The sequence below is a fragment of the Juglans microcarpa x Juglans regia genome, chromosome 4S, assembly GCF_004785595.1.
Source record: "Juglans microcarpa x Juglans regia isolate MS1-56 chromosome 4S, Jm3101_v1.0, whole genome shotgun sequence".
Classification (NCBI taxonomy): domain Eukaryota; kingdom Viridiplantae; phylum Streptophyta; class Magnoliopsida; order Fagales; family Juglandaceae; genus Juglans; species Juglans microcarpa x Juglans regia.
In genome coordinates, this window is record NC_054601.1 from 27,417,836 (window position 1) to 27,489,924 (window position 72,089).

The 72,089-nt window shown below is 37.8% G+C and overlaps 4 protein-coding genes across 7 annotated transcripts; 1 reads left to right on the forward strand and 3 right to left on the reverse strand.

Moving 5' to 3' along the window:
- Positions 1-10,742: 10,742 nt before the first annotated feature.
- Positions 10,743-20,656, reverse strand: LOC121261973 (thioredoxin reductase 2-like). Its single transcript, XM_041164419.1, has 2 exons — positions 19,508-20,656; positions 10,743-11,091 (listed from the first exon to the last, which is right to left on the reverse strand). The coding sequence occupies exons 1-2, from the start codon at positions 20,619-20,621 to the stop codon at positions 11,021-11,023; spliced, it is 1,185 nt and encodes a 394-aa protein (XP_041020353.1). The 5' UTR covers positions 20,622-20,656; the 3' UTR covers positions 10,743-11,020.
- A 4,729-nt stretch (positions 20,657-25,385) lies between these two features.
- On the forward strand, positions 25,386-26,150 carry LOC121262226. The gene is made up of 2 exons (XM_041164620.1): positions 25,386-25,856; positions 26,007-26,150. The coding sequence occupies exons 1-2, from the start codon at positions 25,386-25,388 to the stop codon at positions 26,148-26,150; spliced, it is 615 nt and encodes a 204-aa protein (XP_041020554.1).
- An 11,885-nt stretch (positions 26,151-38,035) lies between these two features.
- On the reverse strand, positions 38,036-51,656 carry LOC121262615 (AT-rich interactive domain-containing protein 6-like). Of its 3 annotated transcripts, none has more exons than XR_005940144.1 (13): positions 51,382-51,652; positions 50,180-50,975; positions 50,028-50,067; positions 43,774-43,826; positions 43,447-43,492; positions 42,370-42,462; positions 40,140-40,247; positions 39,986-40,037; positions 39,823-39,898; positions 39,623-39,689; positions 39,479-39,529; positions 38,611-38,708; positions 38,036-38,429 (listed from the first exon to the last, which is right to left on the reverse strand). XR_005940144.1 is itself a non-coding variant. In XM_041165165.1 (13 exons), the coding sequence occupies exons 2-13, from the start codon at positions 50,965-50,967 to the stop codon at positions 38,328-38,330; spliced, it is 1,569 nt and encodes a 522-aa protein (XP_041021099.1). In that variant the 5' UTR covers positions 50,968-50,972; positions 51,382-51,656; the 3' UTR covers positions 38,036-38,327. The 3 variants fall into 3 exon arrangements, 2 of the variants coding, with proteins under 2 accessions (XP_041021099.1, XP_041021098.1); XM_041165165.1 differs by having other exon boundaries at positions 38,611-38,703; positions 50,180-50,972; positions 51,382-51,656; XM_041165164.1 differs by having other exon boundaries at positions 38,611-38,703; positions 51,382-51,656.
- Positions 51,657-66,069: 14,413 nt separating this feature from the next.
- On the reverse strand, positions 66,070-67,902 carry LOC121263537. Of its 2 annotated transcripts, XM_041166483.1 has the most exons (4): positions 67,657-67,902; positions 67,083-67,494; positions 66,878-66,994; positions 66,070-66,366 (listed from the first exon to the last, which is right to left on the reverse strand). In XM_041166483.1, the coding sequence occupies exons 2-4, from the start codon at positions 67,449-67,451 to the stop codon at positions 66,289-66,291; spliced, it is 564 nt and encodes a 187-aa protein (XP_041022417.1). In that variant the 5' UTR covers positions 67,452-67,494; positions 67,657-67,902; the 3' UTR covers positions 66,070-66,288. The 2 variants fall into 2 exon arrangements, with proteins under 2 accessions (XP_041022417.1, XP_041022416.1); XM_041166482.1 differs by lacking the exon at positions 67,657-67,902 and having other exon boundaries at positions 67,083-67,648.
- Between the last annotated feature and the right edge of the window lie 4,187 nt (positions 67,903-72,089).

A 72,089-nucleotide genomic window follows, 5' to 3' on the forward strand; every position in this document is an offset into this window, starting at 1 on the left:
TTTTTTAATCAAAATTAAGCAATCTCTTTAATATTTTATATATGGTTAATTAATATTAAATAATTTCATTATATATATGGTCAATAGTAATCTCTTAGATGAAAATTATATAATTAACTTATTCAACTATTATATCAAATAATATTATATATATAATATCAATAAGACTATCGGTCTGATCGGTTTTTTCGGTCTGGACCGATAGTCCTACACCCCTAGCGATAATCATCTCTTTATCATTTCCAGCCAACAGAATGTCATCAACATATAATTACAACAATATGAAACTTGATAATGGCTATTATCCACCAAAATTGGTCTCATACATCTTGGGTACCACCCTAGTTGCAGTTATCGATAATGGACTTCACTCCCGTAATGAAATCTCCTAGCTTTTGAAGGTACACGTACAGAAGGGTTCCAATCGTATGAAAAAGTATGCAGATCTAAAGAGTTCAAAGATTATTTTTCAGGTGGGAGATTGGGTATACTTGCGCCTGCAACCCTATCATCAAATGACTGTAGCAATTTGTTGTAACATGAAGCTCTCTCCAAGGTTTTATGGGCCTTTTCCTATCATTGAAAGGATTGGCTTAGTGGCTTATAGGTTGGGTTTTCCTCCCGGAGTCTTGGCTCACCCTGTATTTCATATCTCCCAGTTAAAACCCAAGCTAGGCTAGTATGTTATGGCTCTTCCTCATCTACCCCCCAGGGAACTCTCAAGGGGTTTGGCACCCAGAACTAGCTGCAATTTTAGATCTTCATATGCATAAGAAGGACAACCACCCAATTTCTGAGTTGTTAGTGCAGTTGACCGGACGACAACTTGAAAATGCTTCATGGGAGTCATACCACCAGTTGAAGCTTCATTAACCACACTTTGTTGGCAAGGTGTTTTAAGAGGGGAGGTATTGTAACATGAGCACGATGGGGAGTTGGGGGATTAAAGTAAGCAGGAGTAGTGTTTTGAGAATTACGAGATATTGTAACAGGTCCTTGATATTCTTTTTACTTGTTTGTATTTATGTTAGTTGGTTACGTGGAAGAGGGGAAAGGGGAGTAAGGAGAATATGTAAAAATAGCTAGTATTGTATTTCTTTTCTCCATACTTGGAGGTTGGCTTTCCCTCGAAGAAAACCCTTATTTTATTTCAATCAATTTCAGATCACTCTTTCGATCTTTGTTATTTTCCTTTAGTTGTACTTGGATTGGGTGAGTGTGACACTTTTTAGGGATCGGTAAATGAAAATAAGCATGGAATAGAAATGTTAACAAAATGTAGAAGATTGTGACATTGATTTATTTATAGGAGTAGTATCTTACATTGAATCTTTCAAGTCAGTCACTGATGTCCTTTCCCTTAGTTATATAGCAATTTGAATATCTAATATCGAGCAAATTACTTGCCTCGAGCTTCCAAACTATTTTGTCTCTGTCCAAGACTCCAAATTAGGTTACACTTTACATTAGCAACAAAAACAGCTTCATGCACCCGTATTGTCCTGTACTCCCTAAGGTAATTTTGCACACTAACTCTACGCTCAGTTCCAACCTTCTAAAAGTTAGTCTCATTCTCTCAAAGACATTTAATCAAACATCTTCGAGCACCTCCTAACATATAGACTCGATATGGAAAAAAGTTTGGAATATCTCATGTGAACAAAAAGCTTGAGCGATGTGGAAAGTTTGGAGAAATAAAGAGGTTAGAACTTAGAACCATACATCATTTCACAACATACAAATTTTATTAAATCTGTGATTTTTTTTATTTGAGAAATTAAGCTCCTCATTTGAAATTTAGGATTTTCATGAATATCTGGCGTTGACAAACTTTTGCCTGATGTAATTAACTCCTAATTTCAGAGGGTAAGAGCATTCACATTCGGATGAACACATTTTTCCTCAAATTTTAGCTAAAAATCATTTTTTCCTAAATTTTTTTTCTAAATTTTACTCATCTTTCTAAAATCTCCTATATCTCACTCCATATTCTTTCTTTATTATTTTTTCTACTAATTTATTTTTACATTTTTAACTATTTTATTTTCTTTCTGGAAAAGAGTGGAAGAAAAGTTTTTAACTTATTTTTTTCACATTTTCGTAATTATTTAATTATTTTTTGTATCCATATTTTCAATATTTTATCTCTAACAAATCTTTTAAAACTACTTATCTCTCTAAATGATAATACTTTTAAAAATAAGTACTTTTGTAACAATAATATTTTAGAAAAATCATTTTTTCACAAATGGTCAAAATTGGATCATCTCGATGGTGACATTTTTTTCAAATTTCCACTATAACAAATATGAGCATGAGAGAAATTATAGATGATTGGAAGAATAATTTGTTTTATGGGTTAGAATAAATTATTTGTAAAAAAGAATTTAGGGATGAATAGTAACTCCCTATATTTAGTGAGCCACTATTCAAATCCTAAACCCTTTCCCTAAAATAGGCAATCGGATGGAGAGAGATTTTTTTCAAAAAGTTAAATTCTTTGAATAAACTTTAGGGAATTTGATGGTATAGGTATTCAGATGCGGATGCGCTAATGGTCAGCTATTTACAAATCAATACATCTTATTTTGTTGGATCTTTTTCAACTAATAAAGCCATAAGAACTCCAACTTCGTCAGGTGTATACAAGGTTGCAGTCAATTTCAATGTTATTCTAATTGGCTATTTATGGTAGAAATTATTCTTATATGCCAAGTGTTGATCTAGTATTTGTGATGATGTGACGAACCATTGTAACTAGGGCTGTACAAGAAACCAGCAAATCGACCGAGACTGACTCAGGCTGGCCATTAGAGCTCAGAACCAGCTGAAACTAGCAAGGAACTGGTCGGCCGACGGTGGAAAGTTTATAAAACTGGCATTGACCGATTCGGTCTCTGTTTGAACCAGGAAAAAATCACTGAACCGTCCAACGTCAACTACCTATTATATATATATATATATATATATATTATACCGTTCTAAAACAACGTCATTTCACTTAAATAAGGGAAACGTCGTCATTTTGCTTCTAAAGTTTTAAAAAAAACATAAAGGGAATGGTGCTGTTTGGCATAAGCCAACGACACCGTTTCTATCTAGGGTTTAAACAACCCGAGAGGCCTCTTCAGCCTCTTCTTCTCATTCGAATTTCGACCCTCACTTTCAGCCCTCCACTCCAGTCTCCACACTCCAGCGGCAACTGTATCAATAGGCTGCAGCAGCAGCAGCCCAGCCTCCACCTCTCCACGTCCCTTCGGCAAACGGCTCATCCCACGCCCAACCTAGTCCACGTTGTTTTTTTTTTTAAGTATGATTTTCATGAGTCTGATCTTTTGTTTCAATTTTAGTGATGAGAATTTTATAGCTTCGAATTTCATCAATATATAACCTACAACACATCACTGTCAACAAGTTTATAACTTTATATATAGCTCCGAATGTCATCAATGATTCAATATATAACCTTAGAATTGGAAATATATAGCTTTGTAGTCCATACTTTACAAGTTTTTATTTAAAACAAAACCAAAGTTATTTTTTCAGAATTTTGATAAATTTGGATAATGAGGTTTTTAATTTATAAGACTCAACAGAGGGGATAAAATCAAATTAATAGAAATTGCAAATTATTAACATGTGTGGCATTTGCTGATTTAATATTGTGTTGACCGTTTTGTTATAAAATTATTTTGATTCTTAAAATAATTTGTGAGGTTGATGTGCGATCTAAAATATAGATTAGAATCTTAGATTTGTGAAGTTTGCCATGTTGCAAACTGGCTGCTGTGTAATTGACAATTGTGTTGATTTTTTTGTTCTTTATTTTTTTATATGTTAGATGGATTCTTCATCAAGTCTAATTGATCTTGATACGAACTCCCAAACAATTAATTTGGGAGAGATCCAAACACTAAAACCCTTAGCCCCAAGTGCCCCTAATAGTAGTAATTGTCAACTTCCTAAGAAACGAAAGGGGAAGGATCCGTCAATTATGCATTACAATGGTTAGAAATGCAATTAGATATATGCGCTCCTCCACTACAAGATTAGACAAGTTTAAGAGATGTGCAGAAAAAGAGAAAACTGATTGTAAAAAAATATTGTCCCTTGATGTGCAAACCTGATGGAATTCAACTTACATGATGTTGGAGGCGGCTGAGAAGTTTGAGAAGGCTTTCAGGTGGATGGAGAGTGAGGACTATAATTTTCTCTCTTACTTTAAGGATGGAAACATTGGGCCTCCTAAAGCTGACAAGTGAGAGACAACGCGAGTTTTTGTGAAAATTTTGAAGATGTTTTATGATGTCACTTGTCGATTTTCTAGGTCTTTATATATCATGGCAAATTCCAATTTTTTAGAAATTTCTATGCTCCAAAAAGAGTTGGTTAGGCTGAGTGAGAGTGAGAATAATTGTTTGATGAGCATGACCATAGGTATGAGAATGAAATTTGGTAAGTATTGGGGTTCGTTGGATAGGATGAACTTGTTGTTGTTTATTGCAGTTGTCTTTGATCCACGTAGTAAGTTAGGGCTTCTTACTTTCCACTTGAAAAAAATTCATGATGAGAGTCTAGCTGAAAAGTTGTTGTCGAGTGTGAGACATTTATTATCAAACGTGTATGCAGAGATAATACTACGTTCAGTTCTTCCTCGACTAGTAGAGAACATATTTCCCTTCCAGCATCTGCACTTCCAAATGATAGTGAAGACAATCATAAGTCACAACTTTTTTATGAGTGGCAACTAGCATCGATTGCCTCTAGATCTACAACTACCAAAACAGAGATTGACCAGTATTTATCATATGGTTGTGAGGCATTCAGCCAATCTTTTGACTTGTTGAATTGGTGGAAAGTTAATGAGCATAACTATCCTATACTTGCGAAGATTGCACAAGATGTGTTAGCCATGCCTGTTTCCACAGTTGCATCAGAGTTAGCATTTAGTACGAGAGGTTGTGCACTTGATCATTTTCGAGTTCGTTGGCTCCGAGAACTGTTGATGCACTTATTTGTACTCTGAATTGATTGCAACATCCGTCAACGCCAATTAATATTCAAGAGTCCATGAATAATGTTGAGAGTTTTGTGGTAGAATTTGATAATATTTTTCTCATTCAATTTCCATATTCATTTACTTTTATAATTTAATTTAATTTTTTTTCATTATCCTAATTTATTAATATTGATTATTTGATGTTTTCCTATATAGAGTTAGGAGCATCGTTCATCACAACTATTGATGACTGAAGAGTCGAAGACTGCATTGGAAATCAATTTGGAATCTTGAAGAATTTGTGAAATTTTATTCAAGAACAATTGTTATTTGTTGCTTACTTACTTAAGACAATTTAATTTTGTCTGTAATGTGTATTAAACATCTAGTGGATTTTTATTTATTTATTTTTACTTCTCTAGTAATTAGTATATAAGATAACAAGACTATAAACTATAAGTAGTATATATGTAGTAGTTATTAGTTACTAATAGTATACATGACATTAAAATTAAAATGAAATTGAATATTTAAAATTAATTTTAAAAATTGAGTAAAAAAAGCTCAAAATGTTGATGATCTTGAATAGTAAATTAAGCCCAGAAACAAGTTAAATTGGGTTTTAAAAAAGACCAAATTGGCCCAAATATTTAAACTGACCATGAACCGGCTAGTAATTGAAACAGCCGGTTTAACTCCCTTACACGGTCAGTTTCAACCAGTTTACTCCCCCAAATTCTTAATTTCGGTCGGTTTCGGGTTTTGCTAAAAACTGAACCGATAGGTCGGTTTTCACCCCTAATTGTAACCAAACTTATCTCTCATAGTTTCACTTACGTGAGAATTCCCAATCTAATTGGGTTTGTTTATTTTGATGAGAAACTCTACTTACAACCGCTCTTGCCAATCCCGTGCAACCAGCGCTACTTTTCATGAAACATTTTATTTTATTTTTATGTTTTTAAGTCCTTATCATTTCGGAACTTCCCTCCCTCTCTCTCTATCAATATTTTTTGACCTTCTTCTTCCTCCCAACGAATAAGAAAACAAGTCCTTATCATTTCGTTCCCTCCTCTCTCTCTCTCAGATTCCATGATGCTATCAAGTTCATCTTTTTTGGTTTCCCCGAAACTGAAATTGTGCTCAAAAGTATTGTGAGTTCGCCAAATTGGATGAGTGAGAGAGAGAGAGAGAGAGTTGTGAAACGTGCTTATCAATTTGCTCCTCGAGAAGACAGGGGATTTGTTTCGTAAAGAAAAGTGTAGAAGAAGGGTTGTCGTTTAAGGCGTTCGTTTATGTAATCCTACTCCGACGTTGTTTGAATTCATTCTGTCATTTTTTTTTTTTTTTTTTTTTTGTCATCCCCTATGTTTTGTGTGTGAGATCTATATATTCCTTTGTGGGTTTTGAGCAAGACATTAACTTTAGGAACTTGTTTTTATAAAATTGTGGATCAATGAAGTACTGCATCAGTTCTAGCTTCCTGGAGCTTCAGCAAAAATGGTTGTCCTGCAAACATATGTTAACATGCCTGACCTATGCAAAGTCCTAAAGTCCAACCTCTTTTATCTGTTGAAATGTTCACAGAATGGTAAATGGGACCTGTGATTATCAAAATGCGAAGCCTTCCAATAATCACCCCAAAATCCACTAATCGAAAACCATCATGTCCCAGTCCAAGAAAGAAGCCGATCCGCTAGGCCAGGTAATTTTCTTTTATTAATGACGATTTGGGAGATCATTCAAAGTTATGGAGTTGGAGAATCTACAATCCAATTTGCAGAGAAGAAATGCAGAAACAAGAGCATCAAAAAAGTAATGCAGTGAGCTTGAAGACAAAATGTATTCCAAAGCATCCAACAAAGAGTTATTGAGATCTTTGCAAACATAGTTATAGTTAACTATCTATGCACAGTAACATTAAATTGAAATAAAAAAAAAAAAAAGAATTCTTGAGATGACTACAGATCATGATATCCAATGCCTTCAGGTTCAAAATGGATTGAGGGCGTACAATCTACGCTGCAAGTGGGGAAACCTGTATAAATATGTTTTGAAAAGAATGTTATGGTATGGTACATGAAAGTCATAAACCGATACACAACAGATATAAGATGAAGTAGACACACTTCTTTATGATATGTTTCAGAACAAAAAAATGAGTTGAAACGCATCGTCTTGATGGAAGACTGAGTCTGCAGAAAAAGAAACAAATCACAAAGATGAGAGAGATTTGGTAGTAACTACAGGTAGAGCTGGAGTAACAGTAGCATTATCTGTCCAATTTTTTTTCACCCTAGTGCCATAACATACTCTCCCTAAAGCAGAAATCCTCAAAACATGTCTTCAAACGCTTGTCTTTTATCTTAATTTTCCAATGACCATCAATGTAATTTCCTTTCTCAGCTTGCCTCTGATCCCACTCCAGTGCTGCCTTTTGCTTAGACCTTAGCAAACAAAACTTCTGCAATTTTTCTGGCATGGCATCATGCACTTTCACCACCTTTTATGCGCAACATCACTGGCAAACTCCAAAGTGCATATAGAAGGGTTGAGGTACTCCTTGCGCTTCTCCAAGATCTCAGATGCAGATGGGCCATCGTAAGGGGGAGGAATGTAGTCGAAATGGGATATTTTGGGCACAAGAAAATCATCTTCTTCAAGTGTGTGTTTTGGGTATGGTTATGGGCTAGTTGGGAGAGGCAGCGAGGCCGCCGCAGCCAGAAATGTCTTTGAGATAGTGTTTTTTGGAAGATCCTCTGCATCTTCTTCTTCTTTAGTGCTACTACAAAAGAGGAGACAGAGCATCTGAGATGAACAAGTCGTGCATGAAACATAAACATGCGCAGAGGAGAGAAATGTAGAGGGAGGAAGAAAAAAGTCAAAAACAATTGATAGAGAAATAGAGAGGGAACGAAATGATAAGGAGTTAAAAAAAAAATTTCATGAAAAGTAGCGACGGCTGCACGGGATTCTGCAAGGGCGGTTGTAAGTAGAGTTTCTGTATTTTGATTATGTTATTAGAGTCATCGCAAGACTTACATCTCCTCTAGTGGCCAATGATATATGTAACTCTACCAGTTAAAATCATTTCATTGTTAAAAAATTGAAGTCCAAGTCATTTCCTCATGAGAAGTGCCACAACCACAAAGATATTCCACTAATGTAAATCTAAAAATCGACATGACTTCATATGATACATGAGGTCTACTTAACAATAAAAATAAATTTACAATCTAATCTACCATATCAAACCATGTCAGTTTGTTGATTTACTTTTGTGTATTCATTTTGTGGCTAAAACATTTCTCTTTTCTCCTATCTGTTTGAGTGTTGTTTAAAATGAATTGGTGAATCGTGCCAAAAAAACACTAAATAGAAAATCATTGGTGATGTATCATTAGAGGTGGTGCCTTTTTTTTTTTTTTTTGGATTTTTGTTATTTCTATTGTTTATGTTGATGTAATATTGGAACCTCCAAGTCCAAATTTTATAGGTTTGGATAAAGATTTTATAAGTTTGGACCACATGCCCAATTTTGTTAAGTCTAGACGGATGGTTATTTTATATTAACCCGTACATATTATTTGAGGATCTAATATTGAGCATAAAGATTTGGATATGAAATTATAGACCTAGATTCAAAATGGAGTAGGTTTGGCCCATTAGGCCCATATATAGATGGATAAGAACAAGTACTTTTAGTCAAAGCCCATTTGATTTTTGGCTTTTAAAGGCTATCCCATATAGGTTGTTTTAGTAGGTTATTATCCCGATAGAAGTTAGTCTATTAGGACTATTTTGAAATAGGATTTGAGGTGTTCTAGATCTGGAGAAATAGAAATCAGCTCCAATTATGATTCCTAAATGGATCCAAGAATTAGAAACATATTTTCCCTATAATTTCTAGCCATTATGATTAATAAAACCATTTTTTAAACAAATTATGAATTAAATTCGTACAATTAGGCTTTCCAGCTCTCATTAAAAGAACTCTATGGTCTGAAAACTAGACAATCAGAGGCTCATGTGAGTCTAGAAAGATTTTATAGTAATCTCATGTGATGTTATTTGAGAAAACCTCCCTAGACATAGATGATTGCTGCAAATAGTAAGGAAAATGTCGGCATTCTTCTCTTGAGCCTCTTGCTTGACCTTTTTAAAGAAAACCCTAGGAAAGTTGCTGCAATTTCAAGAGATTTAAAAAACCACTCTCAACCTATCAAGTCCGACCCCTTTTCAACAGCTTCAAGCTGGTGATTGTTGACACCTTTGTTATGGTTAGAAGCAAAGATGTAAGTAGTATAATCATATCCTTATGTATATGGTAAAATATGTTTTAAGTATTATATATGCATGACTCTTTATTGAAATCCCCTTTTTACATATCAAATTATGATGAAAGTGTATTTTGAATGTCATGTTATTGTGCGTTTTACACGTGTCATGGTAAGAAAAAAAGTACAAAGTATGAAAGAATCTTTGAGAATAGCCATAAGCGTGGTCCACCATGATATGTTATGATATGTTAAGTGCTTCCCTTTGTGGCCACAAATATTGAAACCAGTGCACAGTTGTACACATGGGGGTTAAGGTATGGTTGCCATTAAAGAAAGAGAAAGAAAAGTTTAATGAGTTATGCATGGTGCATCATGTTTACATTAGTATAACTATTAAGTACACACATTTTTTAAGAAATTTTTATGTTTATAATGTTGACTCTATGATGTACCACTTATTTAATATTCGACTCATTTAAATAATTTTTTTATTAATTTATTTGAAAATAAGAAAGAAAAAAAAAATAATTGAACTGGACCGACTGGACCGGTCCGATAACTACTAGTCTGGTCTGGGAAAAATGATGGACCGGTCCATCACCAAACCGATTTACACCCCCTAGATCTTTTTACATATAATTTTGTTACTTGTTCTCTACACTGTTTGTACTTGAGAGTTGTGGTGTACGATACCTTGGTGTGTTTTTTATAACCGAACCCTAATTTAAAGTATCTTTGACCCTTCTTCATCTATCACATTGATCGATTTGCATGCACCTTTAGTTGTGATTGAATTCCCTTCATTATTTTCTCTTAATCCTGATTTTTTATATGTTGTTGCATGCTTACGACACCAAGTTGGCTGAAAGCTTTGAATTGCATTTGCCACCGCTTCAGGGTGATAAGCAGAGGCCCCAAACTTTGAAAATCATTCATACTTATTCTTACCAAAATGGCCTCTATTTAAAACATAGTAGTAAAAAATATCATTTCTCTGTAATATATCACATTTGTCTTGCTATATTCCCATATGAATCTAACGCAAAATCACATGGTTAAAATCTAAACATAACAATTCAAACCGGTTGTTTTATCCTCTCTGTTGAGAAAATTGTATCAGAAAATTTACAAATTTACATGACTTAATATGATCCATCATATTATAAAGCTCTTTTTCTTATAAGATAAATCTAATGGATCACATTAGGCTACATCAATTTGTAAACTTTCCTACTTAGATTTCCCAGTAAACCTAGCAGGCTAGCACTCCTCTTTTCCGTTTTCTACCGCACAATGTCCAAAACATATGAGTCATATGACACTGAATTGCATAACAAAACTGGCGAAAAAAGGGTCTTGATGCCTTCCTTTCTAACGGCATGCCCTATTTGTGAAGAGAAGAATAATAACCCATAGGACATGCCGCTACACAACCAAAGTACAAGGATGCTCAATCTGATATAGCTAAATTGGCACTAAAGCAGAGTATTCAGTAAAGCAGAAGATTTAAAAAGCTATAATCAGCTTACTGCAAAAGTAAGCATTACCATTCTCAGATCATCAAGCCAATCATCAAGGAAAATAATGAGCACGTGCAGCATAAGGTAGTAATCTATGAATGCATCCACCAGATAAATGCTACGATATCATCGGTTCAACAAGTTAATTGTCCAACTCTTTTCCCTATTTAAATATTGCTTCTAATTGAGCCCCTTTTAAATTCCGGGCCCATTCTAGGTAGTCAATCGGTTTTACCTTCCTGGGATCCGATCTCTTGCAAATAATGTTCGGCTTCCAAGGCTGCCATGCAACCTGCATCATTTAAAAATAAAAACCCAACAACAAAAACAAGTTAGATACACAGCCAACATTTAATGCATGGCTGTTGTACTGTAAAAACAACAGAACTTAAAAAAAATAAGTCATTTGTTTACATGATAACTTTGGTTTTTTTTTTTTTTTTTTGATAAGTAAGAAGTAAGTTTCATTGATATGAATGAAAGATAGGCATAGCCCATGTACACAGGGAGTATACAAAAGAAAATGCCTAAATACATTCTAAAAGAACTACATTAAAGATAAGAAATCATGCACATTGTTTCCATTAAGGACAATAGCTGAAAACCATAGGAGTAAAGTGTGTATAAAAAAATTCTGAAGCTCCGCTATTGTTCTCTCTCTATCTTCAAAGCACCTCGCATTCCTCTCTATCCAAACACACCACATAATGCATAAAGGTATCATCTTCCAAACTGCGGCCACCTGGGGACAACCTTGAATACCCTTCCAGCAGGCAAGCATATCAACCACCTTTGACGGCATAACCCAAGCAACATTCACTCTTCCGAATATCCCATCCCATAGCTCTCTTGTCACCTTACAATGCAATAAAAGATGGTCTACTGATTCCCCTTATTTTTTACACATATAACACCAATCCATCACAATGAGGCCCCTTCTCCGTAAGTTGTCCATGGTTAGGATATTCCCCAGGGCTGCAGTCCACACAAAGAAAGCTACTTTGGAGGGTACGTGAGATCTCCAAATACTTTTTCTTCCATGGGAAAGGTACATTACCTTGTGAAGCCAGCCTTTGATAATATGCTTTCACTGTGAACTTCTTGCTACTACTGGTTCTCCATTGTATTCTATCATCTTGTGCCATAGAACTTCTTGCGAGATCTCCAGAGGAATGTAGTGAGCTGAAAAAATCTGCAAAGGTCGACAGCTCCCAATCATGATTATCCCGAGTGAATAGAATATTCCACTAATAAGTACCATGAGCAAACACTAACACATCTGCCATCGTAGCCTCTCTATTAGCTGTAATGCTATAGAGCGCTGGGAAGGCCCTCTCCAAAGAGCACTCACCACACCAAACATCCTGCCAAAACTTAATTCTAGTACCCTGGCCAACCACATAACGGATGTTGTTTTCGAAACACTGCCAACCCCCCTAATATATTTCCACAAACCCACGCCATACCGCCCCCTCACTAAATTAGTACACCAACCACCCCAAGCACCTCCATGTCTAGAGTTAACCACTATCTTCCACAAAGACTCATCCTCCAAATGATACCTCCATAACCATTTCCCCAATAGCGCTTTGTTAAAAGTTCCTAGATTACGCACACCCAAACCTCCAATCGCTATTGGGGAACAAACTTTATTCCAATTGACAAGATGAAATTTGTTTTCCTCCCCCAAACCACCCCACAAGAAAGCCCGAAACAACTGCTCGATCCTATTAGCCACCCCAGCAGGCAATGAAAATAAAGATAGGAAGTAGGTTGGAAGATTAGATAAAGTGCTTGTGATTAGAGTAATCCGCCCTCTCTTAGATAAATACAACATTTTCCATCCAGCCAACATTTTCTCCACCTTCTCAATAACCCCTTCCCAATAGCTCTTACTTTGAAAGGCGCCCCCAAAGGGAGGCTGTAACATACGGGTCTAAATTTAGGGTTTAAAACTAGTATTTTACTTATTCATTTATTGGTATTTTAATTTCTTTATATTTATTTATTTATTTTAGATTTTTTTTTGTGATAACAGATAGATCGATTTAGTGATTCCTTTCCTTTTTAAAACTTCGAATATTCTATCCACTTAGTCCCCATGCTAGTTTCGGTTTCCAGAGTTTGAGCAACTCCAAGTCAAACCTTTCAAACTCTCTCAGAAACGGTATCCACGTGAGAGTAGGTTCCTAAAGTTTAGGCAATTTCAAAATTCAACCAATCTCTCCACGTCGCTTCCTCCCATCGCCTATAAAAAGACCCTCAAGCCTCTGTGATTCACACAGTGTTATATCAAGAGAAACAACATTCCCGCTTAAACCTTACCTCTGCCCAACCATCGTCGTCCACCCCGGGACGTCGGAGCCCTACCCACGGCGCCAGAAAACGCTGGCCAACTCAACCCCGTCGAACCCACCCCCTCAGGTAAGCCCTTGCCGCCGCACGCCACCTCCCTCCCTTTCGATTGTTTGAGTTTCAAACCCATATCTCTCTAAACTCTCGCTGTTTCTCTCTCTCTCCCTCTCTCGGTGTCGCACCACCATAGGGACCCCCCAGTCTCGTCGCCGGTCGCTTCTAGCCACCTAGAGCCGCCGACGCAATCTGCTCTCCCTCGTGAGCATCGCGCAGCCCTCTCTCTCCCGTAAGCCTCTGTTTTTACGTCTGCTCCTTTTGTTTTATTTTCTTTTCTTTCTCGTTTCTTTTTCTTTTTCTTTCTTTTCTTTCTTTTCCTTCTTTCTTCTTGTTTTATCCCGTGTGCGTCAGTTCCCAAAAAGCCTTTTTAATTCGGTAATTCCATGCATGCCTTGTGACCGTGAGGATGTAATTCCCTGAGCCTCGACTTCTTGGGGCCTTAAGTCAGTCAGATAGTATATTTTTCAGAAATACATTACCTTTACATGGGCTTTATCTAATTGAACAATTATCAGCATTTAGACACAAGTTTTATAAAAGATTTTTAAAAGATTTCAAAGCATTTGTTGGAGTCTATTAGTAGTTAAATTCCTTATACGTATTTAATTACGTAGAGTATTACGACACGTTTTGCTAGGAAGTTATTAACGTCTAGAATCTCGTTTAGGTAACGCGCTACAAGTTGGAAATCAGGAAGCAGCGCTAAGAGGTAAATAGTATGATCATATTAATAAATGCGTATTGTGAATATTATTATTATGTATAAAAAGAAAAAAAAATGTGATGTGCTTATGATTGCTAACTATGCTACACTAAGAGGCAAGTCAAGGTTAGTTTACTTTTCAATCTTGATGAAATATGAGATTATACTTGAGTGAATGAATTTATTGTTGATTGATTTAATGTTACTAAATTCACATGAAAGACATGAAATGTTGAAGTAGTAGTTCAAAGTCAAGTATGCCATGTAATAGTCAGATTATGCAAGCCATGTCCATGAAATGCTTAGATTGTATATATGCCATGTTTGTGTAATACTTAAACCATGTATGCCATGTTCAAGTAATACCTGGATCATGTATGCCTTGGATCGTCTTAGAACCTTCATAGCATGTTATGTAATATCACGTTATACTATGCCATGCTAAATCATACAAGAGTATGCCATGCTAAATCATACGAGAATATGCCATGTACAAAGATATGCCATGCTAAATCATACAAGAATATGTCATGTACAAGAATATGCCATGCCATGTCATGTTACGCTATACCATGTACAAGATTATGCCATGTTAGAGATGTTCATGAAGCAAATCCCATGCATTAAGAAAGATAAGAAATGTAACGGTACCACGGACTCAAGCGTGGTTAACCACAAGTTTAGTGAAACACGGACTCAAGCGTGTTTCACTCCATGATATGCAAGTTTAGTGAAACACGGACTCAAGCGTGTTTCACTCCATGATATGCAAGTTTAGTGAAACACGGACTCAAGCGTGTTTCACTCCATGTTATGCAAGTTAAGTGAAACATGGACTCAAGCGTGTTTCACTCCATGTTATGCAAGTTAAGTGAAACACGGACTCAAGCGTGTTTCACTCCATGTTATGCAAGTTAAGTGAAACACGGACTCAAGCGTGTTTCACTCCATGTTAATACAAGATAACTAGGACGTTATGCATTCACAATGACATGTTTTGATTATATATGCTCCCGCTTATGTTAATAATGAAAATGTGTGCCATGTAAATCTGTGATGATATATGTATGTAAAGTCTTCCAGAAGATCATGTTACGTATTTGATTGAAATCCATGAAGTTGTATGCACGTTCGTAAGGGTATCCTAGAGATGAATTGTATGTTAGGCAAGGACTATATTTTACGATACGACGTACTACTTATTGAGTATTCAACTCATTATTTTTGTGTGTTTCTTGTTCTTCCATGTCTGATTCTCGCAGATGATATCTATGATGATGAAGAGCGGAATGGCCAGGAGTAGATCTAGTACCAAGACTTAAGAATGAATAAGTGATTTTATCACCAGAATTAGATTTCTTTTATGTCATGCATAGGATTAGTTATGTTTCGTTATATTTCGTTCAGTTTCCAAAACAATCATGTTCAGTTCAGTTTTAATGTTTTGATGAATTTCAATAAATGAGGTAATTCAGGATATGAATCTCTCTACCGGGCATTATGTTTTAAATGTTGGTAATATCTCTATCCTACGGGAATGGGGTGTTACAGAGGCCCATATATTTCATGGGCAAAGAAGACACTTTGCACCCCAAGAGAGCTGTTAGGTTGCTCATTTGAGGCACTCCACCCACCGCGACAATTTCAGATTTGCCAAGGTTGACCTTGAGCCCCGACACGGCTTCAAAGCATAACAAAAGTGCTCGTAGAGCTTGAATTTGACCCAACTCAGCATCACAAAAAAAGAGTGTATCATCTGCAAATACAAGATGTGAGATCATAATAGAGCCATTTGTATCATTACCCACCGAAAATCCAGTAAAGAAACCACCCTCAACAGCGGCCTTCACCATCCGGCCAAGTGCCTCCATAACAATAACGAAAAAGAATGGAGACAAAGGGTCCCCTTGCCTCAATCCACGCGAACTAATAAAGAAGCCAGCAGGGGTAACATTAACTAGCACTGAGAATCGAGCAGTAGTAATATAATGACGAATCCAAAAAATCCACCTGTCACCAAAACCGCATCTCCCAAGAGAGTATAGGAGAAAATCCCAATTTACATGGGCATATGCTTTCTCCATATCAAGCTTACATAGGATACCTGGAGTGCCCTCCTTCAACCTGTGATCCAAGCACTCATTGGCAATAAGAACTGAATCAAGGATCTGCTGCTCCCGTACAAAGGCATTTTGAGGTTTGAAATAATTTGCTCCATCACAACGCTTAACTGATTAGCAAGGACCTTTGAAATAATTTTGTAAACCCCACTCACCAAGCTTATAGGATGGAAATCCTCCACTTCCATCGCCCCATGTTTCTTCGGTATGAGAGCTAGGAACGTCGCATTAAGGCATTTCTCAAATTTTTTGAAAGCATGGAATTCAAGAAAAACCTGCATTAGATCGCCTTCCACAATCTCCCAGCAATGTTGGAAAAAGCCCATCGAAAAACCATCCGGTCCAGGTACTTTGTCTTTAGCCATACTGCTAATGACCTTATACACCTCATCCTCTTCAAAAGATATTTCCAGCCAATTCGCACTCTGAGTGTCAATTGACTCAAAAGGCAAATCGAGCTTCGGCCTCCAACTAAACGTTTTCGTCAATGAAAGCCAAATATTTGTTGACGGGATTGTATTAACACAGCATAGATGGCATGATCTCTACAGGATGGTGATGGAAAAGAGAAAAAGAAGAGGAAGGAAGCAGTAGCCTCTCTCTCCGTCTTCCCCCCCGCCGCACCAGGCCTGGTGGTCATTTTACACCCCACCCTGAGCTGTTGTCTGTCCACCGCCGTCTAATGGACGGGTAGATTTTTCAACCCACTGCCTGCCTATTCTTTGCACAGCCAAACTCCAGATATACAAACCCACATATTACAAAGATCCAACCCCAAATCTTTTGATCCAACCAAAAATTTAAAACACAAATCTGTGGGTTTCTGCAACCAATTTTTGTGCGTAGATCTTGAAATATGTAGATCCATATCAAGCCATGGTAGTAGATCTTAAAAAATGTGTAGATCCATAGCATCTCTGTGCAGACCCATGACCAAGCCATGGTCGTGGGTATCTACAGCCCATGGCCACGGCTTGGCTGTGGGACTCTAAAGACCCATAACGCCATCCACGGCCAAGCCATGGCTGTGGGTTATAGTCTGTAGAGATCGACGGCCATGGCCGTGGATCTCCCGACCACAACCAGTTCAAGTGATCCATGGCCATGGGTCTATGAGAAGAAATCTGGAAGATGGTGAGGAGGAGAAGGAGAATGAGAAGGAGATGATGAAGAATGGGAGACTTGGCTGCTGGAGGAGATAAAGAGAAAAAGAAGAGGAAGTGAGTGGCTGGAGACTTGGGCGAGAGAAGAAATGAGCATAAAATTAGGATTTGTTTTGCTTATATAGTAAGCAGTGGCCGGGTAGAGGTGGGTACCCATTCCCGCCCCCAGCCAGCTTTTTTTTTGTTATATGTAAAAATTTATTAATACCAATAGGAGTAGCCAAGTATATTGGATGTATACTAGAGAAAATACCTAGTTGGGGGGCAGAGAAAACAAGGAAAATGATCCTAACAAAGCCCTAGCCCAAAGACAAAGACGCACCTGCCCCAAACCACCACTAGTGCACCCATGTCTATACTACCAAACCAGGTTTTGCCCATACACCAAGCCACAGTAAAATCCCCAACACAATCCTCTATACTTGTACACATAAAAAGCCACCAGCCCGCTTTTTATGTTTTAAGTTTTGATCTGCCCACCCGCTTGGAAATACCGGGCAAGTAGTCTGCCAGGTAGCTTGCGAGTGCAGGCGAATGGGTCAGGTGGGCCGGTTACAAGGGCCCCACCAGCCTACTTTAAACTAAATGAACAATTTTACTTATAAGTTAAACTTTATAATGATCACATAAGGTGTTGCCAATAGCAGATGGCCTATGCATAAGTAGCACCAATCAAGAAAACAAGAAAAGAATAAAGAAGTCCTGAAAACTAGGAATAAAAGAAATAAAATGAGCACACATCCAACAATTAAAGGGTCTTGAAGAAGTCTTCAAGGCCTGCCACTGTTTTTCCTTTTTCTTAAAGCTCCAGTCTTTTCTCTCTCCAAATTCATCACAACAAACCAAATGGGATCATCTTCCACAATGCTTCACTCTAAGAACAATTAAGGCCTTGCTTGGATTGGGAGAGCATCTCAACTAATCTCATCTAATTATTACAACTTTCCTAAATTCTCACACAAAATAAAATAAACAATTCAATTTTTTCAAATTTCAAAACAAAAATAATATTAAAAAATAATATTTTAATAATATTTTATTCAACTTTAATCTCATTTCATCTCAACTTATTATCCAAACCTCCCCTAAACCTTCCCTTCCAACATGCCGAAAACTCCACCACACTATGAGGCATAATTCAATCAAAGCCAAGCAATTAAATGAACAATGAAAACTATGTATTCCCAACAGCACAATCATAAAGCTTGGAGTAAAACAGATAGTTTGCCTGTACCTCATATTGACATACTACTATAAAAATCTGTGTAATCTCTATTTTCGGGGTCAATTGAAAAAGATACCATCCATGATGCATGCCAATGTTTTTACTCAAAATACTTTCCCACATCAATCTAACTAAACTTTTTTTTACTGTTTATTAAACATTTAAGAAGACAAACACTCCAAGCCTAGTCAATTGTCTAGAAGTACATTCAAGCTTAGTTTAAACCTAAGCAGAAATCAGAGATACAAGCCTTATCACTTTCAGGTCACCAAGTACAAAAAGAAGCCACTGCCTTATTCAGTCTCATGAATACTCTGTTTTCCAAAACCCTAACTTATACAAACTTGAGTTTGCTCACGTTTGGGCTCAGTGTCTCTGAACTTGCATCAGGACCAAACATTCACTCATTTGCATTTGAGATATGGATATCAAGTGAAGCCCAAAAGGGTTATGGTTAGATTAGGTTCTTGGCAACCCTAGAGCACAGGCTTGCTCATTATTGAAAAAAAAAAACCTACAAAAAAGTACATTATCACTCAAGGAGGTACAAACTTCACATGTAAATCCACCGAAGGTAAGCAGAAAGTTTCACAACTGAACCCCACCCCTAAGAGTAGCATTGCAAAAAATATAATTCTTTTCTATTTATTGTCAAATTCAACAACAAAAAGCAATATGACTGGTACCATAATGCACCTAGGAAAAACTTGCTGAACTCCACAGCATTTGAAGGCATACCAGAAAAGTTCAGTTTTAGATTCACAGATTTTTGATTCACAGCTTTCCCGCCCAACTACACAAAGTTTTCATAACATTCATTATACTAGCTCATTTTATAACCGCAAAAAACCACTCTTGATTTGGCAGAAATTATTCATGCAAAAATGTTGTTTCAATCCTGCAGTGACAAGAAACGAAAAACAAATGACACGTGATCCCAGGTACGGAGCTTCGGTTGTAGAATATGACAGCCATCACATTGTAATAACTAGATTCCTAGTCAATTAAACCGTCTAATTATTTTCATACTCTAATGTTGGGATATGATCTGCTACCATTTTCAATATAACAAGAGAGAGACAAACCAGTGCCGGCAGCAGTTACAGCCTGCCTGAACTTCTTGTCCTGGACATCTCCGGCAGCAAATACTCCGGGCACGCTGGTCTGGGTGGTCCCTGGCTGTGTTACAACGTAACCATCAGAGTCGAGCTCCAGCTGACCATCCAAAAACTTGGTGGCTGGCTCGTGCCCTATTGCGAAGAATAACCCCGATACCTTGAGATCTGAAACCTCCCCGCTGACCACATTCTTCACCTTCAACCCTCCCAAGAGCTTATTTTGATGATCTTTGTCACCGTAGGCCTCCAACACCACCGAGTTCCACAGCACCTGGATCTTAGGGTTCGTCAAGGCCCTCTGCTGCATAATCTTGGACGCCCTAAACGTATCCCTCCTGTGGATAATGTAAACTATGGACCCGTACTTGGTCAGGAAAGTGGCCTCTTCCATGGCCGAATCCCCGCCTCCAATAACTGCCAGAGGCTTGTTCCTGAAAATGGGGGCCGCACCGTCGCACACGGCACATGCCGAAATCCCGCGGTTCCAGAAGCCTCCCGATCCCTCTGCAGATCCTAGGAAGTCCAAACGCTTGGCGACGGCACCGGTCGCAACGATGACGGATTCGGCAATGACGGTCTTAGAATCGGCGAAGATCTTGAAAGGGGTGGTGGAGAAATCGACCTTGTTGACGGTCTCGGTCAGAATCTGGGTGCCGAAACGGTGGGACTGGCTGCGGAACCGGTCCATAAGGTCGATGCCGTTGATTCCATCGGGGAATCCCGGGAAGTTCTCGACGTCAGAAGTGGTGGTGAGTTGGCCGCCGGGGGCGATGCCGTTGGCCATCCAACCCTCGAAGAGGATGGGCTTCAGCTCTGCCCGTGACGCGTATATGGCGGCGGTGTGGGCCGCTGGGCCGCTTCCGATGATGCAAACCTTCGTTTTCAGAGTCTGTAGATCATCCATGGCGGAGACCGTAGTTGAGGCCGAAGTCGAAGAAGATGAGGCGGCTGCTGATGAGGCTACTTTGGGAGCGGCTGTGGCGGCGGCGGAGGCAACGGCTGCGGTGGATGCCAATCGAAAGAAGCTGCGACCTTTCCTGATCAGACTAAACAAGAACCTGTGTCGGGGGCTATAACTCATATCTCTCCGCTTATGCCGCACCGCGCTTGTATCATTTTAACCTACTTTATGAAACGTATTTCAATATAGATATTTTTTTTTTGAAATAATATAGATTTTTTAAGCATAATGTACACCGCATTATTTTAAAAATAAATTTTAATATTATAAAATTATTATCTATTTTATATAGAGTTATAAAATAATTATATAATAGTAAAAATATTACATTTTTCATTAATTATTATAAAAAGAATCGGAGGTTGATTTCAATCAAGTGCCGCCATTCAGTCCCTCAAATATGCTCCCAGAGCATTTAATTTTTGTTTTCATATTTTTTTAAAAAAATACACAAATATACTAATAGAAACTTTTTAAAACATTTTATATATAAAAGAATGCATTAATAATAATAAAAATATATCCATCATCTTCCCACCAAACACTATACATAATTCTTTTAATTTTTAATTTTTTTTACTAAATATATAATGTATTGATGATGAATAAAAAAATTTAATTAGTATAAAAAGAATAAAATCAAAATAAATTTCGAAAATTAATAAATAAATAAAAAATGAATATAATATATAAGAATGAATAACAAAAACTCATAAACAATTCATAAAGAAAATCTAGATTGTAAAGGGAAAATAATTAATTTGTTTCAACAGAAGAGAGCTATGGACCTATGGTTCGGTAGAAGTTCACCAGGATAAGGCCTGCCTACCCAAAGTGCCTGGCCCGTTGAGCCCGCTTGTCACCACCGGGTGGTTTGGTGAAATGTAGGTAGAACAACCACTTGCCCAGTAAAACTGTAAAAGCATTGTAAAAGCATTGAACTGGTAAGTTTGGGAGTGAGATAAGAATTTTATATTTTGTTTAAGAGTTTAAAATATTATGTTTTAATATTATTATTATTTTAAGATTTGAAAAATATGAATTGAGATTTGAAAAAGTAAAATTATTTATTATATTTTGTATGAGTATTTGAAAAAAGTATAATAATGAGATGAGATGAGATGAGAATTTTGTATCTCATCCCAGCCCCCAGAATTTTGTGTCTCTTAGGTAAATGTCTCGTTCCTACCTCATTTGACCTACTTGATTCTATTTTTTTAATATTCAAAGCTGTCCTGTATCTTGGTTTATCGAAATTAATCGTAACAAATCCGTCAAGGTATTATTGAATAAAATCTAAATTAGAGAATTCGTTTTGGATTTTTTGTGAGTGGCCTTTGTTTTCTAAAAACCATTCCTTAGGCACATTAATGTCTTTCCAAATGATTGATCTTAATACTTTGATATTTGCATCATTTGTGTTTGTTTGGATTATGTTGGGTTTGGATAGACAGTTCGGATGAAATATTTTGAATAGTAGTTGAATAAAATATTATTTGATATAATTTTTTAGTATTATTTTTATTTTAAAATTTAAAAAAGTTGAATTATTTATTATATTTTTATATGTGAATTTGAAAAAATTGTAATGATGAAATGACATAAGATTTGTGTATCCAAATTCAAAGCTGTCTTTTGGACTTTTTACTAAAGTATGAACATTTAAATTTGTTTTTATGCACTTGCAGTATATTTTATATATTAATACTAAAGGCTGACTTTATTCTAGCATTTCATATCATGATGTTTTGATATTTAAAGTTAGTGCTTTTAAGATATTGGGATCTTGTAGAGTTAGAGTGAAGTCCGAAAAACAATCAAAGTGAATTGGTCCATTGTTAAGACTTGATTCTACTATACCTAGAATACTAGTGCTATAATCCGTGAATCTAGCATCTCTTAGACATAACAAGACTGAGGCATTTATTCCTCTTCTTGTGATTGGCTTGATTGCTACTTGTATAATTCCTACGTATATAAAATTGTACTTCTTTTCTTTATGTTTTTAATGGCTTCTTTTCTTCAAAGCACTCTCAAATTAAGTAAAAAAGAAAATAATTTGACAAAAGAAAAAGAAAGACCACAGCTGGAGGAATCCTAAGAGCTTTCACAGCTCTCAGTCCTAAAAAGGAAGAAATAGTAAATGAACAAGGCAGATGAAAAATATCAATAACCAAGAGCGAATTCTAAAGAGAGAAAATCAGAGACACCCCCTCCCTTAATTTCCTCGTGTATCCTAGTTCATTTGAACCCAAGTTGAAACATCTAGTGATGTATTCAAGTAAAACTTAAGGTTGTAAATAATCTTGCTATTTTCAATAAAAGTTATATTTCAAAGTATATTTATTGTTTACCTGCTTTATATATTATGTTTATTGTTTATCTGTTTTACGTATTATGTTTATTCTTTACCTTATTAATCAAGTTATTAAATTACTAAGAGCATCCATGTTTTGCCTTTATCATAAATTAAAGTTTACTCCCACCAATTTTAAAGTATCTTCCTTGACCTCCAAATTACTCAATCTTATATGCGGCCAAGTATACTCTGATACCATACTTGGCTACAAGGTAATTAAAATGGAATTGCTGGAGTTCATCTTGGGTCATAGGGGAAGTTCCTAATATATATAAGTTTAGTCCCACCTCTTACAAGGTGTTTTTCTTGACCTCCAAGTTACTCAATCTTATAAGTGGCTAAGTATCTTCATATATATATATATATATATATATATATATATATATTATATATATATATATATTATCGCCTTGTGTGCATTTATATTTGAATCATTTGTTTATGGAAGGGCAAATACTATCTCCCTCTGTCCAGACCTAATTCACCTTATAGAGGCACACGAGCGTGAAACTGCAAGCCCAACAAATAAGAAATAGAGAGACACATTGAACAACCATGTAGAAAGCCCACCTAGGAATCCAGAATCTATCAACAATGGCATAATGGCATAACTGTATGAGTAATCACAGATCTTCCTAAAATGTATAGCCATCTGAGATACTCGCCCAAGATGTTAGCTCCTTCCACGATTACAATCTATCCAAAACAGATATTCAGCACCCCTAAAATCATCGGAGAGGATCATGCTATTATATGATCTCTATCAATTAAATAATTGCCTATATAAATGATAAGAACAGACGATTCGAAGTAACTTCTAATCACCCTACAGATTTTACATTCTTCCTATCCTAAGCATTGAGTTAGGCATCAGAGATGTCCCTGACACACCAAGCCTCCATGCTTATTTTGATACAGGTTAATCAAGACTGTCAGTGGTGGTGCGAAATACATCTTTAACAATTAGTGACGTCTATGGTATATTCTTTTCCTTCATAAAACCAGCATGTTTTTTGTATGCTTGCTACGATGGGTTCTCAGGTGACTCGTGACTAAGATGCTACCTTGTGACTAAAAGGCTACCTCGACAAACATGGAGGGAAGGTTTGCGGAGATGGACTAGTGAATGAAGAAGATGGTGCTGGAGATGCAGAATCTCCAACGTGAAAACAAAACCCTGAAACAAAGGAGCACCAGACCCAGGGAAGCTGCCACATCAAGCCAGAACGAGAGAACCAAAGCGAAATTGCAAAGTGCTAGTAGAATGACCATCGGCGAGGAAGAGAAAAATAAGATTCACCATGAATTGTGTAGCCTCATAGAAAAATACGAGGAGATGGCCAAGAAGATAGGAGCATCTTCCTCGTTCGACCAACTGCTCAATAGTAAGGATCTGCCTTACAACATTGAGGTAATGGCAATGAGCTCCCACTGAAATTCAAGGTTCCATGGGTCTAAGGACCCGGTTGAACATCTAGAGATGTTTAAGGCTCACATGACGCTCCACTGTTTTCTAGGGGAGATTTCATGTTAGGCTTTCTTGTTGACACTCAAGGGGTTAGCGAGAGGATGGTTCGGGGCCTTACAACCAGGCTCCATCAATAGTTTCGAAGAATTAGGCCAATAATCTCTCACCCAGTTCATGGCCAGCAGAAGGAGTCGACCTGCTGCATACCTCCTCACCGTCAAACAAAGAGAGGACGAGAGCTTGAAACCTACCTCTCCCGGTTCAATAAAGAGCGCTTGACACCGGATGATCAGGAAAAAATCACAGTGGTAGCAATCTTGGGGGGCGTATGGCCCAGGAATCCTTTTATGTAGTACTGGTGAGGAGAATCCCAACTATGTTACGGGAGTTCATGGATAGAGTGGATGACTTTTTTAATGCTAAAGACACTCTATGGGCCCTGACCACCCCGAGGAAATACAAAATGGAACGGGCAGAAAGCCGCTCAAAAGTAGCCACCAGTGCCAAGGCTCCCAAAAGAGATCCGAAGATAAGGAAAGGACAATATGACAAAAGGAGAAATAATGAGGGAGCTTCCTCTAAAGGCCAGGACATTTGAGCGAAGTACTTGAACATAAACATGCAAGAAAGGAACGAGGAAAGAATTAAAGGCCATAATAATCAGGCTAGAGGGTCCAACAAAAGCTGAACGTACCACATCATGGAAGGGCACCGTATAGAAGATTGCCACTTCCTGAAGTGTAGGATAGAAGAGATGGGAGGTAGTGGCGCACTCGAACAAATAATCGCCCAACATTCCTTGCCCACGAGGTGGGAAGATAGAAAAGAGTAGGAATGGGAACGAAGACCTCTCCGAAGTGAGAGCCCAAATAGAAGAAGGATAGCGCACAGGAATCCAAAAAGGACACCCCGCCATAGCCCAAGCAGGAAAAATGCACCCCTTGGTGAGATACAAATAATCGCAGGGGGATTCGTAAGAGGTGGCCAGATGACCTCTAATCGGATAGCATGTGCTTAAAAAGTGAGGTATGAGGAGGTTTTTAATGTGGGAAGACTGATGAAGCAAGCACGAGTTGGAAAGACTGCAACCATTTCTTTCAACAAAGATGATTGTGAAGGCGTGATCTACCCACATGACGATGCCTTAGTAGTGAAGATGCTTGTTGACAACTTTAACACTCGAAGGATACTAATAAATAATGGGAGTTCGGCCGACATACTCTTTTGGGACGCATTTGTAAGGATGGGCACTGACCAAAACAGACTGCGGCCCTCACCAACACCATTGAATGAATCCTTGGGAGAAACAGTGCAACCAGTGGGCTCAATAACCCTCCATGTGGAGACTAGAATGAGCCCCTGCACCGCCACCACCATGACAGACTTCTTAGTGGTAAAGACTCTCTCCTTCTACAAAGCCATAGCCGGGCGACCAACCTTGGACATCTTGAAGACTGTCACGTCCAAGTATCATTTGGAGATGAAATTTTTGAGGAAAATGGGCATAAAGGAGGTCCACGACGAGCAAGTACTGGTGAAACAATGCTATGTACAAGAGTTGAAAAAAGGAGGAAGAGATGACTGAGTAGCGAAATCGTCCAAGGAGCGACCGCCAGCCCAAACACCAAAACTCATTGAGCGGAAAGTGGAAACTCAGGATGAACAGAGCTTGAAATAGGGCGAAGTCAATGAACCCCTCGAGCTAGTTGCACTAGACGAGGCCAATAAGAAGGCAAATGCAAGGATAAAAACCAGAATGAAACCTAAGGTGAGATCACGGTTGAAGCGGCTACTTGCTGAACACAAAGATGTCTTCGCCTAGAGTCACTATGACATGTTTGAGATTGATACATAAGTGATTGAACACTATTTTAAGTGTGGATCCAGATCCCAAAAAGGTCAGACAAAAATAGAAGAGATTTAGTACAAAGAAGTATGCGGTGATAGCAAATGAGGTCAGTCGCTTGGTTGCTGCGGGGTTCATTAGGGGAACCCACTATCCAGAGTGGCTTTCGAACGTGGTCCTGATCAAGAAGTTGAATGGCAAGTGGAGGATGTGTCAAATTCACTAACTTGAACAAAGCTTTCCCTAAAGATAGTTTTCCCCTACCACGCATTGACTTGATTGTAAATTTGACAACTATGTACAAAATTTTGAGTTTTATGGATTCTTACTCCGGACCTGCAGAGACATCACCTTTAAGAAAAGATGCCACGGCACATGCTACATACAAAAATCACATCTAGAGTAAGCCTAGAGGTAGACAGACTACGAACTTACAGGCCATATCGTCTAGTCTCAAACGTATGGCGTACTACCATGTGGGAGACCCTTGTCTCATCAGTCATTCGGTCTCTACGATTCTTCAAGTGCACAGGACAAATAGACAATTGAGATCGAAAGCCTCTCATCCAATCATATAAGGAGTCAGAAGAACGTCAGGACTGTGACTAACAGTCGTGCGGTATAAAAGGCATTAGATAAGAGTCAACATCTCAATTTTGAGATCTTAAAGTGTTTCACTTTCTTCTATTCGAAAATCTCCAAGGAAGAAAGGAGCTTGAGAGCATCATCACTGAGGAATCAGCACCAGCGCAACTTTCGTATTAATAATATTGTTCAGATTGGTTAGCTCCTATAACTATACCGGGAATCTGGGGTAAATACTTGTGAGTATATTTAGGGTTTGCATATTTTGTATCTCACGTCTTTCTTACATAAAAAGTTCAATTTTTCTTCATAAAATCTATTAGCTATCTTTAAGTTGTGACTTTGATATGTGATTTGAGATGATGTAATTCAAAGGCCTTGTTTGGATAGTGAGTTGAGATGAGATGAGTTGAGATGATTTGTGAATAGTAGTGAGATATTTGAGTTAAGATAAGATGAGTTAGAAATGATTTGAGTTAAAATGTTTTATGGGGTTTTGAAAAAAGAGAGATAAAAAGTTGAATAAAAATATTATAAAATTAAAATATTGTTAGAATACAATTTTTTAATATAATTTTTATTTTAGTATTTAAAAAAGTTGAATTATTTTTTGTGTTTTGTTTGAAAGTTTAGAAAAGTTGTAATGACTAGGTAATGATTATATGAAAAAGTTAAAAATTTGAAATCGAAAAGTATTTATGTTTGTAGTGTTTGGATATTGAGATGAGATGAGATGAGATAGAAGCATCTCTTTATCCAAACCAGGCCAAGTGTTGTGTCTTCCGAGCATTCTAAAAATCATGGAACGAGTTAAGGATTCCCCACATCATTCCAACAGTACGTTACCACAAGTTTTATATGGATAGAGGAATTTCTCGTGATGATCGAGATGGAAGGATTTCATAGTGGTCTCACTTGATATTACGGGTTTATAGAGTCCCCGTGTTGATCATGTGTGATGTCCTTTGTCATATGTTGATTAAGTAGAGTGATTCCACGTGTTGGATGGGTTGAGAGATTTCCTGTCAGTTTTGGTGAATGAGTTCACACATTGACTGGGTATAGAGATTTACCATGTCAAATGGGTGGAGTGAATCTCCCTTGGTACCTATATGATGAGATCCTGTGATTTTACACATTTTAATATGAGGGTGATTCCTTGCCATATTTATATACTTATGATTTGCTTAGAGAGTGATTCATCGCTATGACTAAGAATACATGTGTTTTGCTTTGAGAGTGATTCATTGCCATGCAAAAGTATGTGTGTTCTCAACTTTATTTATGTGAACTAGTGCATGCAAATTCATCGTTATTGTCTCTCATTGTTAGTACTATCATGGGTTTTAACTTGAATTTCTTAAAAATCTCACTATGGTGGTCTCTCCTGTGGATTCATTAATTGGAGCCATAGATCTTGATGTAGATTTAGCCTAGGAGAATTATCTCGAGGAAGAAAGACTAGCTCAGCCCAAGGACTAGCTAAGGAGGCCTGTCTCTAGCTATTAAATATTTGTATTATAAGATGTTTATTTTAGTTAGATGAAAATGCTTTATGGTTTATTATATTTTGATGTAAGCGATAAACTGATAATTGTGTATAATATTTTTTGGGATGAAGTGATAGTGACTTATGGATTTTACTATTAATGAAGGTCTTTATTTGTATACATCATTGGTACATTTAGCATTAGTCTTCAACTAATCCCCTTACAGATCTTGATGTGATTTATTACTCCTAGCATGTGCTTACCGTATAAACACACGCTTTCCCTAGGAATGGTTGGGGGTGTCGCCAACAGGCTAGCGTCCTGAGCACCACAACCTCTCACAGGGTAAGTTATTGAGGGTCGAGAGCACCACATGTTTAGCTCGGCTTGATCATTTAGTACATGTCTTTAGGGTGTACAAAGCATGATGTTAGATGTGTTTGGAGTATGTGCTATGCTTTTGTCTATGTAGATTTTGTTTAGATTATTTATTGGTTGCAATGTACACTTAGTGTAATTATAAAATCCTTGATGGACATGCACACAATAGTAACTTATTGAGTGGCCAACCTAAACCTAGACAGCACTCGATAAAACTAATGGTGTGGTTCTATTAAACTCTCTAATTTGGTGAAACTATTAAAATCAATAACATGTGTTTGTTTTAAGTAGGAACCTCTCTAGCAACGAAGTCATCGAGCTCATTCTTGATTAATTCAAACCGTTTCGAGGCAATTGTGCTTCGAGCTTGGTAATTTCTTTACATTGATTGCCTCAAATGTAATACTTAAAATGAACTGTCATGCCAACACAAAACAAATATAAACATGCATGTTATGAAAGGCGGATGAGAATAGGGAAGCTATCATTGAAGTTCTAGCAAATAGGGTAAGTGTTGGGTCATCTTTTCAAGCAAGAGTACTTGATGGTGCAGACTTAACAACCATCTCTGTAGTGAAGGCATCGCTAAAGATGGTTGAAGGCATTGCTAAAGATGGTAAGGAATCCTTGCAACACCTATATTAAAGGTAGATTTTATCATTTTTGTTGTAGTCCTATCAATGTAGTATGTTGGTTGGTTTCATTTCTCTTGGTACGAATGCAAGTTGAAAACCTTCTAGATTAAGGTATCCATCATTGTGAGCACTGCCAACAAAAATTTTGTTACATAGCTTGCAACAATGATGCAAGGGAAACTAGTTACGAGTTTCACAATAACTTTGCATACTCAATTGCAAGCACTACAACAGATTTGGATTTTTGTGTCGGTTTAGCCTTTGTGACAGTCCAAAAATCATCACGGAATATGCCTTTTAGAGACGTTTTCTTTAAACCGTCAATAAAATTGGAAGATAAATAGACTAATATTTGAGCATTAAAGTTTATACATTCTAATGTCAACAAGGCGCTGTCATTTGCGTCTATCAATATACGTTTGAACGTATATAGTATGTTTGAACATATGTTTATACGTACTAACAATTTTGTAGTTAATTCAAAAGTTATGTGATCTATGTGTGAATGTAATCATATAAAATTAAATTTGTATTATATAGACGAATTACGTCCGAATGGTAAAAGGTACATGCAGACCTTATGGTTATATGGTTCGAACGTAATATCTTCTCGTGCAAATGATATGCACTAATGTTCGAGTATGTGCTTCGTTCGAACGATTGTATATTGGAATTTAAATTTGAAAATTTAAATAACAAGACCAAAAGAAAGAATATAATATTAGATAGAAAATTGTAAATTAAAAGATTGTTGAGAATTGAACATACATAAACATGAAATACATTAACTCATATTGTTCTTTACAGAAAGATAACAAAACATTATATGAAATGATAAACACAAAAGTAAAAAATGGATCAACAGAGCTATGGGGACGCGTTGTTTAAATATGTATGAAATTTGTATGACAATATGTTGACCTTTTTATTTAGGATATCTAAACGATGACCTATTAAGGATATAGTGTCCTCTTCTCATGCCTGAAGAGACCCAATCTGTCAGTCGACGTGTGTAGTAAAATTCGACACAATCGCATCGACCTAAGCAGGGCGCGCATCCCCTGCAGCTACCACCCATCAAATCCCTACTAATACTTCTGTTGTGGGGTGCAACACAAGTCCCAAACTAGGTTGGTGGCATAAGATCTGGTGGAGGCCCAGCCTTACACCGAGCATGCCCTTTCGTCTATCCAATGCTCTGCTGGTGTGAGGTCATATCAAATAAGCTCATCTGCTCGGCCAACCACTCCTTAACTTAGGGTGCCACTCCTCACTGCAGTAGCAATTGAGTAATAATCACTCTATATAGAAGGTTGTCGGTGGAGATGACACTAGCATCATAGTGGATCCTTGCAAATATCTGCAATGGCAAGCAAATAAGGTCTCCACTTGCTAAGCATAGAAGAAACTGTGCACGAGTCCGACTTAAGATGGCCTTATGTGCCACATGATTTATGTTTGTTGCAACTATGAGTTGCAACATCTGGAAAAATGGTAGCAATGTGCTCTGATGGAAGGAGTTATTCGTCTCAAACGGGGTGCGATATTTCCTCGTGATAATGAAAAAGTCCTCGTCACGGTTATTAGGTTCAGAAATTAATAATGTTACTAAAAATTTGGACGTCATGGGCCAAGAAATTGAGTAAATGAAGTTGAGACAATAGGAGTCAGAGGATCTCCTATCTCGATAGTCAAATTTAGAGACTAAAAGGAGATGTTGGCCCGGATGGAACGTGTCATGTCACTGCAACAGGATCGCGGTAGGTTGGTAAAGAAGAAGACATGAACTTTAATCTTTGGTTGAAACATTTATCATCCAATAAATTTAATTTTATTTTGTACCCTCTCAAACATTTCAGAGATTGTCTCTTTGTTGTGTATCATACAATTTGAATTATATTTAATTTTATCTAATTATTAGATATGATTAGTCATACGTTTGAATGTAAACTTCACAAGCTCGAACGTGCGATCACATTCGAAAAAACTTTCAAACATAAATACGGAATGTGTGATAACAACGTTCAATCATACACTAGCACTTCGAACATGTATTGTTTTCGAATGATAACCCTACATTCAAACTTTATATATAGTATCATTTGAACATTGCATTTTAAACGTTTAAATGTATTTACAAACCATCCGAACATCTATTTGTTCATGTTCGAACTATTGGCGATGGACCTTTGCATTTAAAATTCAAATGTCACGTTTCAAACGTTAGAACGAATTGTAAATATGAACTTATATATTAACCGTGCGAACTAACAGAATCAAATGTTAGAAAAATAACATTCGAATGATACATAGTTGGGTAAACGTTTGAACAGAAAAACATACATTCCAACATTTTTTTAGTGATAGAAATTGACTGTCACAAATTGTCATCACGTTTGCACAAAGGAACTAACGACAGACTATCAACTATCACAACAAATATTTTTTGTGATGGTTGCACAATAAACCATCACAACAAATATTTAGTGACGCCTTTGGCATGTCAATATGTTAATGGTTTCTAACATTCGCAAAATGTTTTTTGTATGGGTAAAAAAATTTTCCATGATGGTTTCATCCATCACAAAATATAGAACATATTGTAGTGAAGGAGTCCAATGCAATCACTCAGTCCCAGTAAGTCATATCAACATGTGTGATTCCTTATTTCTATTGTCGAAGCATGTAGCCTGATTAACCAAAACTTCATCCTCTTAATTTACTCGTTTGTTTTTATTTGTTATAACTACCGCAAAGAGGTTAAGCTTGGTGACGAAACTAGCAAGCTATGAATTGCACTGGAAAAGATTATGATGAAAACAACCGATGTATATTACTCATTTGGATTGCACAAAGTTTACCAAATCTAAGTGTTTGTTCACTTTCGTTAGAAAAAAAAACTTCAATATTATATTTCCTCAACCGATTTGTGCTTATAGTACTCATCTGATTTTACTTTGCAACATAGGATGGCATTGAAAATCTAGATCAGATTATATGCCTTTCTCCTCCCAACCATTCGTTGTGCACCTCTGAGCCTCCCTATTTCAAAACCAAGCTCAAGGTGTTCAATACAATGTTTCATCTCTCTAAAATTCTGTTATCAGAGCTTAAATCTTTTAGCCACTACTATTGTTGTCATAATTAATGTGTCTTTTAAGTAGATATTATAAACTTATCTATTATGTCGTGCTGGATTATTGTAATCCTACTTCAAATGCTCATTGTGGCATGTTTATATTTAGATCAAATTCATCATTTTTCAATGTTGTACTATTAATTTATAGGTTTGGATTGAAATTTGCCATTTTCATTTGAAATGATCAATATGTGCAATAATGGGGGATCAAGGCACATCACGTACACACTCAATTAGATGATAATAATATTGATTATCCCATAAAAATGGTTTTGATGGTCCTTTAAAAACTCCCAATCCTTTTTTTGCTTCCTCTTTGTTTGGTGTTAAATTGATTTAGCACAAAAGATGGTGCTGGAATGTTTATTGCAAGTTAACTTTCAATATTCAACTTGGTTTTATATTACTCAACTATTTTGATTTTTTTTTTAAAAGAATATCAGTGTACCCACTAAAATGCAAAGTGCTTGCCACAAAGGTGTGCATACGAGAGGAAAAGATGATGATGAAATGTTTATTGCGAGTATCATAAGAGCAAAAGTGCTCACTCCCAGGCAAGCACCGCTAAAAGACAAAGTACTCGCCCCTAAACAAGTATCATGATAAAGTAAAGTGCTCAACATCTAGGTGAGTGCCACATAGAATAAAAGTGCTCTCCACCCAAGCGAGCACAGACACAACAAAATTGTTTGTCACCTTGGTGACCACTGCGACAGTAAAAGTGTTTGCCATTCATGCAAACAATGTGAAGGAGAATGGAACTTGCCACCTCAGCGAGCATTGTGGAAAGGTAAAGTTCTTGCCCCTGAAGCGAGCATCATAGAGAGTAAAAGTGTTTGCCCCCAAGCGAGCATCGATTATAGCAAAAACACTTCCACCTCGGCGAGCATTGTGGAAAACTAAAGTGTTTGTCCCTGGGTGAGCAATAGGGAGAGCAAAAATGCTCATACCCATGTGAGCAATATGGTAAAACAAAGTGCTTGCTCCAAGGCAAGCACCACGTAGGGTAAAGGTTCTTGCCATCTCAACTACCACCACAGAAGCAAAAGTGCTCGTCATCACACAAGCAACATAGAGGAGCATGAAATTCGCCACCTCAGCGACCATCGTGGAAAAATAAAGTGATCACCCTGAGGTGAGCATTTTGGAGAGTAAAAGTGCTCGCCACATCTACGAACATCGTGGAAAGTGTTTGCCCTTACGATCACTGTGGTACAGTAAAGTGCTCGTACCCTTGAGAGTATTGTGTTAAAGCAAAATGCTGGCCCCAGACGAGCCCCAAGAGAGCAAAAGTGCTCTTTCCAGTTGAACACATTGGAGAGAAAGAGTGTTCGCCCCCTTGTGAGCATCAGGAGAACAAAATTTCTTGTGGATTAAGTGTGGATTTTGAATGCTAATAAAAGCATGAGCATAAACTTAGTTTGCTTAACATTGTTACTTATGGATTAGGCATATTTAGATAAAACTCTTCATTTTTCAATTTGGTATTATTAACTTGTAGGTTTGGATTGAAGTTCTCATTTGAAATTCTTAATCTATATGATAATGGAGAATCAAGTAATGTGCCTTGTCGTGCACACTTAACTGTGCACTTAACTAATATACTAACAAGTCTTACTACTATTTCTCTTGAGAGAGAGCTTACGTAGAGAGTTGGGTAAAGGTTGAATTGAGAGAGAGGGAGTCAAGGGAGTTGGTCTATCCAAGTTGATAGTGGTATTCAACGGTTTACGGTGAGTAGGAACAAAGAGAAAATGAGAGAGCTTGAGCTAGTTTCATTTGCTATTGTCTGGTGATGCAACAAGGAAGACAAGGAGTTGGTTTCCAGAGTTACATAGAGCATGAAGAAGAGAAACAAAGTAGAGAGACGAAGCTAGAGAGAGAGCTTTTGGTTGGCGTTGGAACGTGAAAGCAGCTTCATGTTTTGGTGACAGAGAGGAAACCACAAGGCTCAAGGAGAAAATAGAGCAAAGGAAAGAGGTTGGATGTTGGATGTTGGTTGCCAGTCCTCTGTCGGTGGTTGAGATGCAGACCAGAGGGATGGTTTTGGAGTTGCTCCGTGAAATTGGTTGAGATAGAAGGGGAGGATTGAGCTTAAGGGAATGGCGGTTCACGACTGAAGAAGACCCGTGATGATGCTTAACAGTTTCTAGGTGTTGGGTTGTTGTTATCTCGTGCAATCGCAAGGCCGTGAGGTAGTGGCTGGCTAGAGACTGAGTTTTGGTGGCTGGCTGGCTAGACGCTGGGAGATTAAGGTTGTGCATTCAGACCCAGATCCAAATATCTAGGAACATCCAGATCCGCATCTAGATTTTTAAAAGCAAGCAGATACCAGCCGGATGGAACTAGTCAAAATTCGGGCAGGTATCCGATTTTTATCTAATAAATAAAATCAGATAGCCGGATTGTAACCGGATTCGACTGTGAATGCTAAATATCAAAAGGCCATCACCAAGATAAAACTAATGGACCTCATCATCGAGAAGAATTGTGCTCCCCTTCATCTCGCGTACGATCTATTTCTCCAACTATCGACTAAGAGTAGAATGACTCTTGATGTGCAGATGACACTCTGTTGGGACCTTTTTAAAGGAAGGTTGCTTCGGTACCATGAAGCAAGGGTCAAGCTGGAATACGCCACCAACAATGGCCTCGACATCACTGTCAGGCTCTTGGAACCCATCAAGGAACAATTCCCCATCCTCTCTTATGCTGATTTCTATCAGGTACACAAAAAATAAAACCTTTTGCCCATTCCAAACCCAGAGCCTCTCTCTATCATTTTGCCATTGGCTCTTCTTTTCGTAGGAGTAATACTCCAACAACCAACACTTTGAACAATAGTGTAAAGCTTGTAAGTAAATTAAGTATTGCATAATAGTCCAAAAAAGCTCAGAAGACGAAAAAAATAATACAAAAGATTTGAAATCAAAATTTGATTAACACCACTGCAGCTTATAGTCTTCAACACGTAATAATCAAATCAACAAAAAATGCCCTCAAACTATGGAACAAAAATCACTTTAGGAGAATTCAAAATAACATTCAAGACCTGGAAAGAGAGTTATTTGAAGTACAAAGCTGCCCCATGACTTCCCATAACCAAGAAAAGAAAGGTTCCTACAACACAGACTCCACAAGCAGAGAGAAAATGAAGAAATATTTTGATGTCAAAAATCAAGAATTATCTAACTCACTTTCATGGATCTCAACACAAAATCCTACCATCTCTCAACAACAATCTGGAAAAGAAGAAATGCTATAGACTTCATCAAATTGGGACTAGGTAACTGGTCAATGGACCTACTTGTTATTGAATCTTCATTTATTAATTACTTTAGATCAATATATATTTCATCCAATCCGCAAATCCCGGAGCAACTAGAAAATCTTTTTGAGAAGCAAGTTTAGGACTAATACGATGAATTACTCAATGCGGTGCCAAATGAAGAAGAATATTTGGAGCTTTAAAACAAGATCGAAATCGCAAAGCGCCAAGTCCAAACAGTATGACGGCCCTCTTTTATAGACATTATTCGAGCATCATAAAAAAAAAAAGGTCATCCAAGCAGTGCATAATTTTTTCAGAAGTGGGAAACTCTTGAAGCAAATGAACCACACCAATATAACTCTCATCCCAAAATCTCAAAGTCCAAGTTCCTCGAGCCAATACCGCCTAATTACTCTCACAATATCAGCTATAAAATCATTACCAAAATATTGGCCAATTGCTTTAAAGCTACACTAACCAATATTATCTCTCTCCTTCAGACAACTTTTGTTCTAGGCCGCAACATAAAAGAAAATACCATAATCGCCCACGAGTTATTCCACCACCTTAAAAGGAAAACTGGAAAAAGGGTTTAATGGCCATAAAGCTCGACATGGAGAAGGCTTTCGACCTTGTTGAATGGGAGTTTCTCTTTACGGTAATGAAAGTATTAAGATACAATCAAGGATGGATAAATCTGATAAAAAAGTGTGTAACAACTGCAACATTCTCCATCATTATAAACGACTTACCAAGGGGTTTCTTTAAAGCACAAAGAGGATTAAGACAAAAAGACTTGATTTCGCCCTCTCTCTTCATACTAGTCACAGAGGCATTATCAAGAATTCTATTAAAAGCTGAAGTGCAAGGTACCCTTGAAGGAATAAAAATCAGTAGAAATAGTCCACCCATCTCGCACCTACTCTTTGCGGATGACACAATCATGTTGTGAAAGCCATGAAAAGAAATGCTCATGTTATCTCTGAAAGTTTAGCAAAGTATCAGTAGTGGTCGGGGCAAAAAATAAACTTGAGCAAATCAACCATCACTCAATGGCTCAATCACAAAGCATCTTCGGCGAGAATGAAAAATTTGGACTTGCCAACTTCCTTTAGTAAAAACAAAAAAGAAAACTACAAAGAAATGCTGAGTAAAGTGGGGAAAAACTAGAAGGTTAGAAATCAAAGTTTTTATCACAAGCAAGAAAAACAATGCTGATCAGGTCAGTATCAAGCACCATCCCATCCTACCATATGACCTCTTTTAAACTCCTAAAATGGGTATGCAAGGCTCTCGACACCAGCTTCAAAAATTTTTTGTGGGGATTCCCAAAAGACAAAACCCACAACTTGACTCTAAAATCATGGAAATCAATTTGCCAACAAAAAAAATCAAGAGGGCTCAGACTGGTGGAAAAAATGAATCAAGCTTTATTGGCAAAGATAGGATGGGAAATAAGTAAAAGATAAAATGGTCTATGGCACTCAATTCTCTCAGCAAAATATGTCAAAAACTCAAATTTCTGGAATGTAGCACCAAAATCATTAGACTCCTACCTATGGAAAGGTTTTCTCTAGACAAGAGACCTACTCAAAAAATAAAGATGCTACCAAATCAATAATGGACTTTCAGTTAATATCTGGTCAAATCCGATCTAAGGAATGGATCAAATCCACCCTTCCTTAAAGGTTTTAGATATAATCATAAAAAACTCACGGTCTTGGGATATGCCAAAAATGCAGAATCTATTCAACCAAGAAAGCATCACATAAATTAAAAAAATTCAACTGCCGACAGTCTCTCAGTGACAAGACAAGATAATTTGGACCTCGAACCATAATGGAAAATTCTCGATTAAAACAACTTACCACATAATGGTCAATATCCAAGACTCAGCTCAACAAATTCCCACACTGGCCCTCTTCAAACCCCTATGGAGTCTAAGAATCGACAACTGTCACAGGCTGCTATTTTGGAAATTGCTCTAGAACATCCTTCCCACCAAATCAAGATTGAGCGCAATCGTTTCCCAACTTGGCTCCGAAGAATGTCTACTGTGCAATCAGATGGAAGAAACCTTGCTATATCTTTTAATAGTGTCCAATAAATCGGATACTATGGCAACAAAGTCCTTGGCCATTAAGAAGACAGAGAGGGATGACCTATTGCAAAACATTGGAGTTTAATTTTTTTTTTTTTTTTAAAATAAAAAGACAGGTATGCGGGTATCCGGTTAATATCTGGTATTCGTAACCAGCTATCCGCGTTTCGAACCAGATCGAGAAAAATCTAGTCCTGATGCACAGCTGTAGGTACAACATGTGGGTGGGTTTGTCATATGTTATGAGATAAATGAGGGATGAAGCAAGTAGAGCTTGACATAGGGTTCAGATTGAAAACTGATCTCGATCACCATTACAAGGGGGCGATACAACTTGATCAACCACTATCAAACTGCACTGATACAGCAATACTCATATACAGTAAAACTGCGCTAATATCCTAACTCACATACACGAGTTTATAAATCGTAGTAAGAGGATATACCCAATATAAACTAGGGTAGAGACTTCAGATCCCACTAAACGGTTTCATTCCCGTCCTTCCAATAAGTTAACTATTGGGCATGGGTGTAGGCAGCCTTGAACAGCACTACTCTGACTGCCCAAATGGGACACGAACAAACAACTGTCCGTGCAGGGTAACCACAGCTGATGTCTGATGTGGGTCAATTCTTGAAGGTAAGCTGACAACCTGATAGAAGAAAAGCAAATCCCAGTCAGTAGACTAGCTAATTTTAAAATATGGGAATAAGCAGTCTTCGTAACAATACACAAGCAAACAACCTGGGGAAAACTGATGCAGGGCAAAATCCAAACCAACCAGACAATTATTTTCTCAGTTCTCAAATAAAGAGGAAAAACATAAGGCGCACCTTTTTGAAGGGTGTGACACCCCAAGGGTTGTCAGTATGTTCAGGTTCACCGCTTATAACAAGGCGTCCTGATGGATCTGATTGAACTCGCACCTAATCTTGCCAGAGAACAAGGTAATAAATACTACTAGTGGAATATAGACCTTGTCATTTAATATATCTTCTCAATGATACATCTAGAGTTGAAACTGATGCCACACTTTTTGTATGCTTCAACCTAAAAAATTGACTTTGTTTTTTGACTTGGCTAGTTGAGAACAACACCACAACTAGCTTTTGGGAAAATTTCATGTTTTTTGCTGATCCCGCCAAGGATCCCAAAAAAAAAAAGATTCTACTCAATGTATTAGTACATAACTGGTACAGCAGAACATGTATCCAATAGCGATTTTCAAAAAAGGTGGTACTATGAAACAAGTATCTAATATACAAATTTCTATCCAGTCAAGCCATCGAGGAATGCAAAAAGGCTTTTGTGGACTCCTGGAGCTAAGCTTTGTGCCTTAGTTAAATTCAAATAAAATATCTCTAATTGAAGTTTGTTTCTGTTTTTTTAATTTTTGTGCAAAGTAATCTGATTATAAGTCTCGTTTTCTTCATTTGTTGCTGATTCTAAATTGTTTCGACTTCTTCCATTTATTTTAAAAAGGCTAAAAAAATGGTACTCCAATATGTAACTCCGACTCCATTCCAACACTGAGTGTGTAGGATGGAAGTGGAGTTATCTCCGACTCAGAGTTGAGGTCCACTAGTTACGGATTCCAACCCCATCAGAGTCAGAGCCTACACCTCTCAGGAAACCAAATGGACAATGAAGTAGCAACTGAGAATAATGACAGAATGTATTTACAGGTGTTAGTATACTTACCTCCTCACGAAGAAGGCCCGGAACTAAAGCATAGACCTCAAAACAATCTTTCTATACACAGAATTCCACACTAATTAGTGTTATAGAATCTAGGAATGCATCTTGACCTTGAATAATTATTCGAACCAGTCATATAAAACTTACAGTTTTCTGCACATTGATCTTTACCCAATCAGCTGCGGGCCCGATATCAACGATTGATGAATCCAATCTAGTCAAATACGCAAAATCCAACCAAAAAATATTAACCGAATGCCGATTGGATAGTTTTAATCATGGCATCACTTGGTCACATCAATAAACTGTCCACAGATTAAAAATTTTCCTGCAACAAGAATCTTAACTGTGGTTTAGATGCCCTAGTACGTGCAGCTTTGACCGTATGTTCCATGTAAGATGGTTTCTTGCGTTTAAGCAAACCTGAAGGTAATAGACAAAAATCAAAACTAAGAAGCTGTCTGCCATCTGTCACACTGTTAAAAATGAGAGAGCACAAGAGGGCTATACCAATGTTCTTCAGCTGCTTTTCCCGCTTTTGCATTGAAATAGAATTCTTATCCTGTCAGATAAAATTCTATAATATCACTAAACCAAAATAAAATCTATGATCATTAATAAAGTCATGAGAAATTTGAATGCAAAAATTTAATATTCAGCGGACCTTGATAATCGGGTCACTAACTTCACCATTACCAAGAAGACGTTGTGAGTGCCAACCCTGCATAGCACGTGCTGCAGCATCTCTACGTGCTCTACCCGATCCAGAAGCCTGTTTACCACCATCACATGTGAAAGAATGTCAAGAATGGTAATAATTGAGAAACCACTGGTAGCATACCGACTGTAAAAGAAAATTTGACTAAATTTTTAGTAAGTAAATGATTAAAAAAAAAAAAAAATCTTTGACAATCGACTTGATCAGAGACTATGTTTAGCTTTAAAGAAATTCCTGCTTGAAAACTTATTTTTAGTAAACAAGTAAAAGAAAGGACTGTGGTAATCTTCACATAATATAATTATGCTTTCAATTTGAATTATCCAGGACACACCTGAGGCTGATGCAATCTGGACTTCACATAATTAAAACTTTTAGGAGATGCGCAAGTAAATATTGCTAACATTGGTAAGTAACACATCCACCCAATTAGTTTTGAACCCCCAACTTCATCCCCTAAACCATTCTAATGGGAGGAGGTGCCATTTAAGCTACATCTTAATAGCAAAACCATGACACAAGATCAAAGAATTTCAAGTAAAATAAACGAAGCCCTCAAACTATCACCAAATTTACAATCATCCCACAAACTACAAAAAAACAGCAATGCACCCCCTTGTTCCTTTAAAAAGAAAAATTACCCCTAAAAATAACAAAAAATGCAATATAAAACTATCATTAAAAATTTAGTTTTAAATAAATTTTCTAAAAAATTAAAATAAAAAATATTGTTTAAAAATAAAATTATTTCCATTTTGCTTTTCCTTATAAAAAAATATTTTCCAAGAAAATCATAAATTAATTTGGATATTAAATTTTTAAAAAATGACTAGTTTTTCATGTTTTTACTTAAAAAAAATTTTTTTTTATGTTTTATGTTTTTTTATAAATATATTATTTTTACTTTTTACTTTTTTACATTTTTGTACTTTTTTATTCTTTTTGTACTTAATTTTTTATCGATTTTAAAATTTTTGGAATTTTTTGGGTTTTTACATTTTTTTAACTTTTTATCAAGGTTATTTATGTCAAGGGGTACATTGCAATTTCGGCAATCCGCGTCTAAACTTTAACTTTTTTTTTTTTTTGAAAGGGTGATTACCAAAATTGATAGTTTGTGAGGGTGATTGTAAACTAGTTGGTAGTTGAGGTCGGCTTGTATGTTGTCCCCAAAATTTATAGCAATTTTTAAAAAATCATTTCAATTGCTGACCTGTCAAGTTTAACAATTAGAATTGGACACGATTTACCAAAGTTGAACCCAAAGTTGTAACATACTAAATCCATTACATGTAAGGCTGTAAATAGACAAACCTCAAGAACGGCCTGGTCAAACTCGTTTTCAGCTCGATTTGTTTATTAAATGAGCTGTTTTTATAAACACAAAAGAATAATTGATGCTTGAATCCTTACGAATATAATCATTGATATATGTATATATAAACTATGTAAAACTTGTTTGTTAAAATGTGTATTAGATACAATATAAATAATTTATTTTGTTAAAATGAAACAAGTTCGACTGCGCTTGAATAATAAATGAGTTGTATGTGAACAATAAATACACTTCGTGATAAGCAGAAGCCTGACTTGCGTTCGAATAAAAATTAAATGAACAAGATTTTACCACCCATTACTCACTCAAATTCAACTCGTTTACACCCCTTATTACAATTATTAACATACAAGAAGTTGTGTAAATGCTGAATAAGCATAATCATTGAAACCCGCTAGGACCACTTTCTTTCTTTAAAAGCTATAACCCTTTAACAACTCTATTACATTTTATTACAGTTTTTAAGTCTTGTGCACGATAGGTGGCAATCGTTCGGTAAGCAAAATTTCATAAGACAAGATGCATGATCTTTCTTTCCTAAAATTATAACCAGTTCAATTTTGAAAGTGGCAAAAATAAGACCTATCTGAAAAAGAGTTATTATATTTGCAAGCAGGTGTGTAGAACACACCATCCCATCACTTACATAGCAAGATTTGATTTGTAAGATTAAAATTTTAAAATTTTTCTTCCAAATCAAATCATGCCATGTAAGCACTTTGCAAGGTGTATTATCCACACCGGCTTGTAAATAGAATTTACCTTCGGAAAAAAAGACTATCACTAAGTTTTAATTACAAAACATCTACCACAAGTCCAAAATTAAAGTTTTTCACCTACCTGATTTTCGATATTCATAGGCTCTGGGTGGGAAGCAATAGGTACATTAAGCTCACCACCATGTACTTTATGCCTTTCGTAACTAAGGAGGGCCTGGAGTAACACGAATTACTAAAAATAAGTATTTAATGATTAAATGAACAAAGCATGAGAGATTATGAGGTATTACAAAAGTACAAGAATCAAACAAACTGACACAAACATACACAGGTGCAGTTGAAAGAGGAGGGCCTATAAAATCAACTAATGGTAGACAGAGCAACGGAAAATAAAAACAGAAAACAGACAAAGCTCCAGTAGAAACTATTTTTCCACACAGACAAGTAAATTCTTATTAGCCATGACTTTTGAGAAAAACGGCAAGATTCGAAGGCATATCATGTAAGTAAGCCTAGTTATGAAATCAGCAAAATTCTGTTTCTAACAACTGCAGTAATGAAAAGAGAACAAACAAGAGTAACAGATAAATCCATGCCTAACAATAATAACGGTCTATGAAAATCACATCAAGGGCTGGTATGATAAAAGCAATCAATTCGTAGCAACATCTGAGTGAGGTACAATAAGCCTACTCAGAAATTAACACAAGGCCCGGTACCTAATTCAAATAAGAAATCTTTCAATAAAATGTTTTTGTCCCTATGATAAAAAATAGATGATGACTTCATATACAAAGTACGTAACTTAAGCAGAAGAATTAAAACAGCACGATTTCCATGTTTCTTAAGCCCAGTGAACAATCCACCTGCAACCATCATCACAGGTGGCAGTGTAAAGGATACAGGAACAGGATATCATCGGTCAAAGGAGATACCTACTTTACAATGAACAGCTTGAACCTGAGATAACTTCATTGCTCTATTCATTAAAGGGGATAAACAAGATCATGCATGCACACACACTCACGCATATGTAATGAAATGATGAGCACTAGGAATGATTATCCTCTCTTTGGATTGATAAAGATTTTATGACCTTAGATTTGAACAGGCTTGCAGATATGCACACAAGTACACATTACAACCCGCATAAAATAGACATAAATTTCCAAAAGTAGAAAAAAATAATCTGAATTACCTTCTCATAAAAACCTCGGAATGTCCATGAAACTGTAGTGCATGTTCTGTAAAAAAAATGGAATGGAAGAAAAATAAATTGGTTAATCTCCTAGGCCATGCCCACTCCCAGCACTAGAAAAAGAGAAAAAAAAAAAACACATTCGCACTTAGGAATAGGGTAAGTTTGCTTTTCCAAATTAATTAAAATCTAGAAAAACTGTGTCTCTCTCATTCATTATTTATTTATTTTGCTTATACAATCTTTTGAAAAGCTCTAATCCCATTAATGCAAGTGATGGAGTTCACATACAAAAGATAATAGGAATACACATGTTCTGTTCCTTACTTTGGGGGTTTGAAAGACTCTCCCACTTGCCGCCACAACTTACAAGAAGTCACCTATCAAAAAACAAAAGCCAATTATGAGCTATTGTCAGCAACAACAAAAAGGATGGTTCTGACATATTTATTCCAGGCACATTTCAATAGTTGTATGTCTAATTAATTGGTATCAGATAATTCAGTACGGCAAAACAGCCTTTCTAATTCTTCTTTCCATCATACCAACATTTCGAAAGACACGACAACTTGCCTTGAATGTCAATGAAAACTGTAGACAACCTTTTGAGCAGCCTATCCTCAGGTTTTATGTAAAGTCAGGTTCCCATATACCCACAATAGAGGAGACGCCCCCACCAGGCATGCGGCCACAAGTCATAATACACTCTTCACAAAACTTACCTTGATTTCCAATTACCAACATAATGAAATCAAAGACCAAATATAAATGGACAAGTTAACCACCCCTCTCCATATATTTTATTGAACTTCATTGTTCATTTGCAGTTTTTCTTCACTCTGTTTCCTTCTTTAGGATGCCTGTTTGCATTCTCCCAGTGTGTTTGGGTTTAGAACTAAGACAAAAGTCATATATATGAAAATCAAAAGGAAAGAACTAAGACATAAATGTGCAAGTTCCAATTATTCACTGTTACTCTAAAAAATTGGTGCAATTAGGATTGATCAAACCAAGGTAATTTCCAAATCATGAGAGCTTAACTCTTCTGCTAGATATCTGTTTTTCCTTCCTAATTAGGTATTCCTCTTCTATACTTTCTATGAACTTAGGCTATGCCTACTCTTTTATCAATAAAACTTTTATTAAAAAAAGAATCATCTCCTAGAGATTAGTCTTGGAAGCCTAATGTAGACACACTCAAAATGGTATCTCCACATAGAAAAGGTAGATCCTTAGGAAACTCCCCACACTCTAAAAATTAAGTTGAAAAGTAAAATAGGAAGAGAACGATAGAGTCAAAGAAATTAGAGAACTGAATTCCCACGGAAGGATAGTTTCCTTCTCTTCTAGCTTCTTGTTTATACTAAGGAGACCAAATACATTAAATAAATGGTACAGTACAAATAAGGAAATAAACAACTCTCAACACTCCCCCTCAAACTGATGCAAAAATATCTCTCATGCCCAGCTTGCCAAGAGTTGTTTAAAACATGTTGCTAGTAACTCCTTTTGTTAAGATAACTGCCAATTGATCCCCTGTCTTCACATAACGGGTACAAATCAATTTTGCACGCAGCTTCTCCTTGATGAAATGCCTATCAATTTCAATATGCTTGGTTCTATTGGAATATCAACTGTTTTGCATCCAGGAGATCAAGAACATATTTTCTTTGGGAGATAAAAATCCCATGCTGAGATCGTGCAATTTCAATGCCTAAGAAATACTTCAGATTTCCAAGGTCTTTTGTCTCAAACTCACTGGCCAAGTATTTCTTCAATTTCTTCACTTCTTCATCATCATTTCCAATTATCACAATATCATCAACATACACAATAAGTGCAGTCATCTTACCTGATGGTGTATGCTTGATGAATAATGTGTGATCTGCTTGACTCTGCCTGTAGCCATATTTCTGCACAGCTTGGGAAAATCTTTCAAACCGTGCTCTTGGAGACTACTTCAATCCATATAGAGCTTTTCTTAGTTTGCAAACTTTACGCTTGGCCTCAAGATAAGTCTCCATGAAGAAACGCATTCTTCACATCAAGCTGATGAAGTGGCCAAGCCTCATTTGCTGCCAAAGAAAGCAAAACGCAAACTGAATTCATCTTTGCCACAGGAGCAAATGTCTCTTCGTAGTCTATCCCATAGGTTTGTGTGAACCCATTTGCAACCAATCTTGCCTTTAGTCAGTCAACAGATCCATCAGGCTTAAGTTTTGGTGTAAACACCCATTTACATCCCATAACCTTTTTTTCATCAAGTAAGAGGACCAAATCCCAAGTGTCATTGTTAACAAGGGCTCTCATCTCTTCTTGCATTGCCTTTCTCCACTTTGGGTCACTAAGCACATCCTGTAGATTTTTTGGAGTGGACACAGAGAACAAATTGGAAATAAAGGTACGATCTGAAGGGGACAAGTTTTGGTAAGAGACAAAGTTAGAGAGTGGGTGTTGGGTACAAGATCTGACTCCTTTACGTTGTGCAATAAGTAAGTCCATATCATGAACAATAGGAGTTGAAGTGTTTGGGATCGACAAAGAATTACCTAATCCCGGGTTGGAGAACTGGCAAGTAGATGAGGTGTCAGTCTTACTATTCTGGCATCGTGAGTAGACTCTCAGTGGCTCACACAACTTATCAATATGTGGCTCTGGCTCTTGCTGTTGGTTCTCACAGGGTAAAGGTTGCAAGGGTGTAGGTTGCTGTTGGTTTGCTGATTCAGCCTGGATGAATGTCACTAACGGGTCCACAGATGACTTCTCTTCACTCTCATTCTCTCCCTAAAGAGAAGTCTGAGGGGAAGAAAAATAGGGTTGAGTTTCAAAGAAAGTGACATCCATAGTGACAAACCGTTTTCGCGATGGTGGATTATAGCACTTATACCCTTTTTGAGTGGGAGAATACCCTAAGAAGATACATTTGAGAGATCAAGGATCTAATTTACTATGAGCAGGCCCATGAACATAAACAAAACAAACACAACCAAACACTCTTGGAGGCACAAAAAACAAGGAGGAAGACAATGAGGGTAACAAAACTTCCATAGGTGTCTTAGAATTCAAGACACAAGATGACATTCGATTAATGAGATAGGCTGCTGTAAGAAGAGCATCACCCCAATAAGATTTTGGAACATGCATGGAAAAAAGTAAGGCACGGGTGACCTCTAAGAGATGCAGACTCTTCTTCTCAACAACACCATTTTGCTGTGGAGTATTAACACATATAGTTTGATGAATGATGCCATGTTCACGGAAGAAATTTTGAAGGTTATCAGACATGTATTCTCCTCCGTTGTCAGAACGAACAACTTTAATAGAAGTACCAAATTGGGTTTGAACCATTTTATAAAAAACTTGAAAAACGGAAAACACCCCGCTTTTCTCTTTTAATAGGTAAACCCAAGTAGTGCGGAAAAATCATCAATAAAAGTGACAAGCCAACGAAAACTAGATAAAGAAACAATACAAGAAGGACCCCAAACATCAGTATGGACAATGGAAAAAGGTTCTGAACTTTTATTATTATTAGAAGGAAATGACACACGTTGATATTTAGAAAGTTCACACATCTCACATTTGAACTGAGATACATCAAGACCAAAAAAAAGATCTGGAAAAACATGTAACAAGAAGAAAGAAGGGTGGCCTAATCTTTGATGCCGAAGCCATGCCATAGCCATAGAGTCGGGAATGCGGGTGGTATGATAAGCCTGTTTGAGCTATCCAAGTTGTCTTGATCTGCGAATCCAAATAGTAAAGACCATCCTTCAAGCTACCACTGCCAATCAACCTCCCCGTGGCTTGGTCCTGGAAGAAACACTAGTTAGAATAAAAACCCACTCGACAATTTAAGGCTAGAGTGATGTGAGCAATGGAGAAAAGATTATTTATAAAGTTGGGAACATGTAAAACATTTGAAAGAGACAAAGACTCAATCATAGGAATTGAACCTTTACCAGACACAGAGGATAGGGATCCATTAGCAATTCTAACTTTTTCCCTGGCTGAACAGAGATGATATGAAGAGAAAGGAGATGATAAACCAGTCCTATGATGGGATGCCCCCGAATCAATTATCCAAGGATCATTAGACTCAATGGAGGATGCACTTAGAGACGTGGCTAAATTACCTGAGTGAGCAAATGAAGAGGATGCAGTGGTGGATGATTCCAGCTTAGACATAAGCCTATGGAATGTGTCAAGTTCCTCCTTGTTAAGCCCCCCAAAGTCCGAAGTAGAAGGACCAGACATAGACATGGTAGGTGTAGAGTCTACAGTCAAAGTGTGATTAGCACGAGGCCTAGTATCACCACCAAAGCGACCTCCTCTACCTCTCGTAGGATGACCATGAAGTCTCCAACAAGTCTCTCGAGTGTGTCGTGGTTTATTGAAGTGATCACAAAACAGCTTATCCTTTTCACTTGTAGTGTCAACGTTTTTTCCCCCATCACGGCTCCTACTTGGCTTATCAAGACGCTGAGTAGCAGTAAGTAGAGCAGATCGATCTTGGGGAAGAGAATGAAGCATCACACCACGACAACTCTCCTCATTTTGAACATAAGAAAAAACCTCTCAAAGAGATGGTAAAGGATCCTTTCCTAAAATCTGAATCTGAACAGAATCATACTCTTCATTCAATCCACCAAGGAAAGCATAAATACGTTCCTCTTCTATTATCTTCCGGATTTTTATAAAATCAGCAGTACATTACGTCTGAAAATTCTGATAATGATCCACTTCTTGCCACAAAGCCCATAGTTGATGAAAGTAAGCAGTCACAGATAACTCTCCTTGGGTCATCCCATGAATTCGTCTCTTTAGTGCATAGACTTGAGCTGCATTCCCTTTTTTTGCAAAAGTCTGAGCAGCTGCATCCCACACCTCTTTTGCAGTGCGAAGAAGTAGAAAACCATTACCAATATCATAAGTAAAATCATCCAGCTTTGGTTCGGGGATCTTGCCATTCAAGTATCCTATCTTCCCTCTACTCTTAATATACAAGAGTGCAGATTGAGACCAAGCCAAATAATTGAGTCCCATCTAATTTCACAATTGAGATTTGGAGGGTTGGATTTTCATTGGAGTAGGTCACTTGGCTTTCTACTCTCTGGTCATTGGTCTGTCCTTCACTCTTCTTTGGATCAGCCATTGAAACCAACCAAATAGCTCCACTTTTTTTTTGCTTACCTAAAAAACGACAGGGTGTTTAGCTCCTGACGTAGGTTTTGCTTCTGCACGACACGTCGTTTACCCGTGCAGCTCAAAAAGCGGCATGTCGTTTTTTACCATTTATAGTTCTCCTTCTTCGAGCTCCAGATCGCGTCGAGTTCCCTAAGCTCGCCAGAAAAACCAGAAAGCTTCTGGGCTTCTCAGAGCTTCGATGTTCTCCCAACTCCAGATCGCGATGATCAGAAGGAATAGAAAGCTTCGATGTCGAGTTCCCTGAGCTTTGCCGGAAGAATCAGAAAGCTTATCTGGGCTTCAACTTTCTCCCAACTCTAGATCGCGATGATCCTCCAAGGAACGCCCCCCTTTTTTTTTCGCTTTTTTTTTCCTTTTTCAGAAGTCACGGCCAAGCGTCCTTTGTTCACTGTGAAGCTTGGTTAGTGGGGTTCCCAGAAGATTTCGATCAGAACCATGGGCTCGACTTCCTTGCCGCTGCCGCCGTTCGTATGACGTCGTTGCTGGCTACCGTGAGTCACATTATTTGGTACCAACCTAACTCTAACAGCCCAAGAACGCTCTGATACCAAGTTGAGAAATAAAATAGGAAGCGAAAGATAGAGTCAAAGAGATTAGAGAACTGAATTCCCATGGAAAGATAGTTTCCTTCTCTTCTAGCTTCTTCTTTATACTAAGGAGACCAAATACATTAAATAAATGGTACAGTACAAATAAGGAAATAAACAACTCACAACAAATTATATATTATTATAATGGATAATGGCACTCGCCTCCAGAGCAGAAGATTGTGGGTTTGAGTCCCATAATGATTGCTCTACTGCTCTAATTATTTTATCAATTCTTTTTACTTGTAAAAAGAATTGTCTCACTTCTCTGATCCCTTCATTATAATTTGTATATAAATAATACTTATAATTTTAGTACCAGGGAATCGCAAAGTGCATAGAATGTGCCCAACACATGTCAACCAAGAAAAAGCAATAGAAGTGTGTAAACATCCTAAATTTAAAAAATGCACATGGCAAGGAGGGTCTGAGATATCTTCCATAGAGGTCCCATCACAAATTGCATCCAGAAAACATCCTTACCAGAATGCACTTATCATATTAGATTGCCTTAATCACTGATAATATTATCATACTTCACAGTATCAAAGAACTTTTTTTTTTATAAGTAAACGGTATCAAAGAACTACTAGCACGAATCCAAACTACTCTTTGATACCAAAAATCTTAACTTTTAAATCTATTTCCAAAATTACTACCATACAAGAATCACCAATTGCTCCAGTTAAAATTAGCTTCCCAACCAAAAAGACCAAAGGAAAGGCATTGAACTAATATGCATGTGAAAATGGTAAATAAATATGTTCATGGGGAAACAAAGCATACCTTATCATAGCCACCCAATCTAGTCACTGCTCTCCACAACCTTATCAATAAGATGTTGACACACATTAGCCCAAAGTATGGAAATTTCTCCACCACCTATATAATAGTTATTAAGAAAATCAAGTGTATGTTAATGATCAGGAGAAACTCACTTAAGGCAATTCAGACCCTCCCCATAAAACTTCGGAGGCTTGAATTCCGTGCTCCTCTCCCTAAAGAAATTTTCCAGCTCCTTCATAAAAGCCGATTGCTCTTCTTCTGTTCCCGATTCATTACCTTCTGACATATGATCATTGCCCAAAAGAAAGAAGTGCTTTGAGCTTGAGTTCCCATTCTCTACAGGTGTAATAACATCTTTTTCATTCACCTCCATATTGATTTGTCGTCCATTCTGAATTTGATATTTTATATCAGAAGCTTTAGCACAGTTCATAGCAGGTTCATTATGAATCGTAGTAGTTGCAGGCAGAATGTCAGCATCACCAGCAAGTTTGGTATCACGCACTTGACAAGGTTCATCTTTGGTAACTGAAACATCTGGTCCAGCAGTATCAACATGACATGAAGACGTGTTGTTGTGGTGGTGTTCACAGCCTAGATTGCTTGGAGGCAAGTCATTGTCTTCAATCTTGACATCAGAAGTGGGTTGTGTATTAGGTTTGAGTAAATCTTTGTCATCATTTAAAGGGCCTGGGGAGTCAGGTGAATCTTGAGTTGGTTGGTCCGGATTGGACCAAGGTTCCATAATCTTATTATATTCAGGGAGAGGTGGAGTGCCATTTAAAGTCTGAATCAGGGTTTGGTCCACTGCCACAGAAGAGTCATGGTGTTCATGTGCATCAGCTTGTGCAGCTTTGTGATTGGGCAAAGCAATGGTCACAGCCTCGTCTTCTTGTGCACTCTCCTCATTCTCCTTCTTCTTCTCCTTGGAATCACTCATCTAGGCTTCTAAGCACATCAGCAAAATAAATTACTCTACTTTTATATATATATATATATATATATATATATATATATATATAGAAAACAAAGAAACAGGTAAAGAGCAAGAATAGAGCTCCTTATATACAGTTTCTGAATAGATATGATAAAAGCAGGTGAAGAATGCTGGAACATATGAATTAAGAATTTTATGAATATGTTCCTAACCCTAGGTACTGTTTTCTCATTCCATAAACAAACAAATAATATAAAACTCGCCAAAAGAGAAAATCTATTACTCTGCGACGCAATTGAAAATGAATGCATCGTAACACTTGAATTTGCAGATCCTTTTTTCAGAATTTTCTTTTATTTTTCAATTGAACGTACAAATTTACCAAAAAAATTAAAAATTGAAAGACTAAATATTTACCTGCTTCGGATTGAGGGATACTCCCAGTTTTGAGGACAGCAAGAAACGAAGATTGAAACGGGGAGCGATAAAGAAAGCTTTCAAATATGATAAACCCTAACCCCCTTTACCAGCTTCTATCGTTTTATTTTTGTTTTAATTTTCTTTTCTCACTTTTTCTCTAAGCAATTTTCTTTTCTCACTCGGTTACAAACTTACATTTAATTTCGTTAGAAATTTAAGGGATAAATACGAAACTACTTTTAATAATTTGTGATCAAACGGGTAGTACTGAAAGAATATTTGACATATAAGAAATGACATCATACTCTTACAAAACAAATAGAAATAATAAATAAATAAAAAAGAATAATAACAGAAAATGCATTTAAAACAAAAATCGAAAGTAAATTTAAAAAACATGAAAACTTTGAATGCTTAAACAATATTTGAAAAAAAAAAAAAATGTATCCACCCTCTGTATAATAGAGGTTTGTTTTCAAACTTTTATTCCATAATTCCATTCTACCCTCATGATCCACCGTCGGTTTTGCGTGGTGTTTAGCCAATCGATCGTATTTGCGTGCATTTAGAGGTCGTTTGGTTATACTGATTAGATTAGATGAGATAAAAAATTTGTAAATAGTAGTAATATAATTTATAAATAGTAATAAAAAAATTTGAGATAAAATTTTTATGAAGTTTTGAAAAATGAGAGATAAAAAATTGGATAAAAAATTGAATAAAAAATTATAAAGTTACAAGAATGTCATAATATAATTTTCTAATATAATTTTTTGTTTTGTGATTTAAAAATGTTGAATTATTTTTTGTGTTTTATTTAGAAGTTTGAAAATTTGAAAAATGTTTATATTTGAATGGTATTTAGATGTTGAGATGAGTTTAGATGATTGGAAAAATTTGTGTAACCAAACCAAACCTTAATTTTGTAGCAGGCAACACAACTTTGTGTCAAATGGGGCAATCTTTGAGGTTAATTTGTCACCACCTAATCATGTTTGTTGTTCAGCTTAGAGGTGGGTTGCGGGCCCACCCCATTTGCCCCCGCCTAGCCGAGGTGTGGTTGCCAAGCCGAGGCATAGCTCTCTGCTTGCAGGTGGATACCTGCACGCATCTGAGCATCGCAGGACAAGGCTTGGGCTAGGCCCAACCAAACCTGCATAGGGCTTATCCCATTTGTCCAGCCCAATTATATAAATATATATACTAAAAAAACTAATTTTTTTCTTAAAATAAAACTACGCCATTTTGGAGAGAACTCTCCAAAACGACATTATTTTATCTTAGGTTATGTTTTTTAAAAAATGAAAATAAAATGATTACGTTTTGGGGAGATTCCCCAAAACGTCGGCGTTTTACATTTGATTTGGTTTAAAACTTAAACAACCTTTGCTCTCTCTCTCTCTTTTCTCTGTCAATCTCGACTCACTTCTCTTTTGTTTCGGCCTCTCTCTCTCTCTCTCTCTCTCTCCCCCCCCCCCAGCCATCACCCACCGCATCCCATCCCAAGTATCGCTCTCTCTGTGTGCCTGAGCTAGATTTTGGATTGTTTTTTTTTTTTTATTGTTTGGGCAGGGGGTTTTGAGTCGTAGGTGGAGGCCATGAGGGCCAATCCACCCCCAGTATGCGGACAAAGGCACCCGCCCACAGAGGGTGGGGCGTAGAGCCAACGACCCTCGATGAGTGCGGGTGGACCCCTAGCCTCAACTTTCTTCTCCAACAAACTTTCGCACCTTATTTCTTTCTCTAGAGAATCGCATGGCACCTGGATTTGAGCCAAGACTCACGACTACGCGCATCAAGTGTTGATTTGTACCCAATTGTCCCATGTAGATTTACTCATAGAACCAACATAATTCCAAAACTCTCCCATGCTCTCAAAACTATCACTTGCTCCCTTCCTCCTTTCTCCCAACTACCATCACGAGTCACAACTGCTCGCATTGTTAGCCCAACTCAACCACCGTTTTTACCACCTTACTTAAGCACTAAACCATAGTTATAGTAATATCTTCTATTCTCTTCCTTCTTTCATTTTCACCATGTAATCTTGAAAGTCAATAGATTTACCTTAATCAAAGCTCTCATTCGTTCATTCAATAACTGGTTTTGGATGCTACAATTTTGTTGGCATGAGAAAAGGGAAAGTATTGCAGAATTGTGCTTAAAGCTTATCTCAATATGAGGGTGTGCATCATGGTGTAGTCATCTATACCCGATGAATGGTCCAAGTGAAGAGGTAGATTTAGGGCATAAATTTTGGCATTTGCTTTAAGTTAGGTGCCTCTTTTCTTCCTTATTTTTTCATCTCTATGTCTCTCACTCTCTCATTATTTGGTGCGTTCTCTCCACTTCGGTAAGCCTTATTCTCCCTTTCTCTGGTTTTATTTCTCTTTAAGAAATTATATTTGCAATCATAGAATGCGCAAGCACCGTGCATTCCTTTTGACAAAAATAAGTAAATATGAGACCCAAGTATTTATGCTTGATTCTTGGTAGGAAAGTTATATCTTTGATGGGTTGGTGGAAAGATTTTGCCTTTCGGCGCTTTGTTTGAAGGACCGAGCGTTTGTATCTCGCTTATGCATGCTCTCTCTCTCTCTCTCTCTCTCTCTCTCTCTCTCTCTATGTTGCTTAAATTGAAATGGAGTGTGGATAATGCACATATAAGGCTAAAAAACAGGCACGAAGTGATATTTTCTTTAAAAAAAAATAAAGAAAAGCAAAATTGCAAATTCTATGTTGTAAGTGAACCTTGTGTTGGGTTTTAATCATCTGACTGTATATTTTGGAATACAAATGTCGTAAAAAAAACAAAACCTTTTGTTAATGTAGTGTTTCGCACATCTAGGGGGAAATCCCCCTCACTCCTTTTGTAAAAGCAAATGAACGTGAGTTGCAATACGGAATCTCTTGTTTTGACGTGAGTCAAATATGAATTTGGTAGTTTATGGGTAGGATGTGCTACATGTAACAGATTGCTTGTACCCAACCATATCAATTTGAAATATGCATCCTATCACCATAGTGCTCTTGAATGGACTTGATAAGAACTTTGCAAACGATCTTAATACATTATTCTTTTTTCTTCTCTATTATCATCAACAAACATCAATGTAAAAGTAATGGACCAGCTTGCATATGATTATTAGTATGTGTTATACATTTCAAATGCTTCTGGAATGGTAGAGATCCAAATTGTTGACGCTATTTTTGATAGGATGTTCTATTCTTTCTTTTCATAGACAAGTCCTATATAAATTATAATGCCATTGCCAAGATTTTTTTAATCTAAAAGTACTCACCTCCAGGCAAGCTCCTCTTTGAGCATCATGGAAAGGTAAAGTGCTCACTTCCAAGCTAGTATCAAGGAGACCAAAAGTGCTTCCCATCCAGGCGAGCACTATAGGAGCAAAAGGGCTTCTCATCCCGTCAAGCAACGTGAAAGAGCATAAAGTTTGCCACAATAGCCAGTACTTGAAAAGGCAAAGTGCTCACCCCAACGAGCATCATGGAGAGCAAAAGTGATTGCCGTCCAAGTGAACACTATGAAGAATAAAGTGCTCGCCACCCAGTTGAACACCCCGGGAGCAGAAGTCCTCGCCACCTTGGTGAGCAACCTAAATGAAGCACAATGCTCCTCATAGTAAGTAGCAAAAGGGATTTTCTAAACTAATTATTGAAGAAAAATCCACAAAAAATCACATTTTATCATTAAAAAAAGGGAGAGAGAATGGAAGTTCTATGTTTTTTGTTCTCAAAGCACAATTTAAACTGGTTTTTTGGAGCCTTAAGTGATGTTTAAGTCTTACGTTTCAATTAATGGTCGAATCTAGAATAATTAATTATACTCATATGGATAGATTTGTTTAATAGGCACTTAGTATTCTACCACATTTTCTTATCAAGTATTGCTTCTACTAGACTATTAGTCTATTATATAGTTATATTTAATACTCTACCAATATGTCTTAATTATTATAGAATAATATTAATAGACTAATAGTCTAGTATATGTACACAACATAGTATAACCATCATACATATTACATATGTAACAGTCTGCCAGAAACTCAAGTGATGAATTTCTTTAGGCTTTAGGAATCTTGTGAAAACTCAAAAGTCTTCACGTATCAACTAATCGCGTAGGTTTTAGTCTGTCAGCATAGTCAATGTTGCCACTCATTATGTGCCAGAAGCGTGATTTTATTTATTTGAAATACCTAAAAGTGTCAAAATGAGATACAGTCTACGCCATTAGTTTCGTTTGAATATTTAGGATTTTATGGCACAATAAAACCACTTTCGATTTTCAGACAAAACACTTATTCAAGAACTCGTTTTGATTATTTTGAGGTACTTTGGAGTCGAATTTTAATAAAATATTGATACTTAGAATTTTACAGTGTAAAGTTTATTTTTCACTTTTCCGGAGTAAATAATAACCTCAATAGTAGTAACTACGAGCAGTGTTTTCAAAATCACAATGTGAAATGTCCAAATTAGGTTAGGGAAGTTTTATATTAACACTTGGCAGGATCTAGTCACACTTGATGAATATTATTGGACACTTGGCACCAAGAGAAACCATAAGATAGAAAATGTGAAAGAAATCAAGTTTTGTGATCATGCCACATAAGCAAAACAATATTCTATCCAACCATCCAATTTGCACCAAATGAAATAGGGTTTCAACCTTAGAAAATCTTAAACACTTGGAATCCAACTGAAATCCCAAAAACTTGGTTGAAACCGAAACCCTAAATGGATTCTCCATTTACAAAATTTGCTTCAAAACCCTAAATGGATCCAGTTACTAGCTTAGTGTTTAATCAAGTAAATCACTTTTACATGTTATTAACCACTCAAATTTATATTATGATATCATTATTCAATACTTTGAAACATTGGAAATTTTATTGGACTAAGAAAAATTAGATTTTGGCTTGATAGCAACCTAAACCCCAACCAAACCTTACTGAAACCCTAAATGGGAGCCCATTTGATTAAAACCTACGAAATTGAGCCACCTTGGCAATGCTTATGGAGGAATTTTTCCCTATCATGGCTGACCAAACACTATCCAAAGCAGCTGCAAATAGTACATGATGTGAAAACAAAAGGCCACCTCACTCTTCCATCTCACACGACAATCCAAAGTAGAAAACCATGGGCTGGTTTTGCCCTTTGTTTTGGCTTATACAACCATCACTCAAGTGTCATTCATAGTCATCTCATCACCCCCTCAGTTGTGTAAGAAGGGGTCCAATCCCTTCCCCTTCATTTCATCCATTTCCCACATTTTGCTTGAAGAGAAACCTAAAGACACTCTTGGATAATTTTCCTAAGTCACTTTGCTAGCCATTTTTGAAGTTGTTGTATGTATTTTTTAGTATAGCTTCTGTGTATATCCTTTTTGTTGATTCTCATGGTCATTGGTTAATCAAAAGTTATGTTAAGTATGAAAAGGTCATTCTGAGCGGTAAACTGGACAATACTTGATAGTTTGGTGTTTTTGACTAAGCTACTGGTAAGATCTTGGTATGATTTTTCTTATGGAGTGTAGTTAATATATTTATATGAAATATTTATGAGAATCCATAACTTATAATGACTTTGCCACTCTTACACTAACTCCTCACCCATTACAAGCACGACTTCTAGCTTAACCATGTTACTTCGTGACATTCCCCAGTCATGCTTCCACTACGCACTCTTACATTTATTCTGTCACTTCGTACTTACTTCCAGCCATAAGTCAATTATGGTAACACTTGTCACCTCAGACTACAAGTCACATCATAGATACTTCGAGACACTGTTCCACAGTTCCCAACACTACTCACCACGCTCTACGCCCATCAATCACGCAACCATCATTACCTTTGCGACACGCCACACGGTGTATCACTTCACCTCATGGAGTACACTCCATTCACACACGCTATGTCACATCACCACTACGGCATACACGCCATATGGTGAATCACTCCACTACACGGAGTACACTCCACGTGTACTCTTCCCAATCCACACAACACCATGTCACCATTACAGCACATATTTCACAACCACACTTCGCAGTATAGTCCATAACACTTCACAGCACAGTACATCACATCACCACACTACACAGCGAACTCTACAAATACTAATAGCACAGTCCACAATCTAACCAACCAACAAATAACATAAATAACGAGGGATAGAGGGTTATACCATCAACGGGATAACCTGTGCGTTGTTCGCTGACCGTCACGGTTGATGATGTTAGAAGGGTCGTACAGTGGCTACAGGTGTGGATCTATACGTAGAAGGGTTAGGTTATGGTCCTGGGTGGTGGTCTCATGGTGGTGCCGAGGTGGCACACATCGAAGGCACAGTGGCTCATGGAGGAGTTTAGGCCGTGGGTCTCAAATAGGGGAAATCGGAGGGAGAGCTTGGCTGGCCGTGGGCTGGCCATGGAAGGCTTAAGGTGTTGCTGGTGGAGCTGTGGTGGCGTTGGGGTGGCGCCACGGTGGCTGGAGGCAGTGGATCTAGCCATGAGGTAAAGAGGAGCCGTGGGAGAGTGCGAGAGAGTGGGGGAGCTAGGTGGCTCAACTAGACATGAGGGCGACTAGGGAAGGTCGTCAGTGGCCGGAGGAGGCTCCGATGGTGGTGCGGTGGCCTGGGTAGCCCCGTACGGCGGCGCAAGGGTGATAAACCCTTGCGTGAGTGGGGAAAAGCCTGTGCGTGTGAGGGAGGACTATGGGCTTCGGGTCAAGGGGGGAGGAAGGGGCAGGGAAGGGGAAGCTCATGGCGGTGCTCAGTGGCCATGGGTGACCGTGTACGGCGGCGCACGAGAAGAGAAATGGGTTTTACCCATTTCGATTGGCTTACCGTGAGAAGAGAGAGAGAGTTGCGCGTGGGGGAGTCAGTGGTGGCTAGCTTAGTCGCCGGCGTGAAAGGACACCGGTGGTAGTGGCGGTGAGACCTGGCGGCGTGCGGCGGCGCTGTGCTGGAGGAGGAGGAATTCGACTAGAGGGAGAGAGGCGTGCGGCGTACGTTGGGGAAAAGGGAGGAGAGAGAAAGGGAAGGGAAAATTGAGGGAGAAAGAGAGGGGGCTTGGGCATTTAATCAAAACCCTTCATCTTGGGATCCTCAAAACGATCTAACGGTGGAGAATTAAAACACTGATTTAAAATGCATAAACATTAACTTAATTAAAAGTATTGAGAGAAATTAAGGTAGAATATTATTTAAACTAAACTTTAGTCTATAAAATAATATTCCTTCATCATTAATAAAATGATGAAGTCTTATTTAATATCTTTAAAAGAATAAAGCCATTTAATTAATTAGAGTTTTCAACATAATTCAAATCCTATAATATTTTAAATAACTAAAATCATTTTAATAAAATGATATTAAAATGATTTCCAACAATTATAATATTTTTAGAGCTCTTCAAAAATATTATAATTGTCTTATTTAAAATCAGGTTTGATTCAATAACACTGGAAATACCCCATATAAATATTTTCAGTGCATTTAAAACATTGGGCGTACTTTAGAAATTACATAATATCTTTAGAAACACGCCATCGAAGTTTGACACACATAACGAGGCTTGCAGTAGCTAGAGAGAAGGGACAAACTGTTACATAATTTCCGTCCTCGAAATTTGCTTACTTCAGAAAGAATGAGTGGGGTGTTACAGTTAACACTTTGATTTACAATATTGTTAAACATTTTGTTGGTACTTCTTTTAATATTAATACTCATATTAGTAATTATTTAAATAATTTGAGATGCCATATTATGTCTGATTATAGATGATATCAAGATATTTTTCCTCTCCTAGCTATTAATTACAAACCCCTGAACAAGGTATTGAAATGGATATCTCATTCCCATTAAGAATGATCGGATACAAAAACTTAGTGATGTTTCAAATTTTTATAAGTTTGATATGAAATATGGTTTCTAGCAAATACAGATTAGTGAGAGTGATAAGTACAAAACTGCTTTTACCACTCCCTTTGGATATTATAAGTGGAATATTATACCCTTTGGTCTTAAAAATATCCTTAGTGAATTTCAAAATATCATGAATGATATTTTCAATTCATTCAGTCATTTCACCATTGTTTACTTACATTGATAATGAGTTTGATTGCCCTTATTTCAACAAATGGAGTTGTAGAGGACAAAATATACAAGGCCCATAGTGTTTTCTAGGCCCAACCCAAGGTGAGGAGACTTATCTGGAGCGAACAAAGAGAGAAAGAATGAGTAGACAAAAGGTTAAGTGAAGACAATATGTCAGGAGGAAAATGGGGGATGTGACATAAAGGAGAGGAGGTGTAGAAGATAAGAAGGGGGAACAAGACGACCTCGAGGACTTTGGGCCAGGCTTCTCCTTAGAGGGCTTCCTCAGCCACACGACAGGAGCTCCAGTGACAATATCTTCACCAAAGACAAACCTCTGATATCTATTATACATTGAGGATGGTAAACCATGAGAGACTATAAAACAAGTATATTATAGTGGACTATCCCCTCTCCGAACCCCCGTGGAAGTAAACCCAATGCCGAATCATGTAAATTTATGTGTTCATCTTTTTTACTTTCTCCGTATATATTTCTTATTCATTGCCATGGACGTATGCACGGACACTATATAGCCGCACTAGACCACTATCAGAGGCTTCACACCAAACCGATCGAGGCCTGAACAACCTCAGTAGGTCAAGAATGGATCTTTTTCCCATTCTGGTCTGTTTTGCCGATTTTAGGCGTTAACAGATGGCACCGTCTGTGGAATCAATTAATTTTTTACATCGGAGGTGGGAGGATGACGATTTTTTGGCACACTATATAGTCACCGAATGAGCAGATGAAATTCTCTCAGATAAGTATTCTCAACCTTTCGAATTTTATTTTTATGAAAAACACTGTTGCAGAGAATGAGCGAGTGAACCTTTCATCGCCTAGGCAATTAAATGCACTGCACTTGAGTGCTTTCCATACACCCAATGTGTAAGGTCGGGGGACCAAACTCCTCAGCCACTTGAGCTTATATAGCGCCCACTACTCCATGTGATTTTTAGTACACAGTGTATTTAAGTGAGCAGTGTAAATATTGTTCACAAAAATACACTAGGTGCATGCACGTGCACAACGGGCAAACACTATGCACTTAAGTGCACAGTGCCTGAATAGGCATCACGTCTTGATTGTGCCTGGTATGCACAGTGCGGGCAGCCCACTGTGGGCTAGGTGAACCTACAGACGGCCACCATGTGAGCCATCGGAGGTTTTTGTCTTTGACACTAGCATCCCAGCTCACAGTAGATTGTTGTGAGCCCCCTACTCCTGCCGATGGTAGCCACTTGGACTATTAGTGTCGTTTGCCCTGAAAGGGGTGGTCCCTTGCCACCAAGGAGGCCACACGGTGGCCTACTGCCACAAACCCTGTTTACAAGAAGAGCAAACGAGGCTTACGACTTGAGCCTCATTTGCCCAGGGAGCAGCACCGACAACCACCACGTGGTCTGCCAATGGTTTCTATCCTCCCTCAAAGGTAGCCCAATGTTGGAAGACGTGCACGCCATGCACAATAGAGCAGCTAGTGCACAGCTTGAAACTCTCACAGCACCCACTAGCTGGCAAGACCACCACTAGGCACTACCAAGCCAACCTAGTCCTCCACGGCCAATGACGAGCACCTCAGTCATGCAAGCGGGCAAGCTCCCCACCCTGCATCCAGCCGAGTCCTCCACTACCACATTGTGAGCTTCCCGGCCATGCACGCATCCTGTCCCGACCATGCACACATCCTGTCCTGACCATGCACACATCCCAACTCTGCCACCTACTTGTGGGCACCTCCCACTCGTCATAATACGAGCTCCTTGGTCACGCAAGTTAGCAAGCTCCCCACCATGCACCTCACCTAGCACCCCCTCCACGGCCACAAACAGCTCGACCCAGCCAACGTTTAGATGATACTAAGCTCCTTAGCCAAGAACAACCAACTCCTCGACCGACCACTGGCGGGCAACCACCTCCTCTGCAATCTGCTCCTCAACCACATATTCCTTAGACAGACTCTCCCCATCCATGCAAGCTCTTCACAGAAACGTTACTCGACCCCTTGCTCCTCGGACAGACAATCCCTAGCCATGGGACAAACATTCCTCGGCCATACACCTATCGACCATGCAAGTAGGCAACCTTCCCTGCAACTGCCATCCTGGCCACCTTGCATGTCGCATGCACACCTCGGACAACCACCTCCTCTGCCTGAAGCAAGCTCCCCACCATTCATCACAACCATTGTGTCTCGACCAGACTTGTCCCAGCCACGACTAAGGTAGCAAGTGACGAACTCCCCCACGACCCAAGACCTATCTCGGCTACCCATTAGTAGCGAGATCTTCCTCAACCTGAGACTTGTCTGAACTGCCCTCGGCGAGCCCACCTTCCTCGACCTTGAACCCACAAGGCACAGAGCTGCCTGCCCACATGCATGACGGGCACAACGCCATGCATCGTACTCTTTCACTTCGGGCAACCTCTTGCCCATGCCACTAAACATACTATCTGACAGCGGGCAAACACCACGACGTGAACACGTAAGCCTTGGCCAAAACCGACGAGGCACAGGAACCTCCTCATGCAAGTATTTCCAGCGGGAAACCACCATGGTATGTTGCATAGCCCCTGCGACATAATTCGCCTGCCACCACCCTTCCGATCAGCGGCCACACAGATCAAGTCCCCGGACATAGTCGGCCCAGCAATAGTGCTTCACATGACCACAGTGAGTCTCCCTCGATAAAAAAAAAAAAAAAAAAAAAAAAAAAAAAAAAAAAGAGAGAGAGAAGAAAAAAAAGGACAATGAATAAGAAGAATAAGAAAGAGAAGAAATAGCAACCAGTAGCGGGCAATTTCGGTCAGGCAAAAATCGGCCACAGTGGCTAAACGCCTTGGTTTGTCTCCCTTAAAACTTATGTGGATTTTGTTTTTACTAACATAATTGATCCTTGTAGCGCGAAACACCAGTTGTACAGCCCTACTCAAACATCATTCGGACGTCTCAATATGTCCCCGTCGTAATGAACTCCATAGCATTCACATGCACGCGGACATGCACCTCTCCTACTTACCTCCCCGTGGGATCCAAAGGGGTGGGTTACGCCTTAAGACTGTTTTATCCCTCTTGCAATGGAGAGCATTTCCAGTCCCAAACTGCCCAATAACTTATCTCCTTGTGAGGGTCAATAGGCAGGTCTAGCTCCCCCGATGGCTCGTCCTCCCTCATGGAGGAGAGCAAGTCTAGCCTCTCGGCTACCCGTCAACTTACCCTGACCTCTGCCTTGGCGAAAAGCGAGATCGGTGCTAGCCTACCTGACACTTACCTTCTCTGTGATGTCAACGGGCAGGAGCGGGTCTAGCCCCCCAGGGTGGCCTGACCTCTTTCACGTAGAAGAGCAGGTTGAACCTCTCAGCTACCCAACAACCTACCACGACTCCCATCACGGTGAAGAATGGACCAGCTCCTCAGTTTTCCGGTAACTTACCTCCCTTGGGAGACCAAAGAGGCTGGCTTAGCTTAAGGCATCCCGACCTCTCCCTTGGTAGAGTGCAAGTTCAGTTTTTTGACTGCCCGACATTACTTTTAGGACACCATCTCCTACAATGGAATGACAAACTATTAACACCTCAGACCCCTGCCACACTCCATATTCATCAAACAAGACGCCAACAAGACAGCTGAGATTTTCAAATTTTGCATCCATAATTGGAGATTATTTATACTAACTAGTTTGACTTTTGCAGCATGATCAAACATCTCCTACTTACCTTCCCGTTGAGGGTCATTAGGTGCATCTAGCCTTAAGACGGCCCTACCTGCCTCACGACGAAGTGCGAGTTTAGTCTTTTGACTGTTCGACGTTACTCCAGGGATCACATCTCCTCTAACAAACGCCGAGCCTCTGACTTTTGCCACACTTCAGGATGACGATTCAAGTTTGCAAATTTCACATTTGTGATTGGAGAATATTTACACTGACCAGTTTAAATTTTGCAACACAATCAAACATCTCCTACTTACTTTCCCTTGAAGGTCGATATGTCGGTCCAGCCTTAAGGCAACCTGGCCTACCTCACAGTGAAGTGCAATTCCAGATTTCTGGATGCCCGACATTACTCCTGAGACAGCATCTCCTCAAAAAAATATAGAGTGTTTACACTCAAGCCATGATCGCCTCTCCTGAGTTATTTTCAACAACGAGTCAACAAACGGGAAAGGCAAGGGACTCCTTGGCCCCCTGCACCCAACAGGCAGGCAGGTCACTCGACTGCCCGACCTTCACACCTTACACGATCAAGCACATCTCCCGCAAAAGCTGAACATCTTGCTCGCACTTTACGCGGCCGAGTACATCTTCCGTAGAAGCAGAGCTTCGCGCTTGTACCTTACGCAGTTTAGCCAATCCCTCGCCAAAGCAGAGCTCCGCGCTCACACCTTATGCAATCGAGTGCATCTCCCGTCAAAAGCCGAGCTTCGCGCTTGTACCCTACCCAATCAAGCTCATCTCTTGCTTATATCTCTAAGCCGAGCTCTGTGCTCTCACCTTTTGCAGTAGAGAACATCTCCCTCCAAAGCCGAGCTTTACGCTCGCACCTAACGTGATTGAGCCTATCTCCCACTTATCTCGAGTGCATCTCTCGCAAAAAGTCGAGTTTCGCGCTTGCACCTTACGCAATTGAGGTCATCTCATGCTTATCTCTCTAAGCTAAGCTCTACACTCCACCTTACACAGTAGCGAATATCCCTTGCCAAAGCCGAGCTTCATGCTCACGCCTAACGCGGTCGAGCCTATCTCCCATTTATCTCGCCAAGCCAAGTCCCGCGCTTGTACTCTATGCGGTCGAGCTCATCTCCCACTTATCTAGCCAAACCAAGCCCCGCGTTTACACTCTACGTGTTTGAGCCTATCTCCCGCTTATCTCTTTAAGTCGAACTCTATATTTGCACTTCTCGCGCTCAGAGATCTTTATTTCTTAACAAAGTGAAATGGATAACCAGGGATCAGCTCTCGAAATTTATCTCTACGGACTTGGGCAGATCAATTCAATTGAATATTTTATCTTAAAGATTCTCAAGATCTTTTTTGGAACAAATCACCCTTAAGAATCGCATGCAACTATAAGGGACAAAATATGCTAGGCCTATAGTGTTTTCTAGGCCCAGCCCAAGGTGGGGGGACTCATCAGGAGGGAAGAAAGAGGGGACAAAAGGCTGAGGGAAGACAGGGTGTCAGGAGGAAAATGAGGGATACGACATAAATGAGAGGGGATGAGACATAAAGGATGAGAGGGTAGAAGATAAGAAGGGGGAACCAGATGAGTTCAAGGACTTTGGGCCAGGCTTCTCCTTGGGGGGGTTCCTTAACCTCACGACAGGAGCTTCAACAACGATATCTCCACCAAAGACAGACCTCCGATATCTATTATACAGTGAGGATGAGATATCATGAGAGACTATAAAGCAAGCATATTATAGTGGACTTTCCCCTCCTCGAATCACCGTGGACGTAGGGCCAGTGCTAAACCACGTAAGTTTGTATGTTCATCTCTCTTTACTTTTCCTGTATTTATTTTTAGTTCACTACCATGGACATATGCACAGACACCATGTGACCGTACCGGACCACTATTGTGGGTTCCACACCATACTAATCGAGGTCTGAACAACCTCAACAGGTCAGGAATGTATCTTTCTCCCGTTCCGGTCTGTTGTGCTAATTTTAGGCATTAACATAAGTATTCCTTAATGTCAAGGCTATTTACAAAATTACTTAGATTCAATATGCTTTTAAGACTGAGTTTAATGTTAAGACTGTTGAACAGACTTATACTATTTCAAAAACTTAAGAAAAATGTTGTTTGTTTAATCGAAAAATTCATTCATGATTTTCTTATTAAAGGATATAAATTCTATGCGATTTTCTTATTAAAGGTTATAAATTCTTGCATATTGATTTTGTCCAAGTTGTTGTTAAACCTCTTACCTCGAAAGGGAATCAATGCTTCTGTACTTTTATTCTTGAGAGATGCTAGATTCAAGAATCTGAAACTAGTATACTTGGAATGATTCAATCATCTTTGTTTAATGGTCCAATTCATTTTGATCGCTTTCTTGATCGAACTCTTACTTTAGATGATCCTAATATTCTTAAGGCTTTGACTTTGAATATTTTGACTCTATAATAAATAAAATAAACAATAGCAAGGGATTTATTCCTTTCATCCATATTCAAAGTAAGAGTCAGATTAGGTGATTAAAAAACTTTGTTAATCCAAAGTTCTATTCCCGATGGTAAGATCCAAATTCCGAATATGATTCATTTGAGAGATATCCCTCTTCCTAATGAATAGTTATTGGAACAGAGTATTGTCGGGGCTGGGAACGGATTCAAAAGAATTAAAATGAGTGTAAAATGATTGCAAGACTTTCAAATTAATTGATACCCGATGAGAGGAAGTGACAGTTGCATACTTGGCCATTAAATTCATCGCCACCATAATTTAATGTATTTAAATTAAAACCGAACAAAAACTACAATAATAATATGGGTACAACTATTTAACAATTTATTTAAATCAATGAAATGCAATAACACCACTTCATAATAAATGCTAACATTTTCTAGTTTTTTATTTGATTTGAATTTTTGCATAAATATCCTTCATATAAACTAGAATAAAAAAAGTGTTTTGTATGTGTCATTACTAGTAAAACTATTCACATTTATGTTTGTATCAGGGGTCATTTGTCACTCGAAATAAATTCCATAACGCCACATGATCCTCCTCAATATTTAAAATCACAACCGTAAAGGGTAGTTAATCCTACAGATAGCCATCCCTGCGGTCTTGTTCTTCAGCTTCCTTGTTAGCAGCTTGAACAGATTTGAGCCACAGGAAAGTCTGTATAGCATTTAACATTCATGTTAGCTGACGAGGGGATCAAGTGAGTTCATATCAATTGAGATATTTTTCTATGTCCTACTTATGCACAATACTTCGCAAATCTGATCTAGAACTAGATTTGAACGTACTTGTCTATTATATTATAAATAAGCCTCAAATAGACAAGTATCGGATAGTCTCTATGTAAAAAAATTGACTCCACTTTAAAAAATGTAAAAAAATCTTCTTTTTTTTATTTTTAATTTTATTATGACCAACATTTTTATAAAAGTCTGGACAAAACTTGTCTATTTAGAGTTTGTAACTAGCAAAAATAATTCAAACAATGAAATCCCGTTAGCTGAAAGCTTCTATCTACAACAATTGATTAAAAATCGAAGAAATCAAAGTCAAAGAAATATAATTTAAGACACCAATTCAAGAATTTAGACCCTAATGGAATCATATTCTAGTTTCAACATCTAAGGAATCAGCTTGCAAAAAAAAAAAGCTATTAGAGAGAACTTACAGAAACGGGAATGCCAGTAAATGCAAAAAATCCAAGCAGTGGAGCATAAAAAATACTGTCTGATTTCAAAATTCCAAACACTGGCCTCAGGTTCACATATTCAAACACAGAGCCTATCTGCAGTCCAAGAGGTGCATAAGAAAATTTAAGGAAAGAGAATTGCAGGTCAGAGAATGAAAATGAATTGGAGGAAGAGGGAACTTACTGCAGCAATTGCAGTCACTGCTGAGGCAAGTAAATAAACATAGAAGGGAATCTCAAATGTTTGCTGTGATGCACTTTCCTTGCCTTCATCCTGAGCCCAAGGAGGGGGCACATCTGAATCTGCCCTGGCCCAAGAAGGGATTGTTTCTTCAGTCTTGCTTGGCTCTTTAGAACTTTTGGTCACAGCAAACACAGAAAACCTACGGGATATTTTCGTTGGACAGCCATGACGACTTGAGCTTCTTTTCGCAGTTGGTTGATCTAGTGTAATCTGTCCAACTCCTTCTAATGATCTGGGATACAATGAATTTACTTTTCTGGAACCATGTACTAAAGTTGGATTCCATGAACACAAGAAGGTTGCTGCCATCGCTTCCTCCCCTTCCTTCTAATCCTTCCCCGTTCTTTTGTTTCTGCAAATTAAGATAGAGGTCTAAACTATCAAGAATCAATACAATTTAGGCATTGCTAATCAAACCCTAGTATGTAGTGGTAAATAAAGAAATAAGTAATCAAATACAAAGAAGAAATGGAAGAGATATCAGATAAGAGAAGAGGAGCATCGTAGAACTTACCTTTGCCCCCTTTACTTAGATTTTGGCTCAAATGAAGACAACGGAGGAGAGGCTTGGACAGCCACACAAGTTGATATAACCCATCATCCTTATTCTCCCTCTTTCTCCGTTTCTATTTTCTTTCAAATATCTAATCTTTACGTTTCAGCGAAAAGAAGAGAAATATATATATGTATGGTTGTGGTTGCTTTGTGGTGGGAACACAAGGCGATTATTTTATTATGTCTTCAAATACATAATCAAATCAATTTCCGTACCATTGGAGTAGTCAGGTAGATATCTTTTATATTTTTAAACGTTTTTTCGTACATGTAATTTTCTAACACGGTACCTAATTGCAACATTTATTAACTATGTCCTATTTTCTAGACAGTAATTCAGAAGAATTAAGACGATTTTAAGAAACTATCTAGGTAGTGCCTTTTTTTTAAAAAAAAGAAGTTTTTTCATACTTGCAATTGAGTCTTTCTAACACGGTGCCTAATTGCAGAAGCCATCAACTATGCCCTACATTCCGATCAATGATCTGGAAGAGTTAAGATGATTTCAAGAGACTATCCAAGTAAATGCCTTTTTTTTTTTTTTTTTAAGTTTTTCTATACGCACAGTTGAGTCTTTCTAACACCATGCCTAATTGCAACATCCACCAAATATGCCCTACCCTCCAGTCAGTAATTTGGAAGAGTTGAGACAATTTCAAGACACTCTTCAAGTAGATGTCTTTTATTATTTTTTAAGTTTTTCCTTAAGTGCAGTTGAATCTTTCTAACATTGCGCCTAGTTGCAATATCCACCAACTATGCCCTACGCTCCAGTCAATAATCTGGAGGAATTGAGGCAATTTCAAGAGACTATCTAGGTCGATGCCTTCTATTTCCTTTTTAAAGTTTTTCCATACGTGTAGTTGAATCTTTCTAACACCGTGCCTAATTGCAGCACCTACCAACTATGCCCGACCCTCCAGTCAGTAATCCGAAGGAGTTGAGACAATTTCAAGAGACTCTCCAATGCGTAATTGATTCATCAACTAGAGGTACATGACACACAACCGATCAAAGCTGTCATATTACTAACTATATTATACTTTTAACCCGATAAGTTAACATCCAAGGTATATAATATAAATACTAATCCCAACCATACATTTTCATTTTCATAAACTTCGTAGGCGAATGGGACTAATGAAGTATCAAAAGTGGAGGGGGCTAATGAAGTATCGGATGATGATGAATGTGTTGAAGTGCCAAAATCTAGTATAGAGTTTGCCACTGAAGAAGAGCTTATGGCCTATTACAAAAGATATGTCAAGCAATTGAGTTTTGGTGTGAAGACATTTAGGACAAAAAGAGTGGCAGATGGGAGTCTGAAGTATGTGACAACCGGGTGTGTGTGTGGCGGCAACTACCATCTTAGCTATAGTAATGTCTCGAGGCCACGACCAACAATTAAAACAAATTGTAAGTCGATGGTAAATGCTCACTGGTGAATGGGGTATGAGTTTTGACCAATGTTGAGGTTGTTCACGATCATAGTACTGTCAACTCACATAAATCCAGATTTTTTTAGATCTTATAAGTGTTTCGATGAATAAAATTAAATAATGCTTGATTTGAATGACAGAGTAGGTATTTGAATAAACAAGGAGTTCAACACACTTGTTGTTGACGTAGGGGGTTCGATTTCAAGAGAAAGATACTAGGAATTTTATTGACAAAGTCAATCACTTAAAGTTAGGTGAATGAGGTGGTGAAGCACTTAGTGAGTACTTTGAGAGAATAAGAGAGATAAATGATGTCTTTGTTTCTTTCGTGGATGTGAATGACGAGTTCAAAGTCAGAAATGTGTTATGGGCTAATACACAAAGTCACGCGACATATGAGTATTTCAGAGATGTTATCACATTCGATACGACGTACCTAACAAATACTTGCTCTCTTTGTTGGTGTAAACCATCATAAGCAGTCCATATTGTTAAGCGCTAGCTTGATTTCAAGTGAGAACACAAGTATGTTTATATGGTTGTTCCGAGCATGGTTGAAGTGCATAAATGATTGGGCTCCCAAAGCCATCATAATATACCAACACTAGGCAATAAAGAGTGCTATTACCATTGTATTTCCTGGCAGTCGCTATAGATATTGTCTCTAGCATCTCATATGGAAACTGCCAAAGAAATTGGGATAACCTTGGTGATAATGCATGACTGCGATGATTGTACAACAAGAGGTCATTCTGGATACCAGTTTACTTGAAGATTCTATTTTGAGCTGATATGAGCACTACACAACGGTTTAAAAGCATGAATGTATTCTTCGACTGGTTTGTGCATTATGGTATGACATTGAATGAATTTGTCAATCAATTTGACAATGCTCTAAGGAAAAATGTGGAGGTCAAGACGATAATTGATTTCAATTCTTGCAACTAAATGATCCCATGTGTATCCTCATTCCCCATTGAGAAGTAGTTTCAAACGTTGTATATAAATGCGAAATTTAAAGAAGTTCAAAGAGAGGTGTCAGAGATGATTTTACGTAATTGCACACTTGATAGCACTAATGGTTGCATTTTCACCTTCAATGTTTTGGATGAAATTTCCATTGATGACCATGTCAAAACCGTCCAGTACTCAGTTTACTTTAATGAGTAGGAATGCGAAGTTAAATGAAATGTGCGTTGTTAGAGATGAGAGGAATTTTCTTTAGGCATGCATTTAAAATCTATCAGATGAAGAACATTCATGTGCTACCAGAGAAAATTACTTGTAAAAAAATCAATTGGACAAAACTCCATTTGGCTCAGCAATTTCATCAAACAGCCTATAGGCACACAAAAAAACTTCAAACATTCATGCAAAAATTAACATTTTACAACCTCCATATTCTCACCAACCAAAAATACTCAGCAGGAACCAAAAATCAGTGTATAATAATCACTCGTTAACCAAAACTTAATGTATAATAATTTCAAAAAATTAGCTTAACCTCTTCACTGTACTAAAGAACCATAAACCAGCCACTGGCTGGAAGCTTACCGTGAGATGGGCATAGATATGGATGCAGGCACACCTCCTCTTCGACGTCGACTCGAGTAGCCACATTGCAGATCTAGAGTTTGCCCTAGAATCACATAGAGGAGCACGAGAGAAAGGAGTACAAAGGGAGACAAAAGAGTAAGGGTGAAAAAAAAAATCAATGAACCGGTAAACTGGTCCGATGGGTTTTGTTTGGTACTGGTTCTATTTTTATCAAAACAGGTCAAAATTGGTCCGATTATAGTTTTCATTTTTCTAATACCGGACCGAACCATATTGGAACGGTTCATATATATATATATTAATTTTTTATATTATATAAATATTTTTTATATGATTTTTTATATTATATATAATTTTTTATATATAATATATATTATTATATATAAAATAATTTTTTATTATATGATAAATTACTAGCTAATATAATATTAAATTTTAAAATCCTATATAAATAACTATATATTATCACTATAGTCTATTGTATTAGTAGTTATACTAGTACTATGTCACTGTATATTATAATATACTATAATATATTATCACTAAATTATTATATACTATAATATATATATATATATATACTATATAATATACCGAAAAACTCAAACTGAGCCGAATTGGGTCAGAACCGATAAAATCAGAAGTACCAGTTTAGGGGTGTAATAGGTGCGGTATTGGTTTTTCAAATCTCAAAACCGATATATACCGGTGCAGTTGTAAAATATGTTCAAAACCGGACTAACTACAAGTCTACACCTCTATAAAAGAGAGAGAGAGAGGGAGAGACGCATGGGAGAGAGGAATACGGGGTACAAGAGAGAGGAGGAAATCAGGAGGAAGGGAGGAAGTGAGAAGGTGAGCACGAAAGTTTCAGTGGAGGAGGAAATCGATCGGGAAAGTGAGAGTTTTCATCTAATGCTATGATCCGTGACATGGCGGCTCAGACCGAATTTGCTACGTAAGATGTGCGGCGTAGGAAACAAGAACTGGCTGCCAAACAGAATTATTATCATCATTTTCTTAACATTATAGGGTCTATTTTATGTCTATCTATTTCATTTTAGATCTTAAATTTTTAACATAAATTTTAAGAGATCTTGATCTGAGAGATATTATACCTAATTAGAGGTAGACTATTCCATCCATTAAATCTAATCAAGTCATGTTTGCGTGGAGGAAAAGTCTAAAGCTAGGCACAATTCGGGCCTGTCCGCAGATGACATCCGACGTGGAGAGAAATGCACTGTTTTATTTACTCCAAAACTGTGCGTTTCGAGACTTCTGAAATGGCATGTTCTGGTTTTTCCTGCTCAATGTCTCTCCACAAACCCGAACTCTAATGTTTCTCTACCTCTGCTCGACTTCATCACACCGCACCCTCTCGGTTTCTCTCCTC

Bases quoted from the DNA above. Each gene is read 5' to 3' on its own strand.
- LOC121263537 (XM_041166483.1), bottom strand. From the start codon at position 67,451: ATGGCAGCAACCTTCTTGTGTTCATGGAATCCAACTTTAGTACATGGT. The intron at 66,995-67,082 runs GTAAGTTCCCTC...CTTGGACTGCAG, and splicing joins CAGTGACTGCAATTGCTGCA to ATAGGCTCTGTGTTTGAATA. The intron at 66,367-66,877 runs GTAAGTTCTCTC...AATGCTATACAG, and splicing joins TTACTGGCATTCCCGTTTCT to ACTTTCCTGTGGCTCAAATC.
- LOC121262226 (XM_041164620.1), top strand. From the start codon at position 25,386: ATGAAGCAAGCACGAGTTGGAAAGACTGCAACCATTTCTTTCAACAAA. The intron at 25,857-26,006 runs GTACTGGTGAAA...AGCTTGAAATAG, and splicing joins AGGAGGTCCACGACGAGCAA to GGCGAAGTCAATGAACCCCT.
- LOC121262615 (XM_041165165.1), bottom strand. From the start codon at position 50,967: ATGAGTGATTCCAAGGAGAAGAAGAAGGAGAATGAGGAGAGTGCACAA. The intron at 43,827-50,027 runs GTATGCTTTGTT...GTTTTTTGATAG, and splicing joins GATTGGGTGGCTATGATAAG to GTGACTTCTTGTAAGTTGTG. The intron at 42,463-43,446 runs GTAATTCAGATT...GTGTTACTCCAG, and splicing joins TCCGAGGTTTTTATGAGAAG to GCCCTCCTTAGTTACGAAAG.
- LOC121261973 (XM_041164419.1), bottom strand. From the start codon at position 20,621: ATGAGTTATAGCCCCCGACACAGGTTCTTGTTTAGTCTGATCAGGAAA. The intron at 11,092-19,507 runs GTTTGTCTCTCT...TAAATGATGCAG, and splicing joins TGTAACTGCTGCCGGCACTG to GTTGCATGGCAGCCTTGGAA.